The 72,089-nt window shown below is 41.0% G+C and overlaps 2 protein-coding genes and 1 long non-coding RNA gene across 5 annotated transcripts; 2 read left to right on the forward strand and 1 right to left on the reverse strand.

Annotated features, from left to right (window-relative positions):
- Positions 1 to 4,915: 4,915 nt before the first annotated feature.
- tgoln2 (trans-golgi network protein 2) lies at positions 4,916 to 14,931 on the forward strand. Of its 3 annotated transcripts, XM_042320587.1 has the most exons (5): positions 4,916 to 5,111; positions 10,640 to 10,740; positions 10,777 to 11,199; positions 12,188 to 12,271; positions 12,459 to 14,931. In XM_042320587.1, the coding sequence occupies exons 1-5, from the start codon at positions 5,054 to 5,056 to the stop codon at positions 12,459 to 12,461; spliced, it is 669 nt and encodes a 222-aa protein (XP_042176521.1). In that variant the 5' UTR covers positions 4,916 to 5,053; the 3' UTR covers positions 12,462 to 14,931. The 3 variants fall into 3 exon arrangements, with proteins under 3 accessions (XP_042176521.1, XP_024273340.2, XP_024273338.2); XM_024417572.2 differs by having other exon boundaries at positions 10,640 to 11,199; positions 12,462 to 14,931; XM_024417570.2 differs by having other exon boundaries at positions 4,917 to 5,111; positions 10,640 to 11,199.
- Positions 14,927 to 18,398, reverse strand: LOC112248497 (dual specificity protein phosphatase 18). The gene is made up of 2 exons (XM_024417574.2): positions 18,324 to 18,398; positions 14,927 to 15,826 (listed from the first exon to the last, which is right to left on the reverse strand). The coding sequence occupies exon 2, from the start codon at positions 15,745 to 15,747 to the stop codon at positions 15,205 to 15,207; it is 543 nt and encodes a 180-aa protein (XP_024273342.1). The 5' UTR covers positions 15,748 to 15,826; positions 18,324 to 18,398; the 3' UTR covers positions 14,927 to 15,204.
- A 905-nt stretch (positions 18,399 to 19,303) lies between these two features.
- On the forward strand, positions 19,304 to 25,322 carry LOC112248498. Its single transcript, XR_002953236.2, has 4 exons — positions 19,304 to 19,740; positions 19,863 to 19,972; positions 20,660 to 21,288; positions 24,963 to 25,322. It is a non-coding gene; the product is annotated as an uncharacterized LOC112248498 (long non-coding RNA).
- Positions 25,323 to 72,089: the final 46,767 nt, after the last annotated feature.

Raw genomic sequence — 72,089 nt, forward strand, 5'->3', positions numbered from 1 at the left:
TGATTTTGGAATGAGATGTTCGACGAGCAGCTGTCCACATACTTTTGGTCATGTAGTTAATGTAGCTGGAATGTTTAAAATTCATATTTGAACAAATGCTATCCTATTTGTTGCTTCATACATAAAGGCCAGAAACTGAATTTATTTTTCTTGATATTAGTATTTTAGGTTTTTATTTGCACAACATTGTAGAGTCTGAATCCTTAGCCCCTCGTTGATTAACTATAATAGAGTGACAATTAAATCTTATGATGGAACTAAAAATGTAGTAATAGCGTTCTACCTATAAACATTTTCCTGATCCCATTTGAAAATAACAGATATTAGTACTGTATATTTATTGAAAGAGGGGGGGGGGGTATTGTCACCCCTTGTAAGTGTGCATCCCTAGCCCTTACTCATCACTGTTTATCGAATAATAAGTATTGTATTTGGTTGCATCTACTAGATATCTGCCATGTGCACAAGGTCAGATTTAATACATGTTAATTTTGCTCATTAAATTCTTGCAGTCTCTTGTCAAGGTTCTTTTTTGGGCCCTCCTTTGATCTCAAATTCATTCCAGGTTAACCCTTTGATATTTCAAATGCATGACATGGAGACATTGCATAGACAAGTCTCCACTGTAGAGACCCAAATAAGTACCCCATTAGACAGAGGAGTTAATATGACTCCTCTCAGGTTAGAATATCAGTGGTTAATTCTTGAATTCAATAAATAATACTATTTGATTATAGAGAAGGATCCATTCAGATTGGCATTCAGGAGACACTGTAACATCCTGTTATTATATGCAGGTAGCATGGACATAAAATCCTAGTAGTGGCTTATAGGCTACAATATTCAAGTCTGGCTAGCACATTGAACCTTTATTTAACTAGGCAAGTCCATTAAGAACAAATTATTATTTACAATGACGGCCTACCCCGGCCAAACCTGAACGACGCTGGACCAATTGTGCGTTCTATAGTACTCCCAATCACGGCCGGATGTGATACAGCCTGGATTCAAACCAGGGACTGTAGTGACACCTCTTGCACTGAGATGCAGTGCCTTAGACTGCTGCGCCACTCGGGAGCCCAAAACCTAAACCTAGCCCTAACCCTTTAACCTAACTCCTAAACTTAACCCTAACCACTAACCCTAAACCCTAGCTAACGATAACAAGCAAGCTAACATTAGCCACCTAGCTAGAATTCGTAACATACCATACATTTAACAAATTCGTAACATATTGTACAAATCTATACTGATCAAAAATATAAACGCAACATGCGTATAAGGAAATCAATCAATTGAAATAAATTAATTAGGCCCTATATCTATAGATTTCACATGACTGGGAATAAGGATATGCATCTGTTAGCCACAGATACCTTAAAAAAGGTAGTGGTGTGGATCAGAAAAACAGTAAGTATCTGGTGTGACCACCATTTGCCTCATGCAGCACGACATCTCCTTCTCTTAGAGTTGATCAGGCTGTTGATTTTGGCCTGTGGAATGTTGTCCCACTCCTCTTCGATGGCTGTGCATTAATTGCTGGATTTTGGTGGGAACTGGAACATGTTGTTGTACACGTTTATCCTGAACATCCCAAACGTGTGTAATGGTTGACATATTTGGTGAATATGCAGGCCATGGAAGAACTGGTACATTTTCATTTTACAGGAATTGTGTACAGATCCTTGTGACATGGGGCCTTGAATTATCATGCTGAAACATGAGGTGATGGCAGCGGATGAATGGCACAACAATGGGCCTCAGGATCTCATCACGGTATCTCTGTGCATTCAAATTGCCATTGATAAAATGCAATTGGGTTCGATGTCCATTGCTTATGCCTGCCTGCCCATACCATAACCCCACCACCACCATGGGTCACCCTGTTCACAACATTGACATCAGCAAACCGTTTGCCCACACAATGCCATACACGTGGTCTGCAGTTGTGAGGCCGATTGGACGTACTGCCAAAATCCATAAAATGATGTTGGAGGTGGCTTATGGTAGAAAAATGAATAATTCAATCATCTGACAACAGCTCTGGTGGACATTTCTTAAGTCAGCATGCCAATTGAACGTTTCCTGAAAACTTGAGACATCTGTGGCATTGTATAGTATGACAAAACTGCACATTTTAGAGTAGCCTTTTAATGTCCCCAGCACAAGGTGCACCTGTGTAATTATCACGCTGTTTAATCAGCTTCTTGAGATGCCACACCTGTCAAGTGGATGGATTATCTTGGCAAAGGAGAAATGCTCACTAACAGGGATGTAAACAAATGTGTGCACAAAATTTGAGAGAAGCTTTTTGTGTGTATTAAACGTTTCTGGGATCTTTTATTCAGCTCATGAAACATGGGACCAACATTTCACATGTTGCGTTTTATATTTTTGTTCAGTGTATATCACATTTTGCAAATTCATAACATATAACACAAATTGTAGTTCGTAACATATCATACAATTTAATACATACCATACGAAATGTAAATATCATTCTAAATGGAGGGTCACGGATTTACGTACAGAATAATACAAAATGTGCTGAGACCAGGTTTCACAATGTTGTTGGTTCAAATCCCATAAGGAGCATTTTTTGATCCTTCAAGGTGGTTTGGTTTAAGAAATCCATTGTTTTTATTAAGTAAAGGTTTCTTATGTATTTTGTCAGCAGAGCCTAGCGGTTGGAGTGTTGGGCCAGTGAACGAAAAGTTGTCAGTTGCATGAAATAGGACAAATATAATTATTATTTTATGGTGTCATATTAAATTACATTGGGATCCATGCCGATCTTACTGTGAACACATTCATATGCAAATGCGGAGAGATTCAGTGGGGTCTGACTACTACCATGGAGCTGTTTGTCAATTTGTGCAATAAAAAGCTCTAGATCCTCCTAGGCGCAGCAAAGTAAACATTCAAAGTAAACATTCAATATGTGTAAAAGCCTTGAGATAATCTTCCTTACGGAATCATCAATAAAATGCAACTTGTTTGAGCACACAACCTGAGATTGTGGGAGTGATAATCATCCAAATGTTAATGAGAGGTATTTTACATCTCAGCTGGAAACGAGAGACCTGTGGATTCTTGTCATGAATGTGTCTTCATTATGGTGTTTGACATTTAGAAAGTTGGATCATCTATCTCATTCTTGAGTTACATTTGCATTCCCTTCTTTAAGGTCAAATGGGTATGAATAATACATTAAGAATGGGGTTCTTAAGCTCACAGCAAGTGATACCTGTCTTCATAGAGGTGCCAGCTGAGTCTTGTCAAACTGGGGGGGAAACAATCAATTGATATCACGTTGAGAAAGCAGGGTAGAAGCAAACACACTGGAACCTTCCAGACACTTCCAACATCCTGATATCTATCGATATAGACACCAAGATAATGATAGCACAGGAAAAAGCAGTTGTGATTGTATAAGTACAGAAATAATGACATATTTGATCCTATATTTCAACCCTGTATGCATGTATTACTTTAGTTGACAATGGTAGACTCTTTCCGTTCTGTCTGTAGACAACAACATAATTGAAATTTGAGATAAGCAGCACTCCATTTATTTTTTGCAGCCCTACCCCTCCTAGACAGCCCATGTAGAATGTGGATTACTTACTCATTCTAACTGTTATTATGGCTCATATATAAAATTTTATTTGTCACATGCGCCGAATACAACAGGTGAAATTACAGTGAAATGCTTACTTACAAGCCCTTAAACCAACAATGCAGTTTAAAAAAAATACAACAACAAAAAAGTAAGAGATAAGAATAACAAATCATTAAAGAGCAGCAGTAAATAACAATAGCGGGGCTATATACAGGGGGTGCCGGTACAGAATCAATGTGGGGCGGCAGGGTAGCCTAGTGGTTAGAGTAACCGAAAGGTTGCAAGTTCAAATCCCCGAGCTGACAAGGTAAGAAATTTGTCGTTCTACCCCTGAACATGGCAGTTAACCCACTGTTCCTAGGCCGTCAGTGAAAATAAGAATTTGTTCTTAACTGACTTGCCTAGTTAAATAAAGGTTACATTAAAAAAATGAAAAGTGAAGGGTTAGCTAAAAGGGTTAGCGTTAGCTAACTTGCAAAGTAGCTAAAAAGTAGTTGGGAAAGTTGTTTGTGATGAAATTTGAACTCACAACCTTTGGGTTACTATACATTTGCGTTATACACCCACCCATCCATCCACGCTGACCAAGTAACCATCTGTCTTATGTAACATTTTATACTAAATGGAGTGTCTCGGATTTACATACAGAATAATACGAAATGCTCTGAGACCAGGTAGCATTTTGGTCTGTAAACATCTCCCATTCGACCTTAGCTGCAAACTGGCCTTTCTCCTATACAGATTGTGACAGGCTCTAGTAGCTAGCAGGCCTATGCTTATTGGAAATGTTTCACAAATGTAATATGAATATGTATATATAGGCGTCTAAACAGACCGGTATAAATATTATTCTAAGACATATTGGAAAACATGGTTTAATGTGATATTCTATGATACTGGTGATCAACTTCAAGGTGTATCACATCATCAGTAGGCCTGTACTGATCTCTGCTGGATTCCTTTAAATATTGCAATTGGCAGACAAAACAAATCTACATTTTGGAGCGCTTGGAGTTGTGTGAACGCACATCACATTCAGTTGCATAGCCAACTTTTAATGTACAAAAATCGGATATTGGAAATCGTGAGTTTATCATCTGTTTTATTTGACAATGATTCAATCTGTGACGTAAAATCAGTGTATTCATTACGCTTATTCTGTTGCAAAACGTTTCTTAGACGGAAGCAAACGGAAAGAAACGGGGCGGGATCTAGCTGAATTTGTCCAATAGAAACTGTCGTTTTACTCGCAAAACGGAACTGTTTGGTCTAATGATTACACTCTTGGTTTTGGCAGACTTGAACAGTAGGAGGAAGAAGGAAGTGTTTATATCAGGATTTGAGTCATCACCTTTGAGCCAAGCATTATTGGGAACTCTTTCCGTAGTAATTTCTTATATCTGACTAGGTTTGTTTTGCCTCAAAGCTACAATGAGAACAATATCTATGTTGTTTATCGTGCTGGTTTATTTGTCTGGTGGTATCAGAGGTGAGAGTTTTTGTAAAATATTTTTAAAAGATAGCTAGCTAATTTATCGCTCAATCTGCTAATCTTAATTTGCCTAGACCAGGTGCATGCCATACCTACTATATAACGCTACTTAAACAAATGCTTTACCTCAAGTAACGTTACAATAACTTTGAACAGTCAATTTTTGTTTTTATGTGTGTTGTGTACCGAGACTGGCTATACGTTAGATAATCGGATATTGGAACATGAGACAGCTATAGTAAACTCGTACATCGCATTGATCAGTACAATTGCCCTTATTTTAGCGCCCCCAAAACGTAATACTTCCAGATCAACTGTATTGTTAATACCATTGTAAAGCACAATTTCTCCCCTTTCCAACAGAATCAATTACATGACCTAAACGCTGCCCGTTTCTGCATAATTCAAGCAGGCAATGATCCCCATTGGGTCTTTTTAAAAATGTCAGGTGGGGAAGCGAAACTAATGCGTGATAGTGAAAAGAGGATATGTGTGGGAAAATTGCTTTTTTTCACTTGAGCTGTCCAATTTATCAACTTATCGCCTCTAAAATGTAAATAAAACACTAAAGAGTTTATATAATGTGTCATTACATACCTATTTGAAGGTTTGTGTCGAATTTTAATCAGGTTTTTAGGGCGGTGCTACAGTGATCTTAGAAGTAAACAGCGGCTTTGAGAATGATGATTGCATGCAATGACGCAAAAAATGACTAGGTACCCCTCCTCCCTTACCCCGTCACTGTCCATTTCTTGTTTTTAAAGGATGAGAGAAGTGCTACACCTGGTGGAGAGAGATTGTAAGACAGAAATAGTTGCTTTATGCGTGCTGTACGTTACGACATGACACGTCAAGATGTAACGGAGGGTCAGTTTTTTTCAACTTTTCTCCAATACTATAGACCATTACCATGTCAATCACCGCTTGAATAGATACCTAGTTCACACCCCTTATTTTGAAGTCAACACAGTCCCATTAGTTTTCTTTGTAGCCTCGTTTGAATGTTGTGGTTGTGCACATTTGTACAGAATGGGGTGAGTTTACGTTAGCTAGCTACCCCAATGACGTGGGCCAATTTACATAGCGTCTATGAATGGGTTATAGCAAAACAAACTACTTTTTAGCGCCTTTTGACAAAACACCGGTTGGGGCCAAACATACTGGGTTAGCTTAGGGTGCGTTCTTAAATTGACTCTGGCTATCTACTCCGATTTCAGAGCACTCTCGTTTGATGCCGTACGCCCACCAGAGGCACATGCGTTTTGCTGTATGTTTTTGCCAGATGTTTGTATTTGCTGCACATGTGCTTCACAAGGCTTCAGAGCATTTTGAAGCATGGGATAAAATTATTTTCACCCTGTTCGACCAAAGCTAATAATTTGAACAGATTAAAGTTATTATCCTATTCACCTAGTTTTTTATTAGGCTGGCAGAGCTACCAACAGGCTGGTAAACAGAAGGGTGCATTGCAACAATTCATTTAGTTTGTTTCTATTCTTCTGTCACTCATCACTAGAGACATCAATAAATTGAACTGGTTGTTCACATATAGAGTACTGATTTCAAATGACTAGCTTGTCCTGCATGATGGCAGGCTAAATTGTGCACAGGACAGTTGTACGTAATTAATTTCTCACACCATTCTGTTTGCTGGTTTCCTGAAAACTAGCCAACAGGGCACACTACCAAAGTGTAGTAATGATGAATTGTCTGTGTCATTCTTACCTGAGACAACTTTCTAGTCGTTCAGCCGGTCTCTTCTCTAACTACACAATAGTCATCATAATTTGGAACTGTATGGTGTCACCCCCGCCATGGGAACTTTTATGATCTTGCGTTTGTACCACTGCAAAGTCATGCAGTGCAAAAGTTGAAAATATTGATTGCACGCCGTACACGGAATACACAGGGTGCGGCATCCCAAATGTAGCGTTGCAGACTGCTCCATTGATAATGAATGACGCCTTGATCACACCGACAGCATCATTACGCAAAATGGTACACAGCATCATCTGGATATGTGTGCAACAAAAGTTCAACATTTACCTTCTACCATTTCTGTCAAGCCATTTGATGCATAGGTTTGATAAATCTAACGTATGCACCACACGGGACAACTGCAACTGCTTCTGCAAGGCAAACGTAATGTTCCATTGAAAATGAATGCACCTCTGGTGTACCAAAATGCAAAAACGCTGTTGGGTTGATCGAGGCGTGACTTCCGCAGGAACGCAAAAAGTTGAATGCATCTGCTGGACATGAAGCTTGAGTTAGGCTGGATAATGGAATGAGTCAAAATTCACCCAAAGCTGAAAAACGGAATCGAACGTTCGCAGAGCCTGTTTTGACTGGAGTGAAGCTTAGAATTCCATTTAGTCTAAATGGCACCAAAACATGTATCCCTTTTTATTTTACCACTACAATCTGTTCTTAGGATGAAACTGAAAAAATAACTTGTGTAGAAAGTAAACATCCGCACCTCAATGGTGCCAAGTGTGCTTGTCTGCATAACGAGGAAGTAGGGAAAAAATGGTAACTTCTGACTATTTCTGGACTAGCGTTTGATGACAACGAGATACACTGCCCAGCCTTACATAATTAGAGAGGAGATTCATGATTAAAAAGGTGTACAGTTAATTCAAATCTAAATATACATATTGCGAGATATTTGGCAAAATACAGACATACCTATATTTCCCTATAGTTAACAATGGGACGACCTCAGAGTAACATGAGTAATTTTTGTTGTTTACATTTGAACTATAAACAACGTGAGCAGGTCTCCATTGCCAACTATAGCAACGCTGCCATTGTTACATAGTACAACAAAATTGGATTAGAATGTTCGGAAGGCGAGTTGGTGCCACAGTGCTCAATAGAACTAATAGCAGCTGGCAGGGTCAAAAAGACCCAAAAATAATGCCTGTTTTTTTCCGTGATTACTTCAAAACTACGGCAGGCAGCTGGGATATATGGTAATATTATGAAACTGGGCTCCACCGCGGATGCAATTAACTACTTTTTATTAGAAAAAAGCATTGTTAAACATTTCATGTGTCCAGCCTACTTGAGTGTGTCAGAGCGTAGAATAACTGATGAATTTACAACACCCGTTAAATATGGCTGGTATGAGTAAACACTGGCAAAAAAAGTAATTATAATTGTTGTTAGCAGCACAGTTAGTCACCAACGCTGTAGATAGCATGAACCATCTCTACTATGGGTAGTACAATGGCCAGAGTGAGGTGTTCTCTCATTTGTCTGGAACTAGGTAGGTAGCAAGCAAGCAAGGTAGCCAACTAACCAGTTAGCTTGTGTGCTTGACTGCTGTTGTGAGGTTAAAACCCTCGATCAACCCTACTCCTCGGCCAGAGCGTCCAGTGTGTTAAAGCGAAACACTCCGAATTTATGAATGGACAATCTGACAACACTCTGAATTTACTAACGCCCAGAGCGCACTCTGGCTCTACAGAGTGAATTTACAAACACACCCTTAGACTGTTGACATGTAAGCTATATTTCTTCTCCAATGTTTATTGAAAACATAAATTGAAACAAGCAGTTTACGATTTCCCACATGACAGTTTCTTGTCATTCTTGCTAGTAATCTGGCCAACCAGAATAACAACAACACGCTGACTTCTGTCCGATGGAAGCGCACATGGTTTTTGTGATGTCAGCGAGCCCATCTGTAGTATCTTCTGTCCAGTGTAAATTTGTTAACAGCCCAGACACTCCTTCTGAACATTAAAACGTATCGCTTGCGGAATGGTTTTGGAAACATTAAGGAATGTATCTTTCATATCAACAATTTTGAAAAAGCAAAAATTACTACGTCTTTATATATATTTTTTGTATTAGATATATTTTTTATATTTTATCCCCTTTTTTCACCCCAATTTCGATCTTGTCTTATCACTGCAAATCCCCAACGGGCTTGGGAGGCGAAGATCGAGCCATGCGTCCTCCGAAACATGCCAAGCCACGCTTCTTAACACCCGCCTGCTTAACCCGGAAGCCAGCCACACCAATGTGTCAGAGGAAACACTGTTCAACTGACGACCAAGGTCAGCCTACAGGTGCTCGGCCCGCCACAAGGAGTCGCTAGAGCGTGGTGAGCCAGGTAAAGCCCTCCCCTAACCCGGATGACCCTGGGCCAATTGTGCGCCGACCTCTATGGGACTCTGATCACGGCCGGTTGTGATACAATCCGGGAACGAACCTGGGTCTAGTGACGTCTCTAGCACTGTGATGCAGTGCCTTAGACCGCTGCGCCACTCAGGAGGCCCCTTTTTATAGGGTTTTGTTCCCACACTGGCCATATGTTACAGTGCTTGTTTACCGTGGACAGACTGAAGGCGGTGGCTGAATCCCAAATCACCCTCGCCCCTCCATTTGCACATTCACTCAGGCATCTGAGAAAGCTGAGGGAGTGGAAATTATTGAGGGTGCAAGGACTAATTAGCCCCTCCGGTATGAACTTTGACTGAGCCTGCAATGCTGCCGGCTTCTTAGTAAAGTGGAATCCCACAAGTTTGCGCAACTTGATGCAAAATAATGGAGACGTCGTGCCTAATTATGACACCTGCATTTGTTTACGTCTGATGTCGAGACTTGACACGTAAAAGATAAATACCTCCCAAATTAAATGTTACTGAGGTTTACATTTTGTAAAACGACAGGATATTTGTTCATTTGAGTTTCATGCTCGTTTTATTATTTAAAAGTGGAACATGAATTGCATCATTTAAGTCACGAGTATGTCATGGGTTTATTGATCCCCTGCCATTCTCTGGAAGTTACCCTCAGTTTCATCAGCAACAGGTGACAACAGAGGGCCCTCTGAGAGACTTGCTAGGGGCAAGGTAGTAGTCTGCGATTCACAAGAAGTGCTCACCTGTACTATCTAGTGTGCTCCGAACACCTGTGTGTAAGCGTAACTGGGGAGGAAGTGTAGTTTGTCAACTGGAGGCACTCACAGTTTGTGGATCTGTACAAAACTGCTACATGAAGTGGATTTCTTTTTTTTTCTTAAGTGTCTTTCTCGCTGATATGAAAGATAAGGGGCATATCAGCATATGTTTCGCAAGTGGTGATTTTTTACGTTTCTAAACGTTAAAACACAGCGTCTAAATTGTAGTTCAAACACAGGCAACCGTGGGCAACGCTAACTGCTGAAAACGTGTTTTTGAAAGCTAGATTTGCTAGTGTCCTGATGTTATACTGAACTGGCTATTTAATCTGATCAAATAATTGTTGAATGGCGGGAGCTAGCTAAAATCAGACACTATACTGCCAGTGCCACATTAGTTTTTTTTATTCACATTTTGGTTTAAACACACTGTACTCTGCTGCAGATTTCTTCCTCATATGTATTCGGGTGTGGGGTCACTCCAGGTCTTACTATAAATAAGTGCTGCGGTCAGTTTAGTTTTCACTAAGCAGTCCAGCAAATGTTTTTCAAAACATTTGAAATCAGCTCAAAGTGTTCATTTAATTTTTTTAATCTATATGTCCTCTTCAAGGAGACTCAAAGGACATGTCAGCACCAGGAGTATCTACTGGAAATAAACCAGAAGCAGGAGTATCTACTGGAAATAAACCAGAAGCAGGAGTATCTGAGAAGGAAACGACACTGGCACCAGGAGCCTCTCCTGAAAAGGAAACGACACTGGCACCAGGAGCCTCTCCTGAAAAGGAAACGACACTGGCACCAGGAGCCTCTCCTGAAAAGGAAACGACACTGGCACCAGGAGCCTCTCCTGAAAAGGAAACGACACTGGCACCAGGAGCCTCTCCTGAAAAGGAAACGACACTGGCACCAGGAGCCTCTCCTGAAAAGGAAACGACACTGGCACCAGGAGCCTCTCCTGAAAAGGAAACGACACTGGCACCAGTAGACCCGGCTGGAAAGGAAACGGCACCAGTAGACCCGGCTGGAAAGGAAACGGTACCAGTAGACCCGGCTGGAAAGGAAACCCACGGCACACGTGATGAGGCAGAGAGCAGTCACTTCTTTGCTTATCTTGTGTGTTCAGCTGTGTTGGTGGCAGTGCTCTACATTAGCTACCACAACAAGCGGAAGGTACTTGGCTAATATCGATTTACACATTACAGCTTTTGATTCTTGGTCATAATGAGCATCTGAGATTCTATATAAAATACATTCATTAATATACTGAACCAAAATATAAACGCAACCTGTAAAGTGTTGGTCCCATGTTTCATGAGCTGAAATAAGATACCCAAGAAATTTTCCATATGCACAAAACACATTTCTCTCAAATGTTGTGCACAAATTTGTATACATCCCAGTTAGTGAGCTTTTCTCCTTTGCCAAGATAATACATCCAACTGACAGGTGTGGCATATCAAGAAGCTTATTAAACAGCACGATAATTAGACAGGTGCACCTTGTGCTGGGGACAATAAAAGGCCACTCTAAAATGTGCAGTGTTGTCACACAACACAATGCCACAGATGTCTCCATTTTGAGGGAGCTCGCAATTGGCATGCTGACTGCAGGAATGTCCACCAGAGCTGTTGCCAGAGAATTTAATGTTTATTTCTCTACCATAAGCCGCCATACGTCCACTCGGCCTCACAACCACAGATCATGTGTAACCAGCCCAGGACCTCCACATCCAGCTCCTTCACCTGCAGGATTATCTGAGACCAGCCACCTGCAGCTGATAAACCTGAAGTATTTCTGTCTGTAATAATGCCCTTTTTTGGGGGAAAACTAATTCTGATTGGCTGGGCCTGACTCCCGACTAAGTGAGCCAATGGCTGCTCCCCTGCCCAGTCATGTGAAATCCATAGATTAGGGCCTAATTCATGCATTTCAATTTACTGATTTCCTTACATGAACTGTAACTCAGTCAAATCTCGGAAATTGTTGCATGTTGCGTTTTTATATTTTTCTTCAGTATATGAATTAGTCCATAAAAAGATACCTCCAGAACAAGCACATCCAAGACACTAGTGATATGAATGTGTTAGCTAAAAACATGTAAGAGAACAGTCAATTAAACAAGTTGTGACACAGGCCTATTATTGTCTGTTTTTGTCAGATCATTGCCTATTGCGTCGAGGGAAAGAGGTCGAGATCGGGACGTCGGCCCAAAGGCGCAGAGTACACCAAGCTGGAACAGAATGTAAGTATGAAAAATATGGATTGCATAGTCAATTCAATCCCTTTTTATTGTTTTATTTATTGCTCTGTCCATACATGGTGGGTTCTGAATAAAGATATGACGCTCCCTATGTGTGTTGTAGGGTTTCAGAAGCAGATTGTAGGTTCTTTCCCTGTCTGGCACTAATTTTGTTTATTTTCTTCTTCAGTAGTGAAGAATGTCATGAAGTCATTGCCAGAAAACTGTGGATATAGGTGTTAAGATGAAATAAGGCACCAAACTGATTCCTGGGGAAAGAAGACTTGCTTGGTTTAATCAAAAAAAATATATATACATTTTTTTTTTTTTACAAATGGGTATTACTTAATAGATGTTTGTCTTTGGATGCTTATTGCATGACTATGCAGAGGATACTGTTGCTGAGAAAGATAAGCATGCTTGTGTTTGTACTCCTGTGTTATTATGGTACTTTGGGGTGTCCTTTGTGTTCTCAGTCAGTCCATAATACCTTGATGTACTGACTCAGGATGATTTTGTTTGTCACAGAAGAAGTTGTATTGTGAGGATTCCAACTGGTCCCTTAGTGTTTGCAAGTACTATTGGACAGTAGTTGGACACCTGCTATGATGACCACAATGTTGGCCAGATGAATGTAATTGTACTTCTTGTATGTTTTGGAGTGTTGTATTTTCTTTTTAGCTTGATCCATTCTGAGATGGCAGATGTTTTAGTTGCGTTGTGTTGGTTGGAGTGGAGTAAGTGGAAAAACAGTGAAGGTGATTGTGTGACTGATAATGCATGTGGATGAATGATACTGAAGTTAACCTAGGCCTAAGTTCCAAATATATTAGAGCAGGGGTGTCAAAAGCATTATCTTTACGAGGTTCGGAAGGCCACACGTAAAATGTGTTATTTCCTAGCAGTCAGAATCTGAATTAGAGCTCTGCTACCTGACCCAAGCCTGATGGGCCATAACATTATACATCGGTTGGAGCCTGCTAGGCCTGTTTTTACCCCCATCAATAACTAGGGTACGGGCAGGGCTCGGGTATCACTAAATTGATCATTGAACATGTTGAAGCTGAGCCATTTGCTTGTGCTTTTCTGCTCCGTACAGTCATATCTAAGATCATAACATGGTGCCAGAAGTGCTTCAAATATAACGGGAGAGCTTATTTCACAAATAATGTTCCTTGAGTTTTGTAGAAGTTTAGAGTGACAAAAAGTAGCTAAAAGCCAATGTATGGTTAATCTGGCATCTGAATTGGCCGTAGAGCATTTAATGTGATGCGGTCTCTGCAGAAGTCAGGGCATTCATAATTCTTGAGGAGCAGAGCTGTTAAGGAAGTGCGTTTGTGTTTATACGGGATGTACCGCCCCCACCTACCATCAACCAATCATGTCAATGTGGAGTGGTACGGAGCTCCCAGCATTGTTACAAGCTCTTGCGGAGGCCGCATCGCCTCCCAGATTTTGTATCTATGCGGAGGGCTCCCTATAGCTCTGCATTGACATGATTGATCAACGGCTTTAACACTTCTCGCATGTCTCGTCATTGAGCAGAGCAGCCCAACGGAGCTGTTGCTATTGGTTACACAGACTGAGCCGCTATTAGCATAGTGCATGCAGAGCGAGACGGACAGAGAGGAGCAGCTAATGGATTTACTAAGTGAGGAAGTTATTTCTGGTTTCAGGCAGGGCTGGGCCTTTAAATTTGGCAGAAGTAATTGGGCCTGGGTAGGCTAGTGCTAAAATTCATGCACGTTTTATTTTTTTAACCTTTATTTAACTAGGCAAGTCAGTTAAGAACAAATTCTTATTTTCAATGATGGCCTAGGAACAGTGGGTTAACTGCCTGTTCAGGGGCAGAACGACAGATTTGTACCTTGTCAGCTCGAGGGTTTGAACTTGCAACCTTCTGGTTACTAGTCCAACACTCTAACCACTAGGCCACCCTGTGCAGGGCTCTCCCCAGGATTTGAGCTATCTAGCATGCGAATATGTAATTTATGTTCTTTCTAAAGAGGGACATTTTTATTTAACTAGGCAAGTCAGTTTATGAAGAAATTCTTATTTACAATGACTGCCTACCCCAGCCAAACCCGGACAATGCTGGGCCAATGGGAGTCCCATAGGGCTGCGCACAAATCACAGCCAGATGTGATTCAGTCTGGATTTGAACCAGGGACTGTAGTGATGCCTTAGACCGCTGCGCCACTCAGGACCCAAAAATAGCTGATCTGTCCCAAACTTTTCATGGTCTCAACAAGCTGTCCTTTGAGGGCTTTAGGTAGGGTAGACCTTTTGGCAAAATTAAGAGTATTGATTAACATTCCAAGGAATATAGAAGATAAAAATATTATCCAATTGAAGAATATCTAAGACTGAGCCAGTGTATATTTCTCTCCTGTGGCTGCGTCCTAAATGATCACTATATTTCTACCCAGGGCCTTGTTTCAGAGAGATCTTTCCGTACAATGTGCTTTTCAATAGTTGAGTATATTGCAAATGGAAGTAGTCATTTTGCACAGATCCTTTTTGTATGCTGGACCAATTTAAGCTAAATTGGATTAAAAATTACATTTTATACTATACTTGCCGTGGTTTGGTCACTGTCACAACAATGCAAATGTTTTTCTTTTTTGGTGGGAGTTGAAATGAATAAAATGTATTTAACAATTCATTGTCATTTGAATTTATTTATTGTAAACTTTTCTACCTGTGGACACTTCTTACATTGGATGACACTATTGAAGTTGTAGCCTTTACAAAACAGACAAACCTTTGTTTAGTTGTAAATGGTAAAGTGACATTGTACAACTAATTTTTATTTCTGAATCAAAGTTTACAAATACATTTGAGAGGACCACTTCCAACTCAACATACTGGATATAAAACGAGTACTAATGCATTTTTACAATGGGGTTGACAATCACTTTAACAAACAGTGCATGTCAAAGAGGAAGCATATCTTTGGTCTCCTCTTCATAAATGTCAGGTATTTCACCCATGGGGGATGTGATCATTGTGACCGTGGCACAACCACGGAGCTCACGTTCATACTGGATGAGTTGCTTCCAGAATCCACTGTTTGGTCTAATAATAGGTCGACAAGATTTGACCTTTTTGTGTGCCTCCAAAAGTGTAATTCCATGGTACTTCATTAGATACACCAAGCATAACGTAGCTGAGCGACTCACACCTGCATTGCAGTGAACCAATGTGCGTCCACACTGATCCCCAACGAGCTGGATTTTATCCGCTACCTTATCAAAGAAGTCGCTCAGAGGAGAAGATGGAGAGTCTGTAACAGGTATATGGACATATTCCACCTCTGCAGTGGAAGTGTTTGTGATGTTTTGTGTGGCATTGATGATGCAGGTGATGTTTAAACGAGATATGACAGCCTTATCATTTGCAGCTCTGCCGTTGCTGAGGAAAAGGTGTTCGGTAATTTGACACAAACCTGCAAGTCTCTGTTCACCAGACTGATGCATGGAAACAGGTTAACCAAAGGAAGTACGTAGGCAGTGTTGTGTGTGGACCACAGATAGCTGACTGGCAGACAAGATGACACTTAAAATAGATGGGAGAAAGATACTTGTTAGGCAACAACACATTAATTGATAGAATAATCTGGCTGCATTCCAAGCACCTGCAGACTACTTAACACAAATCTAAAAGCATTGGCTTGGTGGAGACATGGGTTCCATCTTTCACAAATCTCCCTATGTAGTGCACTACTTTGATCAATGCCCATAAGGCTCCCGTCAAAAGTAGCTACCTATAAAAGGCAGCTAATAGGGTGCCATTTGGGACGCACACATGGGCTGGGCTAGGGGGGTGTTTCCACTATATTTCTTAGACCAGTCATTTCCTTTCAAATTATTGAAGGGAAGCAAATAAGTGTGTCATGGCCATATGTAGCGGACATCACGCTGCCTGCTTAGCAAGTACCCCCTACTCCTGATTAGGCTCAGACGAGGCTTGAAATCAGGACCTCTGCCTTGTTAGCACATGTGACTGCTCGCACGAAGTGTCTTACCAGTTGTGCCACGCAATAAAGCTAGTTATTCGGCAGTGCATGTGGACATCCCCATGTGCTACATTCACCCCTCAAACTTACTCCACAACAATCCTAGCGTTGAGCTGAGAGCAACTGCAGATCGGAGTCAAAGCGCCATTCGTCACGCAGCTTGCAAATTCAGGTAGATCCCTCACCGTTTCGTTTAAGAAACTATTTGCAACGGTGTAATGAATACGTGCCAGGTGTTGAACATCACACGTAGGCCTACCACATAGGGGGCCTTTCTTTGCAGCTATGCCTTAAAATGGGCAGCACCATTGAGGGCTTTCTCCATTTTTAAAGTAGTCAAGGGTGTTTACTGCCACCTGAAGTGTGTTGTCTGAACAGGTATAAAAGACAAGGTTGCTGATTTACTGCCCTCTACAATTATGGAACGTTTACTCTGGAGTATAATTTATTGGCCGATCTCTCCTGATGACCTGGAGGGAATTATGTGATTATTCCTTAACCCATAGGAAGTCCCATCCAGTTGACTACTTCAAAATGGTGAATGTCAAATCCAGAGACAGAAGAGACATCTCACTCACTTTTTTCTGGTTCATATACAGCACGTGTCAAACTCATTCCATGGAGGGCCGAGTGTCTGTGGGTTTTTTGCTCCTCCCTTGTACTTGATTAATGAATTAAAGTCACTAATTAGTAAGGAACGCCCTCACCTGGTGGTCTAGGGCTTAATCGAAAGAGAAAACATATACCCGCAGATACTGGGCCCTCTGTTGAATGAGTTTGACACCCCTGAATTAAGCAGACCAGACCCAGCTGCAATCGTATTGGTGCCTATGGGACAGTAGCCCCTTAAGAAAGGGTTTCCCAACCCTCTCCTCTGGCCCCCGCAGACTTTCACATTTGTGCTTTAACCCTAAACTGGCAGACCTGACTCAATTAGTCAAAGGCTTGATGATTAGTTGACTAATTGAATCAGGTGTGCCAGTTTAGGGTTTAAACCAAAATGTGAAAGGAGAGGGTAGGAAAACTCTGCTTTGAGCAGACAAGTGTATTTCTTTTCAATGGTAAGCAGCCCGAGTAAGTCATTTATCCACTAATTTTGACAAGTTTTCAATGGCACTGACCATGCTAAAACAGGCTTTGGGGCACTAGAGTTAATATTGTGCTAGAGCTGTGTAAGTCGGCCTTAAAGTATATATGTTGCAGCTTTTGAAACAATATTTAGGAACTCAGTCGGGGGCTCAACTTATTGAGTTAGAATAGACTACACAAGGTGCAATTTCGAGATGTGGTTATGGTCTTATGTCAGTCACTCAATATTTTAGATTGGTAAATTAGTCTAGTCATCTACCTAAACTTGAAGTAATTATGGCCGAATACCGACCGGGCTTGGGAACCCCATTGATTTAGTCACTCATATCAGATATCATTAACATGGCAAGTGTAGAATTTCAGGAAATGAGCTTTAACTGATTATTTTATCACCACGTTCGAGGGGATTGAACGGAGCAGAATCACTAAAACAAGTCCCCTGACCTTGCATCCCAAATACTAAAATGTATGATCAGCTCTCTGTATGACTAACCTCGTAATCATTTGTGCAACGAGTCTGAAATATTTAGCTAACTGCCTGGAACGTAGCCAGAATCTCTAGCCTCAACCGACCAGGTGACTGCGCGATTCCTTTTTACGTCGTTTCATCTGCGTCCGACTGGAACATATGCAGCCGGCTACACACACACACACACACACACACACACACACACACACACACACACACGTGTCCCCCGGCGACCGGCTCTGCATTAAACATGCTCCATTCAATTGCTAGGGCGTCGGGTGCCCCTTTAACCCGCTTTAATGGGGAGACGCCGGGGGGATGTAAAAATATTTCCATGCAGCTAACATAGCCAGCCAGTTGCTAGGAAGCGGCTAATCAACAGCAACTTGTACATAGCTCTGTTTATTAAAATAGTTCAATACTTTTGCCAAAATATAAATTGACCAATTATAAACATTGAAAAAATAAATACAAACTACCTCAATTCAGTTCGCGGGCTCACATTCTTTTCAGGAAGAAGTAAAGTGACGTCTGTTCATTTCTCAGCTACGGAATCCCGAAGTGACCATATCTTACAACGCGTTTCTTTTAAAGGGATAGTTTACCGAAATTACAAAGTGCTGTGTGTGCGATGAATGAAGTAGACATTTTAGCATAAGTATAATACAGGAAGGTACAATTTATAGTATAATATTTACACATGTATCAGGGAAGGGGGATTGGGGGGCAAGTGTTTTAAATTGTACAGTATTAGCAATAGTTAAATCTGGTAGCAACAGGTGCTGTGTGTATGTATATACAGTACCAGTCAAAAGCTTGGTCACACCCACTCAAGAGTTTTTCTTTATTTTTTACTATTTTCTCCATTGTAGAATAATCGTGGAGACATCAACTCTGAAATAACACATATGGAATCATGTAGTAACCCAAAAAAGTGTTAAGTACCCACCCTTTGCCTTTTTGACTTGAATTTATACTCTGCAGCAGAGTTAACTCTGGGTCTTCCTTTCCTGTGGCGGTCCTCATAACAGGCACACCTGTTAATTCTAACAAGGCACACCTGTTAATTGAAATGCATTCCAGATGACTACCTCATGAAGCTGGTTGAGAGAATGCCAAGTGTGCAAAGCTGTCATCAAGGCAACTTTGAAGAATCTCAAATATAAGATTCTTCCAAAACACTTTATTTGGTTACTACATGATTCCATATGTGTTATTTCATAGTTGATGTCTTCACGATTATTCTACAATGGAGAAAATTGGAGTTAGTAGATGTGACCAAATTTTTGACTGGTACTGTGTGTGTGCATATAATTGCTTTCTGTATGAGATTAAGTTCTTATTGAGATTAGGTTATGGGTGGTCACAGACAGGAGGAGTGTGTTTACATTTAATTTCTCAATGTCGTTGTGCAGGCAAGGCTATTAATGTGATTCTTTCTTTCTTTAAAACAAACATGACACGGATTGCATTGTGGCATAGGATAGGCCCCATATTTACAGTATGCTTCATTATATTCTATCTCACCGCAGAGATTATGTTGTTGTTGTAGCCCATTTGAAAAGGTTGGGACAGCGCATAGACACGTTTCGATTACAGAGAGGACGCAGATGGTGGAGGAGACCTACGGGCATTCTGTTACGAGTTTGCAGTAACAATAGGACGTATATTTATGGCAGCTGGAGTCCGTAGCCTACACGCGCTTGCATACAAAATACAGACATCTGCATACTAGTAGTTCCTCATGCCATCCAAACACTCCTTTTGACCAGTATTTTTATTTACTCTCTTTTAACCGCCCATCAGAGGCAGCTGCTCGCCATTTACCAGACCTATGCTCAAGCAACGTGACGCACTCCACAGCACGTCCTCATTTTAGAAGAGATCGACGCATGGGTAAGTTGGAATAGGTTTTTGTGCACTGTGCTTCACAAAACAATTGGTAAGGATTCGCTTTTAATTAAGAATATCTACACTATATGAGTGATAGTTTTGCACATCTCTCATCCTACCCGAAGAGGATCGGACAGCTCGAGCGTTTCATCGCACCCTTACTGACTGACACAGATGCTGCGCTGCGAGACTGGTGCATTGTGGACCTGCGGTCAAATTTACATCATTGCAAAAGGTGGGAGACCATTGACCGATTTTCTGATATTCGTTTAATAACATGACATTTGCTTCTACATTTTAATATGTGATTAGCTTCCAAGACCGTAGCCTCAGACATACAATTGTTGTCCCATTTACATCATGCGCAGGAGAACTTTAAAACAATCATAATGTATGGTGTTTAATCATTCAAGCTGGGTTTGACAAATCGTCATTGCGAGGTGCATTTTGAAATGATGTTTTATGATGCGCTCGTGTAGCACGACAGATTTATAAGAGCTAAATACCCTTTCAATACCCATTTCAGTGAAGTTTAAAGGCAAACACCTAATACAAGCAGACACGCACACACAAAGCTCCGCAGGACCAACTAGTCTAACCCTACATTAATAATTGAGACATTTGAATGCAGCAACAGCGCAGTGAGTGTGTGTGAGCCACCACAACATCATGTGCCTTGTCCGTTTTGGCAATCTGCTGTTCCACGATGGAGTTTAAAAAATGTAATCATAGGATAGGAATAATCAACATGTATTTTTCTTTGGGCAGACATTCATGCTTGCCGCCCCTCTATGGCATCAGCATGTGATGATGCAGTTGTAGTGTGCATCAATCTAGTTTTATTACAAACAGTTCTTATTTCACCCTGTCCACCTCCACTGCTGATGTTTAAATGGTGCTAATGGATGCCCTCTGTATACAGTGGCCAAACCCACAGCCCAGCTGGCAGGATGCAAGTCCCCATGACGACTGGGGTGCCCTGGTGTCCCTGACGGACTGGTGAATACAGGAGTAGGGAGAGACAGATGGGTATGTGTCCAGTATATCCTCATACTGTGGAGGGGGTTCTTGTAAAGGCAGAGGTTTAACAGCCGTTATTGATGGTAATTCTGTTTTGTGTGCTCCATTCCTTGATATTTTTTTGACTATTGTTGGTGTTAGTGGGGGCTGCCGTAACAAGTTCTTAATTTAAATGAGGTTAGTTCAAGGTAAAACATGTCAAATAAGTTAGAAAAAAAAGGTTATTCAGGTCCATTAGATACTGTTCCTCAACGCCTATGATTCTTGGTGATTTTGCAGATTAATTTAGTAACTCTTCATAGTATCTATTGGCAGTGGTCAAGGCCAATGGTCCAGTACGTCCTTGGTAGGGTTTTGGGGACAGGTGTTCCAGGGGGTTGCGTTCCACTTTCTGCTGCTCTCTGCTCTGTGTTTATCTCCAGATATATCCTGAGGAAGATGCTGGGAAGGTGCCAGCCCTCAGAGCCTATTTAGATGAGTCCACAACATGTCCTGACTGACAAGACTGTCAACAAAGCTGTTTTTAAACAGGTAACACTATTTATCAAGCTAATGTAGATTTCCATTGAAGTCATTGACTAAGACAGCACTATTTTTTGCTAAATGACCTTGTTAATTAAGGAGACCATCTGTTAACCTACATTGAGGTAGACTGTTTTCTCTTCTCTAGATATGACTGAGGCTTTGGTAGGCGTTTGAGCAATGAGACATCTCGTTACACACTGGTTCAAGGGCCTTATACTCACACAAAGAACAGTGCTACCATTGTGCTGTACAGTATCTCCTCGTGCTGAGAGAGGGGGAATATGAAAGGGAGGGTGAGACAGAAAGTAAGGGATTAGTTTAGTGTGTTTATACAGTTGAAGTCGGAAGTTTACATACACTTAGGTTGGATTCATTAACCTGTTTTTCAATAACTCCACAAATTTCTTGTTAATAAACTAGTTTTGGCAAGTCGATTAGGACATCTATTTTGTGCATGACACAAGTCATTTTTCCAACAATTGTTTACAGACAGATTATTTCACGTATAATTAATTCACTTTATCACAATTCCAGTGGGTCAGAAGTTTACATACACTAAGTTGACTGTGCCTTTAAACAGCTTGGAAAATTCCAGAAAATGATGTCATGGCTTTAGAAGCTTCTGATAGGCTAACTGACATCATTTGAGTCAATTGGAGGTGTACCTGTAGATGTATTTCAAGGCCTACCTTCAAACGCAGTGCCTCTTTGTTTGACATCATGGAAAAATGAAAAAATCAGCCAAGACCTCGTTAAAACAATTGTAGACCTCCACAAGTCTGGTTCATTCTTGGGCGCAATTTCCAAACGCCTGAAGGTACCACGTTCATCTGTACAAAAAATAGTCGACAAGTATAAACACCACGGGACCACGCAGCCGTCATATCGCTCAGGAAGGAGACGCGTTGTGTCTCCTAGAGATGAATGTAATTTGGTGCAAAAAGTGCAAATCAATTCCAGAACAGCAGCAAAGGACCTTGTGAAGATGCTGGAGGAAACGTGTACAAAAGTATCTACAGTGGGGCAAAAAAGTATTTAGTCAGCCACCAATTGTGCAAGTTCTCCCACTTAAAAAGATGAGAGGCCTGTAATTTTCATCATAGGTACACTTCAACTATGACAGACAAAATGAGGAAAAAAAATCCAGAAAATCACATTGTAGGATTTTTTAAATGAATTTATTTGCAAATTATGGTGGAAAATAAGTATTTGGTCACCTACAAACAAGCAAGATTTCTGGCTCTCACAGACCTGTAACTTCTTCTTTAAGAGGCTCCTCTGTCCTCCACTCGTTACCTGTATTAATGGCACCTGTTTGAACTTGTTATCAGTATAAAAGACACCTGTCCACAACCTCAAACAGTCACACTCCAAACTCCACTATGGCCAAGACCAAAGAGCTGTCAAAGGACACCAGAAACTAAATTGTAGACCTGCACCAGGCTGGGAAGACTGAATCTGCAATAGGTAAGCAGCTTGGTTTGAAGAAATCAACTGTGGGAGCAATTATTAGGAAATGGAAGACATACAAGACCACTGATAATCTCCCTTGATCTGGGGCTCCACGCAAGATCTCACCCTGTGGGGTCACTGATCACAAGAACGGTGAGCAAAAATCCCAGAACCACACGGGAGGACCTAGTGATTGACCTGCAGAGAGCTGGGACCAAAGTAACAAAGCCTACCATCAGTAACACACTACGCCGCCAGGGACTCAAATCCTGCAGTGCCAGACGTATCCCCCTGATTAAGCCAGTACATGTCCATGCCCGTCTGAAGTTTCCTAGAGAGCATTTGGATGATCCAGATGAAGATTGGGAGAATGTCATATGGTCAGATGAAACCAAAATATAACTTTTTGGTAGAAACTCAACTCGTCGTGTTGAGGACAAAGAATGATGAGTTGCATCAAAAGAACAAAAGAAATTCATAAAAAATCCTACAATGTGATTTTCTGGATTTTTTTTTTTCTTCTCATTTTGTCTGTCAAAGTTGAAGTGTACCTATGATAAATTACAGGCCTCATCTTTTTAAGTGGGAGAACTTGCACAATTGGTGGCTGACTAAATACTCTTTTGCCCCACTGTATATCCACAGTAAAACGAGTCCTATATCAACATAACCTGAAAGACTGCTCAGCAAGGAAGAAGCCACTGCTCCAAAACCCAGACTATGGTTTGCAACTGCACATGGGGACAAAGATTGTACTTTTTGGAGAAATGTCCTCTGGTCTGATGAAACAAAAATGGAACAGTTTTGCCATAATGATCATCGTTATGTTTGGAGGAAAAAGGGGGAGGCTTGCAAGCTGAAGAACACCATCCCAACCGTGAAGCACGGGGGTGGCAGCATCATGTTGTGGGGGTGATTTGCTCCAGGAGGGACTGGTGCACTTCACAAAAAAGATGGCTGCATGAGGAAGGAAAAGTATGTGGATATATTGAAGCAATATCTCAAGACATCAGTCAGGAAGTTTAAGCTTGGTTGCAAATGGGTCTTCCAAATGGACAATGACTCCAAGCATATATCCAAAGTTGTAGCAAAATGACTTAAGGACAACAAAGTCAAGGTTTTGGAGTGGCCATCAGAAAGCCGTGACCTCAATCCTATAGAAAATCTGTGTGCAGAACTGAACAAGCGTGTGTGAGCAAGGAAGCCTACAAACATGACACAGTTACACCAGCTCTGTCAGGAGGACAGGGCCAAAATTCACCCAACTTATTGTGGGAGACTTGTGAAAGGCTACCCAAAACGCTTGACCCAAGTTAAACAATTGAAAGGCAATGCTACCAAATACTAATTGAGTGTATGTAAACATCTGACCGACTAGGAATGTGATGAAAGAAATAAAAGCTGAAATAAATTATTCTCTACTATTATTCTGACATTTCACATTCTTAAAATAAAGTGGTGTTCCTAACTGACTTAAAACAGGGAATTTCTACTAGGATTAAATGTCAGGAATTGTGAATAACTGAGTTTAAATGTAGTTGGGTAAGGTGAATGTAACCTTCCGAATTCAACTGTATATAAATCCACCGCATTTTAACAGAGCAGTCGACCTATACTGCCAGAGAAAAAAGGCGGAGAACAAAGCAACCTGAAAGCAGAACCATAACTAAATCAGATTAGTCTAATCTGCTTTCATGGCTGATGAGTTAATGTCTGACATATGCCAGATCGGCCTATAAAATGTTTGGTTGTGTCAGGTCAACCAAGAGCTAGAGAGAAATAGAGGCTGCATTTGGAAGTGTAACCTACATATGTGGTTTACCAAGGTAACACACATGTCCTGGAACTGTAGTAATTCTTAGAATCCCGCCCATTGGCAAAAACCTGATTGCACACACAAGCCCTCCTTGTTTATGACTTGAAGTTTGTGACAAAATTAGTGACCTTTCATGTGTAGACTGAAACGGTAAAGTGCAGACTAAATGTCTGTTGTCCTCTTCACCATAGCACCATGTCAGCCTGAACCAATGCCTGCTTTTCTGCTCCCTCCATTTGTCTTAGTTGAGGTGTCCTCAATAAAACTGCCACAATGACTATTTCTCAGAGCCTGTCAAACTGTCTACTACTCCGTTCGTCTTCATCTTTCTCTGCTGCTTAGTTTTCCACACATCTTACTGTATTGTGTAAAACAGAACTCAGTGACTGTTGTCATGTCATTCCCCCTGCAGTTGTCAACGTGGTTCATCCTTACCGAACTGGGACGGGAACTGGGACCTATGGCTTTCACCCACTGAGAAAGGGGCACAACATTGGCATTCACTCACTGCTGATGGGGCACAGCCACACTTCTTTAGTTATCAATATGTGTTAGAAGTGTATCACATTGCTGTGATTATTTGCATATTTTACTTAGCCTACTTAAAATGGGATTATCATTGGCACATTGCTGGTTCCCCTTTTACTGCAATGAGCAAAATCAGTCAGTGTTTCTTGGTTGTCTTAACCTCTCTGGGAGATGTGTAGCGTCCCACCTCGCCAACAGCCAGTGACCGTGCAGGGCGCCAAATTCAAAACAACAAAAATCTCAATTAAAATTCCTCAAAGCATACAAGTATTTTACACCATTTTAAAGATAAAATTCTCGATAATCCAGCCACAGTGTCGGATTTCAAAAATGCTTTACAGCGAAAGTACCACAAACGATTATGTTAGGTCACCACCAACTCACAGAAACACAGCCATTTTTCCAGCCAAAGAGAGGAGTCACAAAAAGCACGAGAAAATTAATCACTAACCTTTGAGCTTCATCAGATGACACTCATAGGACTTCATGTTACACACTACATGTATGTTTTGTTCGATAAAGTGCATATTTATATTTAAAAAATCTCATTTTACATTGGCGCGTTACGTTCAGTAGTAAAACATGCGGTGATTGTGCAGAGAGCCACATCTATTTACAGAAATACTCATTATAAATGTTGATGAAAATACGTGTTATACATGGAATTTGAGATACTTCTCCTTAATGCAACCGCTGTGTCAGATTTTTTTTAACGTTAAGGAAAAAGCAAACCATGCAATAATCTGAGTACAGCGTTCAGACAACAAAGCAGCCAAAAATATATCCGCCATATTGTGTAGTCAACATTAGTTAGAAATAGCATTATAAATATTCACTTTGATGATCTTCAGAATGCACACCCAGGAATCCCAGTTCCACGATAAATGTTTGATTTGTTCGATAATGTCCATTTATGTCCAAATAGCTTCTTTTGTTAGCGCGTTTGGTAAACAAATCCAAACGCGCGTTCAGGTCCAGCCAAACGGTGGACAAAAAGTTATTACATCCCGTAGAAACTTGTAAAACTAAGTATAGAATCAATCTTTAGGATGTTTTTATCATAAATGTTCCAACCGGAGAACTCCTATGTCTGTAGAAAAGCAATAGAACGAGAGCTAACTCTCCTGTGACCGCGACTCGGAGCCTGTGGCACTCTGGCAGACAACTGTCTCAATCAGCTCTCATTCACCCCCACTTCACAGTAGAAGCCTGAAACAACATTCTAAAGACTGTTGACATCTAGTGGAAGCCGTAGGAAGTGTAATATGACCCCATTTATACTGTATAGATTTCCCACTTCCTGGTTGGATTTTTCTCAGGTTTTCGCCTGCCATATGAGTTCTGTTATACTCAGACATCATTCAAACAGTTTTAGAAACTTCAGTGTTTTCTATCCAATACTACTAATAATATGCATATATTAGCATCTGGGCCAGAGTAGCAGGCAGTTTACTCTGGGCACCTTATTCATCCAAGCTACTCAATACTGCCCCCCCTGTCACCAAGAAGTTAAACAAATCTACTATGAAACAAGAGTATGCACCTCACACATGGTTATGGGCTTTAAAAAAATACCTGTACCATATTAGAAATACATTTGAAATGTATTCAATTTTGAGTTTGCATCCCAATATTACAGTTTATATACATCAAAGAAGACAAACATTACAAAACCATAGAAACACAGAATTTTCAGAGGGTTTTTGAAATAATGTTTAATGATAAAAGATATGAATAACATTCCACCCATGAGTCCATTTAGATGGAGATTTGGTCATTTGACTGCAGGAAAGGGCTACTTGTAGTCTTTTATGCCACATTGCTCAAGACTTTATTGGATAGGACCACATTTCATGCCATAAGAGAGACTCATAAGGGGTGGGGTTGTAGTGTTGTGTGTCTGACACTTTGGTGCCTTGCATTTCCTTCCCTGCAATACTGTTTAACTGAGGGATGCTTTCTCTCCCCTCCTTTGTAAAATAACTAACACATTCTGATCCCCTTCCCCACTGTTCAGCTGATCAAAGCACTGACACTGCAGTTGACTAACACCTCTCTCTGATGCCTGCTTCTCCTCACGCTGTCAGCACTGTCCTTTCTCTTCTCTGTAACCTTGGCAACACTAACGCCTTACGCACCTCCAATCTCTGACGTCTAACATGACTAACAAGATTGAGTTTGCTGAGATGGCCTTGCTGTTAATTTCAATGATGTGCTCCTAACCAAGCTAGCAGGGAGCATACCCATGACAAGCCCGTGCGGATGGTTTGGTAACATTAGTCTACCCTAACGTTACAGGAGTGTTGAGGATGTTAGAGTTGTCAGTGTGTGTAGCTGTGTTGGGTATCTCTCAATCTTACCACCCTAGTTTTTAGATGGTTTCCCGAGGCCTGGTTTGTCTTGTGATTGCTGCATGTACTGGTAACTCTGAGTAACCTTAGCTGGAGTCGTAAAGAACTAACCAACACTGGGGTAATCCTGGTTTACTAACCTGGACTAACAGTCTAACATTCACTAATCAACCAAACTGAAACCCAAGCACTGGAGAAGTGCCTTGTCTGACTCTCCCTGGTTAAAACCATCCTTAACCTAATGGTCTGTTAAAACCACTGTGTGTGGGTGTACATTGTGTGTTTAAGAGTGGGGCTGTTACTGTCATTAATATTCTTACACTCTGAAACCAAACCCCCAACTGCCAACAGCTCTCTTGTCATTCCTTAATAAATACACTAACAATAACACTCTAATACCTAACAGTACTAACGTCTGCTAACAGAACTATTGTTACTAATACTCAACTGTACTATGGATGATGTTGGCTGGACTTGTAATTTCTAACACACTCACTAACCCTTTGCTTTGTGCCCTGAGTCTGAGACAGTCCTCTCACATTTTCCTGAAACCCTTCTCCGCCAGACACAGATCACCCAAAATCATATACAAGAACTATGTATTTATCCATCTGTTGTAACCTTAAGTGTGGTATGTTTCTTGAGACATGTTACTTTTGGCCCCCTAAAGCACAATGGTGAGTGATTCCAGGATCTGGGATGGAAAGCTGGATCAACCAATAGATTTAAAGAAAAAGTGCACCTAGGTCGACCACACACTTCTGCTCAGGGTGACGATTGATTAAAAAAAATGTATATTACAAATCGTACAGTAACTAGGCTAAAGAATTGTATTTCATTAAAGCTGAAGTATTCTATCTTAACAAATGGCTGACAAATGTTTGTCCCTCTGTCCATTGTGTGGCCAACCTCAAAGGTGTTGCAGCTCAGTGCTTGGTTTGCAGTCTGCATAGACACTGATGTGTAATTATCTTCTAAGATAAACCAAAGGAAATAGCAACCCTTTCCTGCTTTACTACTAACTGACTTGTATACTAACCACCCCATATGAGGCCTAACAATTCGGCCATTGATTCATTGCTCTTACTAACATACTGTATCGTCCCACATAAAACAATGCTACATTTTACTATAGTACACTCTGTAGTATCCCTGGATCATGTGTAGAAATTACTATATCATATCTGTATACAATAACCGAAAAGACACTGGTTCGAATCCCTGAGTTGACAAGGTGAAACACTTAATCCTAATTGCGCCTGTAAGTCGCTCTGGGTAAAGAGTCTGCTAAATGTCTCAAATGTAGAACAGTATACTGCACACTGTAGTATCCCTTGATCATGTAGTGCTTACTATATACTTTTGTAGTATACTGTGGAATACTATACTACACACTGTAGTATCTCTTGACTGTATAGTGCTTACTATTGGATTGTGTAGTATACTGGTGAATACTACACTCCACATTGTAATATCCCTCTATCGTGTACTGCTAACCATATACTGTAGAATACTATACTACACACCGTAGTATCCCTCGATCATGTGTAGTGCTTACTATATATTTTTATTGTATACTGTATAATACTAGATTAAATAATACAGCATTATCTGCAAAAACACTAGTAAATACTACAGCAAAGTCCAAAGTTTTTTTTAAACTATAGTTATACTAGATTATTTTAATTTGCATATGCTTCACATTCCCATCCCCCATACAGTGGTGTAAAGTACTTAATTAAAAAATAGTTGAAAGTACTAGTTAAGTAGTTTTTTTTTTAGGTATCTGTACATTATTTTACTATTTATTTTTGACAACTTTTACATTCCTAAAGAAAATAATGTACTTTTTACTCTTTACATTTTCCCTGACACCCAAAAGTACTTGTTACATTTGGAATGCTTAGCAGGACAGGAGAATTGTCTATTTCACAAACTTATCAAGAGAACATCCCTACTGTCTCTGATCTGGCAGACTCACTAAACACATGCTTCATTAGTAAATTATGTCTGAGGGTTGTAGTGTGCCCCTGGCGATCTGTAAATTAAAAAAAACAAGACAATTGTGCCGTCTGGAATTTTACAGTTTTTACTTTATCAAAAGTATATTTAAAACCAAATACTTTTAGACTTTTACTCAAGTAGTATTTTACTAGGTGACTTTCATTTTTACTTGTCATTTCTTTTAAGGTATCTTTTAGTTTTTCTCAAGTATGAACATTTTGTGCTTTTCTTCATCATTGCCCCATATCTCAGTTTGTGCTAACTATGAGTGAGATGTCTACATATATTGTCTTCCCTACAGATTATAAAAAAATAACAGATGCTCTGAACTATCTGATCAGACTCCAGTTCTACCTACCTACAGGTTATGGAACATTTTGCTATTTTTGCCCAGCAGGTTTCCTCAAGGAGAAATCCTCAATTTCTGAGCCTCTCCCGAGTCCAAACATGAGTTTGCAAAGATGGGTCAAGATTGTAAGTACCAATTGGATGTCACAAAAAAGGGGTAAAAAGTACAAACAAATACTACAAAACCTCATAGTAAATACTAGAGCAATATCTGTAAAAACTACAGTAATTACTATAGTATTTACTACAGTAATATTTTCAGTATTTATACTGTAGTAAGCTTTACTACAGTATACTAGAGTTATGTCCACAAAAACACTACAGTGAAACCTATAGTATACTTGTGCAAAAACTACAGTGAATACTATAGTATATTAGTCATGTCCGCAAAAACACTACAGTGAAAACTATAATATACTTCCGTAAAACACTACACTGAATACGATAGTATATAAATATAGTAATACTACAGTATTTAGAGCATAGTAGACCATAGTATTTTTTTCATATGTGACTCTTCTTTTAATCCTGTCACCCACTCCACCCTGCCCCTTGGTGAGATCAAACAGCATCTAGTAGGACATGCAGTATATTGTCTTTACTTCCTAAGTCATCATGAGGATAGACATCCTTGTGTCCTTGATCATATGACATTTTACTAACCTCCTGAAATGGAGTGAGAACACTAACTATTGGGCGATCCCACGTCAGTGGGAGCAGAAAATATTTTTGTTATCTCAGATTGAAGTTTCTGTGAGAATTGAAAGAACATTGGGAGGAAGGATGTTTGAAATGCTTTTATTTGTATCACAAACTGTTTGAGAGAATCATGATGAAAGTAGCCATTTTAAGTAAGAAACATAAAAAGGAAATAGTCAAACAAAATAACAAAACTATATACAAGGAGTACCGGTACCGAGTCAATTTGCAGGGATACGAGGAAATTGAGGCAATATGTACATGTACAGTTGAAGTCGGAAGTTTACATACACCGTAGCCAAATACATTTAAACTCAGTTTTTCACAATTGCTGACATTTAATCCTAGTAACAATTCCCTGTCTTAGGTCAGTTAGGATCACCACTTTATTTTAAGAATGTGAAATGTCAGAATAATAGTAGAGAGAATGAGAATTTATTTAATATTTTATTTCTTTCATCACATTCCCAGTGGGTCAGAAGTTTACATGCACTCAATTAGTATTTCGTAGTATTGCCTTAAACAATTTAAACTTGGGTTGCCTTCCACAAGCTTCCCAAAATAAGTTGGGTGAATTGTGGCCCATTCCTCCTGACAGAGCTGTTGTAACTGAGTCAGGTTTGTAGGCCTCCTTGCTCGCACACGCTTGTTCAGTTCTGCCCACAAATTTATAGGATTGAGGTCAGGGCTTTGTGATGGCCACTCCAATACCTCGACTTTGTTGTCCTTAATTAAGCCATCTTTTTTTGTGAAGTGCACCAGTCCCTCCCGCAGCAAAGCACCCCACAACATGATGCCCCATGCTTCACGGTTGGGACGGTGTTCTTCGGCTTGCAAGCCTCCCCCTTTTTCCTCCAAACATTACGATGGACATTATGGCCGAACAGTTCCATTTTTGTTTCATCAGACCAGAGGACATTTCTCCAAAAAGTACAATCTTTGTCCCCATGTGCAGTTGCAAACCGTAGTCTGGCTTTTTTTTAATGGTGGTTTTGGAGCAGTTGCTTCTTCCTTGCTGAGCGGCCTTTCAGGTTATGTTGATATAGGACTCGTTTTATTGTGGATATAGATACTTTTGTATCGGTTTCCACCAGCATCTTCACAAGGTCCTTTGCTGTTCTGGAATTGATTTGCACTTTTTGCACCAAATTACATTCATCTCTAGGAGACAGAACGCGTCTCTTCCTGAGCGGATATGACGGCTACGTGGTCCCATGGTATTTATACTTGCGTACTATTGTTTGTACAGATGAACGTAGTACCTTCAGGCATTTGGAAATTGCTACCAAGGATGAACCAGACTTGTGGAGGTCTACACATTTTTATTCCTGAGGTCTTGGCTGATTTCTTTAGATTTTCCCATGATGTCAAGCAAAGAGGCACTGAGTTTGAAGGTAGGCCTTGAAATACATCCACAGGTACACCTCCAATTGACTCAAATGATGTCATTTAGCCTATCAGAATATTCTAAAGCCATGACATAATTTTCTGGAATTTTCCAAGCTGTTTAAAGGCAAAGTCAACTTAGTGTATGTAAACTTCTGACCCACTGGAATTGTGATACAGTGAAATAATCTGTAAACAATTGTTGGAAAAAATGACTTGTCATGCACAAAGTAGATGTCCTAACTGACTTGCCAAAACTATAGTTTGTTGACAAGAAATTTGTGGAGTGGTTGAAAAACGAGTTTTAATGACTCCAACCTAATTTTACTTCTGACTTCAACTGTACGTAGGGGTTAAACTTGACTAGACAATCAGGATGGATAATAAACAGAGTAGCAGCAGCGTATGTGATAGTGTGAGTGTGACGTCAATGTGTGTGTGTTGGAGTCCAGTGAGTCTGCATAGTGCCGGTGCAAGAGAGTCAGTACAAATAAAAAGGGGCTCAATGCAAATAGTCAGGGTTGACATTTTATTAACTGTTCAGCAGTCTTATGGCTTAGGGGTAGGAGCTGTTCAGGAGCCTTTTGGTCCCAGACTTGGCGCTCCGGTACCACTTGCTGTGCGTTAGCAGAGAGAACAGTCTATGACTTGGGTAGCTGGAGTCTGGCTTATTTTTTTAGACATTGTAACAATATACTCTTCAAACCATGTCGAATTTCCAGAGTGGGCTCTATCATAGTTTTAATGATATGACCCATTTTTATACATAGATATTGACATAGGTCACTAACCAATTCCAGTCCTCCTTTAGGTCACCGGCAGAGTTCCCTTTTAAATATTTTGTCCATTCACTGTTTTGGTGATGCTCAAATTGATCATACCTTCAGAATTAGCGGAGAGCCCACTCTGGAAATTTGATTTACTTGTAGAGCAAGGTTCCCAAACTGGTGGCCCATGGGCCGAATTAGGCTCACTGGTGGTTTTATTTGGCCCCCCAACTTTTATTGTTTATTGGAATTTTCATTGTTGGACATAAAATACTGCAAAAACACTAGGAAATCATCTCCAAGTGAGTTTTAATTTAGGAAATGTATTCCCACACGAGAGACGGGTAATCATATACAAATTTAAACAAGATTTGAAATTGTTTGTCATATTATATCCGTTTAGGTTTCTTACGGTAATTTTGCAGTCTACAAATGATTTGTAATTATGTTCCGACCATCCGCTCAAGTAAAATCAGCCCACAGCTGAATCTAGTTGATGATTCCTGTTGTAAAGTATATGCTTTCAAACTATGTCTTAAAATGAAACGCATTCTAAAAAGGTAGTTTTGAGATTCATATTAATAGTTGTGAAAGGTTTTATTTCAGAACCAAGACATACATATTTTACAGTACACTATAAGAAGAATAATGACACCAAGATGTCTGTCATGTATTGTAAAAGGGGTCTTTAAAAGGGTCTAAAATAGCTACTTTCATCATGATTTTCAACAGCAACAAAAACTGATGATACAAATGTAAAAACCATGTCAAACATCCATCTCCCAATGAAGTTTCTGTGAGAATTGCCAGAACAATCTGAGATAGAAAAAAATATTTTCCGCTGGCATGGAATCGCTCTTTTGGGACATGATAGCTCCCCATTATCTAACAAACTAACTAACCTACTAATTATCTAACTAACCCACTAATTATCTAACTAACCTACTAATTATCTAACAAACAAGCTAAAATCATGTGCTCAGAGTTGAGGTTTTGGTTCAACAAACCATCACCTCACTTTAGTGTGTGGGCGTGCGTGTGTGCCTGCATGTGTGTACATTTATTCTCAAACTGTGCATGACGAGGTGATTTGTCTGAGTGTTAATGAGTGTGTTTATCAGTTTTCTGCTGAGTAACATTATGGCATAGCAATGTTGTCCTCATCCCCTATTTACAAGTGATTTAGCATAAAAATGAGACCCTATTTTATGATAAGCTTTGACAGTTGTTTCGTTGACTATCAAATTGATCAAGCTACAGTATGAAGCAGTTTTTCAGAATAGCTCAGTCATAGGAGTTAAGGATGACCAACCTAACTAAGTGACCACCACAGTGTGGAAGAGGTCTTACTTCCTTGGCTTCTCTGTCCTTTTATGTACTGCCATTACTGGATTGATGAAACGCATTCCCCATGTCCTTTTCACTGTGGAATAAACTGTCAGACATTTTGAAAAGCGCCTCTTTGTCTTGTTTTAGCGCTACTGTAATTATTTTTAGAAAGCGGCTAAACATTCTCCAGGCCTGGTGTTTCTTGGACCAATTTTAAGTCCAAGAATGATCTTTCTGTATGTATATTATCGCTCTGTGGGAAGAGCAGGTTGCCACTCAACCATACTGCGTTATCACTCTGTACTCCAGTGTGTGAAAGGCTCCCATGGAGGCTCTCTTTCTGTCTGCAGTAGGCAGCTTTCACTCAGCCAGCCAGTCACTGCTCCCCCATACCACCCACCCCACCCCAGCCTGCCTCTGTAGAGTGACAGACAGGTGACTGGGGCTATGTCTTTGGTCTCCTAATTGCAGTAATCATAGCGGCGTGTGATTACTACCACAGTGTATTTGACACATGCAGAGCCCTTTATTCACAATGCTGAAAAACACCTGTGCTTAACAAACCTCCTCAAACTGTGGAGAGCACTTCAACAACAATTTCCTGTCCAATGTTTGAATTGGAGGAATTATTTTTCTTATCAATTCAAGAAAGCATACTTTCAAGACATCGGAATGTTCAAATGTTAACATAAGTATAATATTTGTAACATCTTTTAAATGGTCAACATGTCCACAATATATTCTTGTGTCCTGTGAAATGAAATATTATCTTGTGTCCTATGAATTGGATAATAGTGTATAGTTGCTATCAGAGTGGCATTTGTGTGACATCTGGTTGAATTACTTATAGTATAAGTAAATCAGGGAATATGTACAGTACCAGTCAAAAGTTTGGACACCTACTCATTCAAGGGTTTTCATTTATTTTTACTATTTTCTACAATGTAGAATAATAGTGAAGACATCAACTATGAAATAACACATGGAATCATGTAGTAACAAAGTGTTAAACAAGTCAAAATATTTATATTTTAGATTCTTCAAAGTAGCCACCCTTTGCCTTGACAGCTTTGCACACTCTTGGTATTCTCTCAAACAGCTTCACCTGGAAATATTTTCCAACAGTCTTGAGTTTGCACATTTTTTAAATCTAATTTTATTTAACTAGGCAAGTCAGTTAAGAACAAATTCTAATTTACAATGAGGGCCTGCAAAAGGCCTCATTCGGGGAAGGGGACTGGAATTTAAAAAAAGAAAATGCTGAGCACTTGTTGGCAGCTTTACCTTCACCCTGCGGTCCAACTCATCCCAAACCATCTCAATTGGGTTGAGGTCGGGTGATTGTGGAGGCCAGGTCATCTGTTGCAGCACTCCATCACTCTCCTTTTTGGTCAAATAGCCATTACACAGCCTGGAGGTGTGTTCGGGTCATTGTCTTGTTGAAAAACAAATGATCGTCCCTCTAAGCACTAACCAGATAGGATGACGTATTGCTGTGGTAGCCATGCTGGTTAAGTGTGCCTTGAATAAATCACTGACCGTGTCACCAGCAAAGCACCATCACATCTCCTCCTACATGCTTCACGGTGAGAACCACATGTGGAGATCATCCGTTCACCTACTCTGCGTCTCAAAGACAGCGGTTGGAACCAAAAATCTTGAATTTGGACTCATCAGACCAAAGGACAGATTTCCGGTGGTCTAATGCCCATTGCTCGTGTTTCTTGGCCCAAGCATGTCTCTTCTTATTATTGGTAGTGGTTTCTTTGCAGCAATTCGACCATGAAGGCATGATTCACGCAGTCTCTGAAAAGTTGATGGTGTAGCCTTCATTTCTCAGAACAAGAATAGACTGATGAGTTTCAGAAGAAAGTTCTTTTGTTTCTGGCCATTTTGAGCCTGTAATCAAACCCACCAATGCTGATGCTCCATACCATACTCAACTAGTCTAAAGAAGGCCAGTTTTATTGCTTCTTTAATCAGGACAACATTTTTTAGCTGTGCTAACATAATTGCATAAGGGTTTTCTAACGATCAATTAGCCTTTTAAAATAATAAACGTGGATTAGCTAACACAACGTGCCATTGGAACACAGGAGTGATGGTTGCTGATAATGGGCCTCTGTATGCCTATGTAGATATTCCATAAATCAGCCATTTCCAGCTACAATAGTCATTTACAACATTAACAATGTCTACACTGTATTTCTGATAAATTTGTCATTTTAATGGACAAAAAATGTCCTTTTCTTTTAAAAAACAAGGACATTTCTAAGTGACCCCAAACTTTTGAACGATAATGTAACTCTGGATCTTCCTTTCCTTTGGCGGTCCTCATGAGAGCCAGTTTCATCATAGTGCTTCATGGTTTTTGCGACTGCACTTGAAGGAACTTTCAAAGTTCTTGGAATGTTCCATATTGTCTGACCTTCATGTCTTAAAGTAATGATGGACTGTCGTTTCTCTTTGCTTATTTGAGCTGTTCTTGCCATAATATGGACTTGGTCTTTTACCAAATAGGACTATCTTCTGTATACCACCCCTACTTTGTCACAATACAACTGATTTGCTCAAAGTCATTACAAAGGAAAAAAAATCCACAAATAACTTTTAACAAGGCACGCCTGTTAATTGAAATGCGTTCCAGGTGACTACCTCATGAAGCTGGTTGAGAGAATGCCATGAGTGTGCAAAGTTGTCAAGGCAAAGGGTGTCTACTTTGAAGAATCTCAAATATAAAATATATTTTGATTTGTTTAACACTTTTTGGGTTATTACAAGATTCCATATGTGTTATTTCATCGTTTTGATGTCTTCACAGTTATTCTGCAATGTAGAAAATAGCAAAAATATAGAAACCCTGCAATGAGTAAGTTTGTCCAAACTGTTGACTATTACTGTATATGAGTAGCACCTTACAATAAGTTTGTGTTCAATGTCGCCCCCACCCTCCCTCCATGTTGAGTTATCATATTTTATTCCTAGGGTTTAACAGCAGGGGGCAGTAACGCCCCAAGTAAGACCGTGTTGCTGCTGTCTGAAAATTAAGCCTGCTTAGATTATTCTTCTGGTCGTGATTGTTCAACAGCTTAGTGATAAAGGTGGGATTGTGCTTGGTTTAGCTCATGGCATCCGGTGTGTCAGCCAGGTTAGGTATTAGGCCAAAATAAGACTATGCTGTTCTTCTGGACCAATATGCCCTCCCATCCATCCCTAAACACAAACCAGGCCAAGGTCTGCACCACTGCTGATAAGGATGATAGTACTGTCATTTTATATTGAACACACTTTCCATAGATGGCACGTCAAGGGGCAATATGCAGTTGCTACATCCATTTTTGGACTTAAATAAATTACATAATTGTGTTATGTACCCAATGATTCTTGAAGACTATAGCTTATAAATGCCTCATGAGCTTAGTTCAACTCATGTACCCCATCAGAACCTCCAGTATATTAAGGCTATCCAAACACTGTATAGCCTCAACATGGTTAAGACTATACTTTTGATATCATAGAGGGTCAGTCCTTGCGGCCACAGCTGTCTATGATTTTGAGACTGGTTACATTTCTCCAGCCCCTTCCCTCAGCTTTTTACCAAGACAGTGGTGGGGAAACACTTTGTTTAACATGCGGACTGCCCCTTTGAAGTGATGTCATATATTATGATTGGGCGATACCATTCTGAAGCAGCACTGCATGTACTTTGGGGATTTATGTGAATTTGTACACTTTTATGATGTAAGAAAGCTCTATTTTACTCAGAATTTTCAATCACATTACAGGAGTCATTTATTCCACTTTAAACATATGTGTTTATCCTGGATTAAGTTACAATTGTTGCAATAATGCCTCCCACCTGGGGTTTTTAGGACTAATAGTATATGCAATCGCATGGCCTTAAATGGCTATACAAATGTACCCAATGATTCTTGAAGAATATAGCTTCTAAATAAATCATAATAGCAGATCTCACAAGCAGATTTTCTTTCATCAAATTTCAGGACTTTTTTGGAAGTAAAAATGTTTAACCATTAAAAATAAAATGTTCCCTTAACCCGAACCCCAAAAACCCTAACGTTGATCCTAAACCCTAAACCTAACCCTTAAGCTTAAAATAGCATTTGAACAAATTCAGGACATGAAAAAATTTGTCAAAACAAAAAAGTTCTACGTTGTCAGGACATTGGGGTTAATTGTTAGGACATTGGGGTCCTGATAAGGTAGGAAAACAACCACACACACTGGCCTAAAATTGCCTTTTTCCTTTTGGGGACTGACTAAATGACCCCAGTTGTTTGAATTTTCCTTGTTTTACAATCCCTTGTGAGGACTTCTGGTCCCCACAAGGATAGCAAAACCACACACACATAATTGTGACCATTAAATTATGTAGATGATAATGATTATTTCATACTCTGACTTTTCTGACTGGTGATGATGCACATTGTGAGACGATTAATGAAAAACAGTTCAGGAGTGCTCACAAAAAAAGTTCACCTGGAACACACTTTTTCCTCACATCCTTGTTGCCATGGATACCATGGTCAAAATGTCAGCTGTCTGCATTTCTCTGAGACTGAGAGACTCTCTAATGATAAAGCTGTGCAGCCACCATTTGTACAATGGTAACCAATATCCATTTGTCCACAGAGACGTTTGTGCTACTTATATCTGCACATGCACAGGCCCCAGATGTATAAAATAACGTCCAGGAATAGTCTGATCCACAGCCACTCCGTAGTATTTTCTTACTTGGTCATTTATTTGCTTCGGGTAACTAAAGCATTGAAACTTGCACACCATTTCAGATGTTAACTGAGTTTAAGGACACACCTGTCTCTCATTCTCCATACTGAGAACTTGACTGGAAAGTGTGTGTGTGTGTGTGTGTGTGTGTGTGTGTGTGTGTGAGAGAGAGAAAGAAAGAGCCCAAGATATTGTATTGCACATTGATACACATAGGGACAGGCTTGAGTAGAAACACCAGTGCCCCCACCCTGTTCCCTCCCGATAGACCCCTACTCCCACCTCCCCTCTCCCTGTATCAGAAAAGGGGTTCTGCTTTCCATTTGAGCCCAATGTGATCCAGATGAGGGGTTTCCATAGGTAGGAGCGGCGGGGCCGGGCCCAGGGTCTTCACGGGTCACTTTTATTTTACCACAGAGCTCAGCACACAGAATCAAAACACACAGGACCCCTTCACAGAACAGGCCAGGAAAAAATTTACACGTCACACCTTTATTCATTACCATATCAAGTGGTAACTCAAGGGCTTACAAGATATACTTTTCAATACTGTTTGGCATTTATGTAAGCATGCAAATGCATATTCATCAAGTAGAGTTTCTTGTTTATTTTGCACAGTAAGCATGACTTTTTAGGGATTCACTGTCATATTGGAGGCTATCATTGTACATAAACATTTCTTCTAAATTTATAAAGATTAAATTAGTTGAAGAGCAGTGCTGTATATATCTGGTGTAAGGGGGAGACAGGAGGGAGACAGGAGGGAGACAGGAGGGAGACAGGGGGAGACAGGAGGGAGACAGGAGGGAGACAGGAGGGAGACAGGAGGGAGACAGGGGGGAGACAGGAGGGAGACAGGATGGAGACAGGGAAAAGTAGGTTGGCTAGATTTCTTTTTTTGCTTGATCTAAATTAACTCCTCTTGCAACAATGTTTTAGATTTGACCAATTCTTTTACTTTTTAGTTCTGTCCTTTTTGTATGCTCCGCTCCTCTCCTCTTCAACACTAAAGCAGGGAGTTTCCTGGAATAAACAGATATACTGTGTGCTGGAATAGCAGCAGATTGCTTCAAACAGAATTAGTCTCTAAGCTGTAAAAGATGGTGAGGGAGGAGAGAGAAACTAAGCTTGGGAAATATGTATTTCCACAGCGCTATAATCATTGTGACAGTGCCTGGCCATGCACAGTTTAAAATAGTAAATCTGATCGAAGACATTTCAAGGGCTGAATAGTGATGGCTCTCCCTGAATCAGTGAGGGTGCCTGTGCGAGGCTGTGTACAGTTGTGAATGGGAGCTTGTAAAAATGTTTCAGCCAATGTCTTGATTGCAAGTATGTCTATCAGCTGTATGTTTTTGTATGTGCTGTATGTTTATCTAACACTTTGGTGAACATATCAGACAACCAGGAAACCTATAATTCCCAGACTGTCCTGTAGTCTTCCAAGCTGGACCGAGAGGAAGAAACCCTGTTCACTGTGCTTTTGAATAAGCACATATGTGTTTTTGAGCGTGTGTATCTATGTACCTCAGGCACTAGGAAAGGGGGATAAATGAGGTTGGCCTAGTATTTTAAATTTACCCCCAATTCACCTCTAGGGGGAGGGGGAAGGGGGGCAAAGTGTGGGTAAATTGCATAAAATCCTCCCTGGTGCATTCTCAAAACCACCCTAAATAGCAGCATTACTCAGTGCTCTAAAACAGCCAATAAACACATGTCCATGTATCTGTTTCTGTGCCAAGGCTGTTTAACAAAACATGTTTTACATTACAGGTTGTAACTCACCTGAAAAACCCAGGAGTACACTAAGTCTCAACAACGTTATGATGAAGCGTCTATGGTTTAATACACAGGGTTTAATACCATGGCACAACATTAAAAGTAATGATCTTGCTCCAGTGTTATTGATGGGTCACTCTGGGAGACTGGAAAATGTACACACACACTTCCACACTCAAATGAAGCACATATACTGTATTAGTTAACACACTCAAATAAACACACAGAATCATGTCACATTTCAGTCTGCTGCTGGGAACAGGATTTGAGTTTAGGTTTTTCTCAAAAAACATAATAGTTATGCTCTGGAAAGCTTTAAAATGAACCATATAGTAAATGAAGCATACAAGCTGATTTGAAAACTGGGGGACTATAAACTGGGGGAACATAAAACATGTAATTCCATTTACAATGAACAAAAATATAAACGCAACATGTAAGCGTTGGTTCCATGTTTCATGAGCTGAAATAAAAGATCACAGACATTTTCCATATGCACAGAAAGCTTATTTCTCTCAAATTTTGTGCACAAATTTGTTTACATCCCTGTTAGTGACCATTTCTCCTTTGCCAAGATAATCCCTCCGCTGACTGTAGGAATGTCCACCAGAGCTGTTGCCAGATAATTGAATGTTCATTTCTCTACCATAAGCCATCGTTTTAGAGAATTTGGCAGTACTTCCAACCAGCCTCCGAACCACAGACCACGTGTAACCACGCCAGCACCAGACCTCCACATCCGGCTTCTTCACCTGCGGGATCGTCTGAGACCAGCCACCTGGACAGCTGATGAAACTGAGGAGGATTTCTGTCTGTAATAAAGCCCTTTTGTGTGGAAAAACTCATTCTGATTGACTGGGCCTGGCTCTCCAGTGGGTTTAGCATATGCTATTCCAGGCCCACCCATGGCTGCGCCCCTGCCTAGTTATCTAAAATCCATAGATTAGGGCCTAATGAATTTATTTCAATTGACTGATTTCCTTATATGAACTGAAACTCAATAAAATCATAGAAATTGTTGTATGTTGTGTTTATATTTTTGTTTAGTGTGAATTCATTCCAAACCCATAACATTGAGAAGCAAACTGCTTTTTAGAAGTTTAACCGCAAGAGTACTCTTTTTACATCTCACCCCTGAAATAAAAATGGCCAACGAAACAAAAGATATATTTTCCTTTTAATTATTATTATTTTTCTTATTGCTAGGTAATCTAATTCCTTCCTGTGTCATAAATTTAGCCAAAGTAATCTGCAGCTTGTTAAATTGCTAATGGATACAGACAGAGCTCTGAGCCTCAGTGGTCATGTTATTCTGGGCTTTAGGACTAGAAGTATTGGGGAGGATGAATGGGGTTGGGTTTTTTGTGGAAGTACAATAAGGGCTTTTACACCAGGCCAGTACAGGAAAATGGTCAGAGAGCGAGAGATTTAAAAGTAATTTCTAAGAACAGCGTGATCTCTCTCTGACAGTGAAGGGCAGGTGTATGTGTCTATATGAATAGATGGATGGTGCACCTTGCATGTGACTTTAAACTTGCCAAAATGAGTTTTATCTGCAATTCATTATTTGAATGAGAAAATGCGTATGTCTGAACCACTGATCATAGAATGAATCTACCTCATAACTTCACCTGTGGCTAGAGATGCTGCTCCAGAGCTGTTCCCTAAAACCCTTTTTTACCCTCATTCTTCCTTCTTGTCCTTCCCCCTTTCCTGATCTCTCTCTCTCCTCATATCCTCCATTATACCATTTGACACAATTTGTCTTGTTTCCTTTTACATTTCCCCCCCCCCCTCCTCATCTCATTTCTCCCCACCCCAAAGTCCTGTGTAAAAATGGTGATATTAAGTCAGCGACCCGGTGCTTTCCAAACTGTCACCTTTAACCCCGCGTTCAGCCAACATAGCGAGGCTAGATAAGCGGACAGGCAGAGAGGCCCAATCTATCAGGCACGGCGCTGAATGATGGACAGTAATTAAAAGTTAGCTAATAACCTCTTCACACCTGACATTTCAACAGGGAGGTCCTGGACACCATTATCTACATATAGATTAAAAGGCGTAATTGGCAGGGAGCTAGGGTTAGGAGGATTGTGAAAGGAAGAGAAAAAATCCCAGGCCTTCACCAAACCATTAAGTGGAATATCTGAGTGACACTGATTTTGCTCCTCTGCCTAATGTGACAGGAATTTAGCTGAACTAAAATTCTGAACGAATGAAGCCTATCTCACCGCGGTTATTACCGAGGCAAACACTGGCCATGGAAAATAGCTTTAATTTCATCATAATTGCTAGATGGACGTGACTCGTTAGAGACACAATGTTCAGAGTGGGGAGGGAGGAGGACTCTGGAAAAACGATTATATGAAGCCGTTATGAAGTATTTTAGCTAGCATTGTCTAGAGGGAATAGTCAGGTGACTCAGTCCAAACTTATACTTGTACACCTAGTGTGGTGTGTGTGTTGTTGCCAGGGGAGATGATAGGGAGAGTGCAATGTGAGGAGTGTCCAATTATATGTGCTTCTATACCTTCATACTCCTGTATGGCTATGAGGAGGGAGATGTTCTAAACTGGAGAATACATGATTTTTCCACATGGAAAAATAAAGTGAGGTTGTATAACTATTTACAAGTTAATATTTGGGCTTTTTTATTTAGTTGCTAATCTCTACAAATGCAATTACCAATTAAAGGCAAAATGCCTTAGCTGGCAGTCAGTATTTTATCTTGTGTTTCACACTAGAATGTACAGGTTCATATAATCATATGCTTCAACTGAGACTTGGTACCTTTGAAGAAAAAGTCCCACTAGCATCCACAAAACCAGGAATAATTCCAACAGCTCTGTGTGTGTGCAGATGAAGCTCCCATTAGAGTAATCACACAGTGCATATTTGGCTCCTCTTAATTGTAAGTGCTAACACATTGCTCTGGGTATTCAGTCACAAGGGCCTCGGTTCAGCCAGGGGGAGAGAAATAAACTCGGAACATTCTACAATACCTCCCAGCAGCATATTTACACGGATCTCTATCACGTGTCGGGCAGATCTGCTGTTACTTCATAGTACTACTATGATATACTTAAGGCTGTTGTGGAGAACTGTAGTACTGCCTCTCATTGATTGTAGTCTGTTACATTGATTCTGTCTTGCACTGCATTAAGGTTGTTGACATGGTTTTCAACAGATAAAATACTTTGTGTGCCATGAATTACATCGTGGGGTCAAGAGCCCTCTCTAGCAGTCACAGTAACTGTAATCAATGACTTATCAGAGTGATATTTATCCAGGACCAGGTTGAAGTTGAAATGGAGGTATTCATCTGCTTCTGTCTTACCGCTGTCCTTCTCTACTCACACAGAGCACATCCCTGCGGAACATGTTATAGGTCTTGTATGCACCTGGCTCCTGGCCACTAGATGTCCCTGTTGCCCCAGTGTCAGGCGCATGTTTCGTTGTGGCGGCGTCTGTCCAGGACCTGTCTCTCCAGAGCCCAAGCTCATCCATCATGTCCAGAGGTGCTAGTCCCTCCAACACCCACATCAGAAGAAAACACATCTTTTCCTCACTATTCCCTCCCATCTTTCCATCTCTCTAAACCTCTCTCTCTTTTCCTCTCTTTTCCTTCCTCTCCTGTCCTGTTCCCACTCTCCGATAAAGAGATCACTTTACTGTTTACACTGCAGGACTGGTGTTGTTAACAGGTGTAGGGTAATGGGATCTCTACTAGCAGCTAGGTACTGAGAGGGTTGTACTCCCTGGGCCCCCCTCTGTCTCCTCTCCCCCCACACACCCGTCTGATGGATTACACCCACCATTCATCTAAATTATGTCACTGGCAATGAGCAATCTGCTTAATCTGGCCTAAACGAAGCGCAGGGTTTGTTACTGTTGACACGTCCTCAGCACTCACTTCTCCTGATTACTGTCAGGCCCTGTAGGAGTGACAGCTGGGCCCCCCACACAGCCAGTCACACAGCCAGCCAGCCAAGGGGAAAGAAGGGAAGGGGTACTTCAGTGCTGTGAGTTCCAAGGTAACAAGCTAAAACACTACCACTACTGACCTCTCTGCAGCTGTGGGTGCACCAAGACAAGGCCTAAATCGCCAAACTAAACCAATAGGGGCAGGGCACAGGAGGGCAGATGTGAATGGCATGGGGTATTAAACCTGTCTGACTTCAGCAAGTAAATGCATTAGTGTTCCCTCACTCCTGCCATTTTGTTCCAATCCTGCCATTTTGGCTCCTCTCTCTCTGTTCTCCCACCCTTCCCGAGGCCCCCCCCTTCCCCCATTTATGTTTAATTCCTTTCTCTCCTGCTGTCTCGCTCTCTCTCCAAAATCCTCTCAGCTGCAAGGCAGATGTTGAGACATTCTCTTTCTTTGACTCTTTCTTTCTTTAACTATGTCTTTCTTTTCAGAAATACAAACTCAAGTATGTTTTGTATGGCTCTGAGGTCAGGCTGTTTGACCACACAGATAGCATCTGTAACGGCCGGCAGCAGCAGAATACTGATCTCTATAATTTCCATGGAGCATATCATCAATCTGTTGGACACACGCCAACAAAATAACTCATAAACAGAAAGGTTTAAACAAAATCCCACCTGTTAAAATTCCCAACATTTCTCATGATTTTACCAAAGAATTAAATGTTCTATGGGTATTCTCTATTACTCCAGTCTATGTTCTTGGCAGGGCCAGTTTGCAATAGGGGACCCCTGTGACAAAAATGAGGTGGGGGGGTTTATCAACATGTGGAGCTAATTAATCTCAGTTTATGGCTTTGTTTTCAAAGAATGTAAATGGTGAACAGTCTACTTCTGGACAGAATTACTGGCAAAGGACTCATACTTCACCCCCTTATCTCTCTCATATTCTCTCTCTCTTCTCTTCTCTCCTATTCTCTCTCTCTTCTCTTCTCTCCAATTCTCTCTCTCCTATTCTCTCTCATATTATCTTCTCTCCTATTCCATCTCTCCTATTCTCTCTCTTCTATTATCTTCTCTCCTATTCTTTCTCTCCTATTCTCTCTCCTATTCTCTCTCTCCTATTCTATTTTCTCCTATTCTCTCTTTCTTATTCTCTCTTTCCTATTCTCTGTCCTATTCTCTCTCTCCAATTCTTTCTCTTCTATTCTCTCTCTTCTATTCTCTCTCTCCTATTCTCTTCTCTCCTATTCCCTCTCTCCTATACTCTCTCTCCTATTCTCTTCTCCTATTCTCTTCTATTCTCTCTCCTATTCTCTTCTCTCCTTTCTCTACTCCTATTCTCTTCTCTCCTTTTCTTTCCTCTCCTATTCTCTTCTCTCCTATTCTCTTTATCCTATTCTCTTCTCTCCCATTCTCTCTCTCCTATTCTCTTCTCTCCTATTCTCTTCTCTCCTATTCTCTTCTCTCCTATTCTCTTCTCTCCTATTATCTTCTCTCCTATTCTCTTCTCTCCTATTCTCTTCTCTCCTATTCTCTTCTCTCCTATTCTCTTCTCTCCTGTTTTCTCTATCCTATTCTCTCTCTCCTATTCTCTTCTCTCATATGCTCTTCTCTCCTATTCTCTTCACTCCTCTCTCTAACCAAAATCACTCCAGCTGTCCAATCAGTCCCCTGGATACAGTAAGATGTATTAGCTTGCTAATGTGAGATACAGTATGTGACAAAACTGAAACACACCTTCTGATGTTGACTTGTTAACTAGAGGGAGGAGGGGAGAGGAAATGCTCTAGAAAAGCTAGCGCTACAGTGAGGGACAGATAGAAACAAAGAAACTGAAATAACCCACCCAAGCCACTCTAGTCATAGACGGTTCACTCTGCTACCACACGGCAAGCGGTACTGGAGCGCCAAGTCTAGGACAGCTTCTACCCCCAAGCCATAAGACTCCTGAACACCTAATCAAATGGTTACCCAGACTATTTGCATTATCCCTCTCTCTCTTACACTGCTGCTACTCTCTGTTGTTATCATCTATGCATAGTCACTTTAATAACTCTACCTACATGTACATATTACCTCAACTAACCGGTGCCCCCGCATATTGACTATGTATAGGTACCCCCCTGTATATAGTCTCACTATTGTTATTTTACTGCTGCTCTTTAATTACTTGTTACTTTTATTTCTTATCAGTATTTTTATAAACTGCAGTGTTGTTTAGGGGCTAGTAAGAAAGCATTTCACTGTAAGGTGAATATTGTGAATACCTGTTGTATTCGGCGCATGTGACTAATGCAATTTATTTGATTTGAAATAAGATGCCCTAAAGCACAGGTTCTACAAGTATTTCCTTACTTCCTTTTGTTAACCTGGTTGAATGTGTAAATCTTCCTTCAATATACTGCCTCTTATGCCTCCCCGTTTCCTCCAATGAACAATCCACTAAAGGTTTACCATGTTTTATTATTGCATTATTAAATGTTATGTCTCAGGGGACAAAAGGAATCAATATACCCTGTAAAGAGTAGTAATCATGTCTAATCCACCAGGACCATTGCTTTTTACTGGAGAGAGATGTGGTGTGGGCTTCTCACCCAAAACCAGGAGATAGAAATAATACTGTGATTATTGATATAAATAATGATCAATACTTAGTTTATTATCTCAAATCTCCAAGCATTTAGTACAGTATCCATATTTTACACCCAAATGCCTGACAGTTGTCTTGTTCATAGAACATCTCACAGAAAGCCATTTCACAACATTTGCATCATTCCTTAGATGTCTAGACATTGTATGGTTGTCTTTTTTTTCTACTCCTTCTACGACTAAAAATCTTGCGTCTGACGGTATAGTATGTCATCTCCTAAGAGAGCAGTATTTGACTGAAGTCACAATGTAGGCAGTACAAAGCGTCTTCATTGGTCGATATTTATAAAGGTGTCACTATTACTGACACATTTCCTTATAGGAACAAATCACCAGTAGGGAATGGAGGAGCCTGTATGGTAGTGTTTGAAGCTTTGTGCTACTGCAGTCATCTGGTCTGAGATCAGTGCTGCGTGACGTTCACAGCACCCAGGGGGGTTTGTGAAGAGGGACTGTTTTTCTGTCCCCCCCCTGAGAATCCTAAAGATTTAGAAAACGAGTTGTTTCCCCTCCCTCTTGCAGGTGGTAACTAGGGAGTTGGTGGTTTGGGAGGAATGGCGATTGCTGTCCTACTCACACTAATGCTTACATTCATCTACCTCACGATGAGAGAGACTGAGCACATAGGCTCTAACTACCGGCAACACTAACTTACCACTATGGCAGAAATTGCACTCAGTTGGAAGAAAATGTGTTGGTTGAAAAATGATGTGCTATTGATTGTTTAATGGGTTGAATAGACTACAATCTCTTATATTGTATTATAGATGTTGGTGTATCATAGATTGTTTGTGGTTATGTGTGCTCTATCATTACATACCACTGCTCTCCATGCCAATACACCTGCTCCAGTTGGATGGCATTGAACTCACACAGAGGTGACTACACAAGGGATTGAGTTTAGCAACAAGTCGATAGCTGAAGCACACACTGCCGGAGGTAATAGAAGTGGTGTGTGTGGAGGGGGTCTGCGGTCCGTCACTGGGCCCGGGTATTCCTCCACTGCCTCATTAGGACTGATTTACACTACAGCCAGGTGAGTAGGCAGGCAGGAACACCCCCCTCCCCCCCACACACACACACACACACTGCCCTGACTTTCTTCCTCTCTCCTTTACTGTCTCTCTCCCTATCACCCGCTCTCATTTTCCTGCCATGCACAGACAATGGGGCCCTGGAGAGTACCGGCTTCTGCTGAATTATTCAAAACAGCAGTGGCATCAAGCCGGAGAGTGAAGGAGAGAGGCAAGGAGGAAGAGGACAGAGAGAGGGGAGGGAGAGAAAGCAAGAAAGAGAGTCAGAAAGAGCAAGCAGAGGGAGAGATAGAAACATGGTAATGTGGGGAGAGAGAAAGAGCGAGAGGGAGAAAGAGAGAATTTAGCATGAGGGCCTGCTGTACAAATTGATGGAAAGTTGTGTTGGGAGGAAAACAAACAACATTATAGAATCAATATACACAAATAACAACTGTGCAGTTAAAATTGGCAATAAACATTATTTGGGTGCGTCTATAAGTTGTTGTTTGTATGTATACGTTTGTATATGGATTAAAAACAAATTAAAATACATAAAAATACAAATAATAAAATTGGCAATCTACACAGATTTCTTTCCTCAGGGTCGTGGGGTGAGACAGGGATGCAGGTTGAGCCCCACCCTCTTCAACATTTATATCAATGAATTAGCGAGGGCTCTAGACTAGTCTGAATTTCCACTGTGCTGTGTCTGCACAGTGGACAGAGTGTGCTGAGGTGTGTGTAAGGGGGCTATGGAAAGCCACTTGGGAGGTTAGTTTTGCCTCCTTTGGGTTTCCATAAAAAGCAGGGAAAAATGCTTCTCATCTCTGTGGCATGCTAAGTGAATAACGTGAAATACCTCCACCTGTAGTATTTGACTTGGATTTAAAGTGGGGCAAAAAAGTATTTAGTCAGCCACCAATTGTGCAAGTTCTCCCACTTAAAAATATGAGAGAGGCCTGTAATTTTCATCATAGGTACACTTCAACTATGACAGACAAAATGAAAAAAAATCCAGAAAATTACATTGTAGGATTTTTAATGAATTTATTTGCAAATGATGGTGGAAAATAAGTATTTGGTCACCAACAAACAAGCAAGATGTCTGTCTCTCACAGACCTGTAACTTCTTCTTTAAGAGGCTCCTCTGTCCTCCACTCGTTACCTGTATTAATTGCACCTGTTTGAACTTGTTATCAGTATAAAAGACACCTGTCCACAACCTCAAACAGTCACACTCCAAACTCCACTATGGCCAAGACCAAAGAGCTGTCAAAGGACACCAGAAATTAAATTGTAGACCTGCACCAGGCTGGGAAGACTGAACCTGCAATAGGTAAGCAGCTTGGTTTGAAGAAATCAACTGTGGGAGCAATTATTAGGAAATTGAAGACATACAAGACCACTGATAATCTCCCTCGATCTGGGGCTCCACGCAAGATCTCACCCCGTGGGGTCACTAATCACAAGAACGGTGAGCAAAAATCCTAGAACCACACGGGAGGACCTAGTGATTGACCTGCAGAGAGCTGGGACCAAAGTAACAAAGCCTACCATCAGTAACACACTACGCCGCCAGGGACTCAAATCCTGCAGTGCCAGACGTGTCCCCCTGCTTAAGCCAGTACATGTCCAGGCCCGTCTGAAGTTTGCTAGAGAGCATTTGGATGATCCAGAAGAAGATTGGGAGAATGTCATATGGTCAGATGATACCAAAATATAACTTTTTGGTAAAAACTCAACTCGTCGTGTTTGGAGGACAAAGAATGCCGAGTTGCATCCGAAGAACACCATACCTACTGTGAAGCATGGGGGTGGAAACATCATGCTTTGGGGCTGCTTTTTGCAAAGGGACCAGGATGACTGATCCGTGTAAAGGAAAGAATGAATGGGGCCATGTATCGTGAGGTTTTGAGTGAAAACCTCCTTCCATCAGCAAGGGCATTGAAGATGAAACGTGGCTGGGTCTTTCAGCATGACAATGATCCCAAACACACCGCCCGGGCAATGAAGGAGTGGCTTCGTAAGAAGCATTTCAAGGTCTGGAGTGGCCTAGCCAGTCTCCAGATCTCAACCCCATAGAAAATCTTTGGAGGGAGTTGAAAGTCCGTGTTACCCAGCAACAGCCCCAAAACATCACTGCTCTAGAGGAGATCTGCATGGAGGAATGGGCCAAAATACCAGCAACAGTGTGTGAAAACCTTGTGAAAACTTACAGAAAACGATTGACCTCTGTCATTGCTAACAAAGGGTATATCACAAAGTACTGAGATAAACTTTTGTTATTGACCAAATACTTATTTTCCACCATAATTTGCAAATAAATTGATTAAAAATCCTACAATGTGATTTTCTGGATTTTTTTTCATTTTGTCTGTCATAGTTGAAGTGTACTTATGATGACAATTACAGGCCTCTGTCATCTTTTTAAGTGGGAGAACTTGCACAATTGGTGGCTGACTAAATACTTTTTTGCCCCACTGTATAAGGGCGAGGTCAAGATCACCAGTCGGGCCCTGTTGGAGGCCTACTGTCTCGTTCCTCCTCCTCTGCTGTTCCTATGTGGGGTGCTTTGCAGGAGTGTCTGCCCTTTGGTTAGGTGTGTGAGGTTTTCATCCCGACATTGACTGACACTGAATTGAAGCCTGGAGAGGAGAGGGTACGCTCTGACACTTTCTCCGGGCTTGGAGAGAAAATGACTCTGCCGCAAAATGTTCCTGGGTATGGCATGGAAGTTGTGTTGCTGCTTGGGGGTCTGGAGACAACCCCAGTGTCCACTGTGCATTGTTAGGGGGAGAATGCTCCCTTACCTGCTTCAACAAAGGCCCATGTGGGGAAGGCCCCCACATCGCCAAAAGGTTAGTGGACAGTGTTCAGGGCCTGTGCAAAATGTTAATCTGACTCGGAGCAACTGCTGTGATGTTCCTTTATTTTCTCTGCCAATCTCCATTCACCAAATTGACACCATGTGGGTCAATGTGTATCATGTACCCAGTGCTCGTTTGGAATGTGCCATTCTGCCTTGCTGTCACATGTCCATTAGTTTGGGTGGTGTGTGTCTAAGAGTGGTGGTTCGAAATATTGACCCGCAATAATTTCAGTTGAAGGGAAAATGACCACTGCTACATCCTGACAATGTTTATGCGGTTACTTGTTATGTGTGAGGAATGTGTCTCGAGCGTCATTTAAAATGTTGGGATCAGAATAAGGGGAGGGGTGTGTGGTCGAAGATGTCCGTTTCAATGTGTCAGCGTTTATCAATGCCCCGTGAAATATATATTCATCAGTGAAGTTACTGTTAATCCCAACATATTCCCCCATTCATTTGGAAATGTAGGTAATTCATTAAATATAATATACATGCATACCATTCTCATTCTCCAAGTGGAAAAGTTGTTTGGAGAGCTCACAAACGGTGCAACTTTTGGTTTATTTAATTAGATTTACCAGATTATTGTCAATTTCTTCCTTGTCTTTGTTTGGAGAGCATGTGTCCGGTTTCTCCGTCATGTTTAATGTTGTGTGAACATGCGCGCTTTAGCGTGCATAAATATACAGTGCCTTGCGAAAGTATTCGGCCCCCTTGAACTTTGCGACCTTTTGCCACATTTCAGGCTTCAAACATAAAGATATAAAACTGTATTTTTTGTGAAGAATCAACAACAAGTGGGACACAATCATGAAGTGGAACGACATTTATTGGATATTTCAAATTTTTTTAACAAATCAAAAACTGAAAAATTGGGCGTGCAAAATTTTTCAGCCCCCTTAAGTTAATACTTTGTAGCGCCACCTTTTGCTGCGATTACAGCTGTAAGTCACTTGGGGTATGTCTCTATCAGTTTTGCACATCGAGAGACTGAAATTTTTCCCCATTCCTCCTTGCAAAACAGCTCGAGCTCAGTGAGGTTGGATGGAGAGCATTTGTGAACAGCAGTTTTCAGTTCTTTCCACAGATTCTCGATTGGATTGAGGTCTGGACTTTGACTTGGCCATTCTAACACCTGGATATGTTTATTTTTGAACCATTCCATTGTAGATTTTGCTTTATGTTTTGGATCATTGTCTTGTTGGAAGACAAATCTCCGTCCCAGTCTCAGGTCTTTTGCAGACTCCATCAGGTTTTCTTCCAGAATGGTCCTGTATTTGGCTCCATCCATCTTCCCATCAATTTTAACCATCTTCCCTGTCCCTGCTGAAGAAAAGCAGGCCCAAACCATGATGCTGCCACCACCATGTTTGACAGTGGGGATGGTGTGTTCAGGGTGATGAGCTGTGTTGCTTTTACGCCAAACATAACGTTTAGCATTGTTGCCAAAAAGTTCAATTTTGGTTTCATCTGACCAGAGCACCTTCTTCCACATGTTTGGTGTGTCTCCCAGGTGGCTTGTGGCAAACTTTAAACAACACTTTTTATGGATATCTTTAAGAAATGTCTTTCTTCTTGCCACTCTTCCATAAAGGCCAGATTTGTGCAATATACGACTGATTGTTGTCCTATGGACAGAGTCTCCCACCTCAGCTGTAGATCTCTGCAGTTCATCCAGAGTGATCATGGGCCTCTTGGCTGCATCTCTGATCAGTCTTCTCCTTGTATGAGCTGAAAGTTTAGAGGCACGGCCATGTCTTGGTAGATTTGCAGTGGTCTGATACTCCTTCCATTTCAATATTATCGCTTGCACAGTGCTCCTTGGGATGTTTAAAGCTTGGGAAATCTTTTTGTATCCAAATCCGGCTTTAAACGTCTTCACAACAGTATCTCGGACCTGCCTGGTGTGTTCCTTGTTCTTCATGATGCTCTCTGCGCTTTTAACGGACCTCTGAGACTATCACAGTGCAGGTGCATTTATACAGAGACTTGATTACACACAGGTGGATTGTATTTATCATCATTAGTCATTTAGGTCAACATTGGATCATTCAGAGATCCTCACTGAACTTCTGGAGAGAGTTTGCTGCACTGAAAGTAAAGGGGCTGAATAATTTTGCACGCCCAATTTTTCAGTTTTTGATTTGTTAAAAAGATTTGAAATATCCAATAAATGTCGTTCCACTTCATGATTGTGTCCCACTTGTTGTTGATTCTTCACAAAAAAATACAGTTTTATATCTTCATGTTTGAAGCCTGAAATGTGGCAAAAGGTCGCAAAGTTCAAGGGGGCCGAATACTTTCGCAGGGCACTGTACCTGGCCTGTGTTCCATTAATAGGTGTGGCCAACTGTATTTAAGTGCCCATTAAGTGTCACTTTTGGGTAACTCAAGGGGAGGCTGTATCTGAACCTGGTAGACCCCACTTGTGCTTTATTGCCTGATGAGGGCCTTTTTCTTTTGAACGCTGACATTTTGAAGTCAGAACTTTGTATATATATATTTGTAAATATCAGCGTCATCTTTGAAACACCGGCGAGGTGTAAATAAATCCAATGCTCATTTGGACCTCTATCTGCCTTCCTCCTGCTGAATTTTTGTCCTTATGACTTCTAGAAGACCACTTTTTCATGCTGATATAGCGCAGCTTTGTCCTGGCGCCGGGTCTGTCACCAAACAAGAATTCACAAAATTCACTAAATGGGACAAACACCCAATTGATCTGCATGCAGAATTCTGCAAAAATATCCTTAGCATATAACGTAAAACCCCAAATAATGGGTTCAGGGGGGAATTAGGACTATACCCGCAAAGTATCAACATTCAGAAAAGAGTTGTTAAATTCTAGATCCACATAAAAGGAAGCGATGCCCAAACATTCCACGACAAAGCCATAACCTGCAAAAGAGATTAACCTAGAGAAAAGTCCCCTCAGCCAGCTGGTTCTGGGGCTCTGTTCACAAACAGAAACAGACCCCACAGAGCCCCAAGACAGCAACACGATTAAACCCAATCAAATCACGAGAAAACAAAAAGAGAACTATTTGACACACTGGAAAGAATCAAGCAAAAAACTGAGCAAACCTGATTGCTATCTCACCCTAAACAAAGAGTACACAGTGGCAGAATACCTGACCACTGTGACTGACCCAAAATTAAGAAAATCCTTGACCATGTACAGACTAAGTGAGCATAGTCTTGCTATCCTTCCCATGCATAAAATGTACGCACGCATGACTGTAAGTCGCTTTGGATAACAGTGTCTGCTAAATGGCATATATTATTATTATTACTATATTACTATCGAGAGAGGCCGCCATAGGCAAACCTGGCTCTCGAGGGAAGACAGGCTATGTGCACACTGCCCACAAAATGAGGTGAAAACAACTGCACTTCCTAACCTCCTGCCAAATGTATGACCATATTAGAGACACATATTTCCCACAGATAACAATGAATTTGAAAACAAATCAAACATTGATGAACTACCATATCTGTTAGGCAAAAAATATTGCAGTGTGCAATCAAAGGATCAATATTTGTCACCAGTTGCCATGAGAAAAGGGCAACCAGTGGAGGACAACAACACTGTAAATATAACCAATATTCATCTGTATTTATCTTCCCCTACCATTTGTACTTCAAATATTTGCACATTGCTAAAACACTGTACACAACTGATAACGTAGCATTTGTGAGTGCAATGTTTAGTGTTAATTTCTAATTGTTTTTGTTTTGTTGTTTTGTTTCTTCTCATTTTTGTTTATTTCACTTGCTTTGGCATTGTAAACATATGTTTCCCATGTCAATAAAGCCCCTTTGAATATAATTGAGAGAGAGAGAGAAAGGTGAGAGAGAGAGACGGAAGAGAGAGAGAAAGGGGGGTGATGGTGGGAGGTGATGGGTGCTCGACAGCCGCTTGCTTTTGGCAGGAGGAGAATGCTCCAGTAATTAGCCAGCACCCGTACAGACAAAAACACAAGAAAATGAAGAAACAAAAAAATATGTGCACTGTGAAAACAAGGCTCCTGCCAGGCTATGTTCCCGAGAGGGGAGACCTGGACATGACTGTGTGATGTGGTGTGGTGTACAGGCTGGGAACAAAGGAAGAAAAGGAGAGCTAGAGAAAAGAGAAAAAAGCCGATGAGGAGTGGGCCCATGACAGCGCCTACAGAGCTGCTGGAAATGGGAGTGTGTGTGTATGCTAATGTATGTGAGGGATGCCTTCACACAGAATTAGCCGCTCTTTGTGTGGTTCATCTCAAGAATGAGTTATTTCATTAGAGGCTCCATTTATCATTGTTTTTACTTTTATCCCTTTTTCGTGGTACCCAATTGGTAGTTACAGTCTTGTCTCATCGCTGCTACTCCTGTACGCACTAGGGAGAGGCGAAGGTCGAGAGCTGTGGGTCCTCCAAAAAACAACCCAACCAAGCCGCGCTGCTTCTTGACACAATACCCAGTTAACTCGGAAGCCAGTCGCACAAATGTGTCGGAGGAAACCCCGTGCACATGGCAACTGTGTCAGCGTGCACTGCGCCCAGCCCGCCACAGGAGTCGCTAGTGCGTGATGGGACAAGGAGATCCCTACTGGCCAAACCCTCCCTTAACCCGGACTACGTTGGGCCAATTGTGCACAGCCCCATGGGTCTCTCGGTCACAGCCGGGTGCGACAGAGCCTGGACTCGAACGCAGAATCTCTAGTGGCACAGCCTTAGACCACTGCGCCACTCGGGAGGCCCTTAGAGACTCTATTTAACAAACCTAACGTAATGGTAAATCTTGGCACTGGCGGTAGCGTTATTGGTTTGAGTGTGTGTCAGAAATATTTTTGCTATTTTCACAACCGGAATTATAGGAACAGTAGTTGGCGGTGGCGTGAAAGGGCTGGGTTTTTGTGAATAAAGAAGTTGTGGATGTGTCGAGACTTGGCCCTTCACTGGCCAATCAGAACGTGCTCCATGGTTAAATATGTGGTTTCAAGATGGCGCCGACAGACACGATCACTCTGTTTCTAGCTCCTAACCAACTTGTTTTATTTCTTATATTATTTGCTCAGAACATTTCTTGTATTATTACCTACAAGTGGAAATAACTGTGGGATATTAGATCGGCGGTCACACCATAAATTTCGAGCAGAAATGTGACTTCCATGAACTGGATCCTTTGTTTGAACTTCCTGAGGCAGCTCTATTTATCCCGGGGTCTGTACCAAAACGCTAACGCCGGAGAAGAGGAAGAAGTAGGGCCGTAGTCAGACTCAAGCGGCGTGCATACCACCCACCACTTCAGAGTATATTACTCTCTAACGTTAAGTCCCTGGACAATAAATTAGATGAGCGGGCAGAAAGACGGAACTCTCCAGGAAAAAGAAAGGCGGAGGAATTTGTTTCATGATTAACAACTCATGGTGTGATTGTGATAACGTCCAGAACATAAGTCCTTTTGTTCTCTGGAATACCTCACCATCAAATGCCGACCGCATTACCCCGAGAGAATTTTCTTTGTTCATCTTCACTGCCATGTATATTCTCCCTCAAGCCGACACCACCGCAATGGCTCTCAAAGAACTACAATGGACTATGTGCAAATTGGAAACCGCATATGCTGAGGCCGCATTTATTGTAGCTGGGGACTTTAATAAAGGATATCTGACCAACTGGAATCTATGCTTCAATATTGTTTTGGGGCAAGCAGACTGAGAAATGTTTTGGCTCGCCTCTGAGAATAGTATCGATGTTTACACTGACTCGGTGACAGGGTTCATCAGGAAGTGCATAAAGAATGTTGTTCCCACTGTGACGATGCAGACTTATCCAAACCAAAAAATGTGGATAGATTCGTGCAAAACTGAAAGCGGGAACCACCGCATTTAAACATGGCAAGGTGACTGAGAACATGGACGTGTACATTGCTGCTCGTGATATTTTAATAAAACATTGGTTAAAGGCTACGGATTAGGCTACTGTACGCCTCAGCTGGCAAAATCGATGCCATAATCAATTGCGTTAGTGCTAAGAACAGCTTTTGGTGAGTCTTAAATATCACTAGCGCTGCTTGAAATTGATGCACGTTTCTAAGGACACACCTCAAATATTTCCACCCCTCCCACCTAGGTGCAAGTGAGCTGATATAAGACCTGTAAATTACCAACCCTGGCGCCAGGGTTGGAAAATAGCAGACCGCTGGTTTTGTCAATATTGCCATAGTATGCGTGCATTTGACACTAGCGCTGCCTTAGAATGAGAATTACAGAATGAGAATTGAAAATGTTTACATGATAAACTGTTTAGAGTTTACATTAAGACCGGTTTAATCTTGTCTGCATTGTTTGTGAGTCATAACAAGCTCAAGGCTTGTCAGATGTGGCATAGCCTACATCATGTATGTACAATCAAGACTAAAGGTGCATTGAGATCAAATGCTACATCAAAATGTGAAATGTTAGGAGACCTATGGATTTCAAAACAAATAGATGATGTAGCCTTAGATTGGCTATTGATGTCTCCTGAGTAGATTAGAGAAGACTACAGTTTGATTGTCCACCATGGATTGATATGAAACAGGAGATTCCAGGACTTGTACTCCGAGCATGTGCTGACCAGCTGGCAAGTGTCTTCACTGACATTTTCAAACTATCCCTTATCCGGTCTGTAATACCAATTTATTTAAAGCAGACCACCATAGTCCCCGTACCTAAGAACACCAAGGTATCCTGCCTAAATGACTATCACCCCGTAGCACTCACATCTATAATGAAATGAAATGCTTTGAAAGGCTGGTCATGGCTCACATCAATACCATCATCCCAGACACTCCTATTCGCATACCACCCCAACAAATCTACAGCTGACACAATCTCTATTACACTCCACACTGCCCTCACCCACCTGGACAAAAAGGCATTCAACACCATAGTCCCCTCCAAGCACATCACCAAGCTCAGACCCTGATACAGAACACCTCCCTCTGCAATTGGATCCTGGACTTCCTGACAGGCCACCCCCAGATGGTGAGGATAGGCAACAACACATCTGCCATGCTGACCATCAACACGGGGTTCCCTCAGGGGTGTGTGCTTAGTTCCCCCACGACTGCGTGCTCGCGCACAACCCCAACACCATCATCAAGTTTGCGTTCGACACAACATTCATAGGACTGATCACAGATGATGATGAGGCAGCCTATAGAGAGGTCAGAGACCTGGTAGTGTGGTGCCAAGACAACAACCACTCCCTCGACATCAGCAAGACAAAGAAGCTGATCTTGGCCTACACTGAACAGAGGGGCGAGCACACCTCCATCCACAACGATGGGGCTGTAGTGGAGTGTATTGAGAGATTGAAGATCCTCGGTGTCCACATCACTAAGGAATTAACATGGTCCACACAGTTGTGAAGAGGGCACGACAGCGCATCTTCCCCCTCAGGAGGTTGAAAAGATTTTGCCCGGGTCCTCATATCCTCAAAAAGTTCTACAACACCACCATACCAGGTGGTGTCAGAGGAAGGCCCAAAAAATTGTCAAAGACTCTAGCCACCCAAGCCATAGACTGTTTTCTCTGCTATCGCACGGCAAGCAGTACAACAGGATAACAGGACCCTGAACAGCTTCTACCCCCAAGCCATAAGACTGCCAAACAACACGGCTAAATCTGTTCTATTCGGCACGTGACAAATACAATTTGATTTGATTTAACTACCTGCATTGACCATTGCACTAACTCTCGTGCACTGACTCTATGCATACACACTGGACTCTTCCTACAAACTCACACATATATACACCCAGGGCCTTAACCAGGGTCTGAGTTTTAATCAGGTCTGGACAGGATTCCAATCATTTTTAAGAAAGTTGAAGCTCATTTACTGCATTTCTATCCAATTGAAAAACATGAAAATGCTATATGGAGAACAGCAAAAACAAGCACAAATTTACCCAGTCATTATCATATTGGTTGCTGTAGCTGCATTCACCTCAATTCATCTACAAACACATAGCCTATTAGCTAAACAATTAGGCGCTACACATGAACTCGCATTAACTCAGCACCGGGATTACAAACTATAATTTAATGCGTACAGATGGATCTGTTAGAAGAAACCATATTTTATTACAAATTAGTTTGCTATATAGATTTTCTTTTCCTGCAATTCTATACATTTTCCCATGATTTATGCCATGTTAATATGATATCTGAGTGAGAGTCACTAACATAATCAATGTACACAACACACTCCCCACCTCTCATCATGAGCCGTCCGGCCGCTACGGAGAACCATATACCGGATTTTTTAGCAATTTTGTTTTTAGAGTATTTTCTGTGCCTACCTAGCTCAAATTCTAGACATCAGATTAAAACGAGACTATAGCATCCATGAAGTGACACTTGGACTCAAAACATTTTGCATTTACTAAATTTGTAGGTGCAACAGTTTTTTATAAAATGTATAATTTATAACTCTCACATGCTATTTTCTGTCCATTAAAAACCAATGATGTACTACCTTTTTTGTAGCATTTCTGACAATGCTAACTTATTATCTATGCATAGTCACTTTACCCCTACCTACATGTACAAATGACCTCGACTAACCTGTACCACCGCACATTGACTCGGTACCGGTACCCCCTGTATATAGCCTCGTTATTGTTATTTTATTGTGTTACTTTTAAATATACTTTTTTACTTTCGTTTATTTAGTAAATATTTTCTTAACTCTATTTCTTGAACTGCATTGTTGGTTAAGGGCTTGTAAGTAAGCATTTCACGGTAAGGTCTAAACCTGTTTTGTTCGGCGCATGTGACAAATAAAATTTGATTTGATATTTTCTGCCAAATCTCAGAGGTCTAAAACTGGGACCAACAACTTGGTTGATAGCTAAGTAAACTTTGGGAAACTGCCATGCTGCTAACTTATACTGTACAAAAATATAAATGCAACATACAACATTTTCAAAGCTTTTACTGAGTTACAGTTCACATAAGGCAATCAGACAATTTAAATGAATTCATTAGGCCGTAATTTATGGATTTCACATGACTGGGCAGGGGCACAGCCATGGGTGGGCCTGAGTGGGCAACAGGCCCAGCCAATAAGAATGAGTTTTTCCCAACAAAAGGGCTTCATTACAGACAAATGATTGTGTTGTGTGACAAAACGGAACATTTTAGAGTGGCCATTTATTGTCCCCAGCACAGCTGTGTTTTTTGTAATTATCATGCTTCTTGATAATCAGCTTCTTTATGTGCCAATCCTGTCAGGGGATGGATTGTTTTGGAGGAGAAATGCTAACTAACAGGGTTGTAAACAAATTTGTCAACTTAATTTGAGAGGAATTTTTGTGGTATGGAAAATATCTAGCATCTTTTATTTCAGCTCATGAAACATGGGACCACCACTTTACATGTTGCATTTATATTTTTGTTCAATGTATTTATGAGATGTGTCTGTTACTTGAACTATGTGAAGCATTGGGTTGCAATCTGAGGGGCAGCTAACTTTAATGAACTTATCCTCTGCACTTGAAGTAACTCTGGGTCTTCCTTTCCTGTGGCGGTCCTCATGAGCGCTTGATGTTTTTTGCAACTTTCAAAGTTCTTAACATGTTAAAGTAATGACGGAGTGTCATTTCTCTTTGCTCATTTGAGCTTTTCTTGCCATAATATGGACTTGGTCTTTTAACAAATAGGGCTATCTTCTGTATACCACCCCTACCTTGTCACAACACAACTGATTGGCTCAAATGCATTAAGAATGTACTGAAGTTCCACAAATTAACTTTTAACAAGGCACATTTGTTAATTTAAACGCATTCCAGGTTTACTACCTCATGAAGCTGGTTGAGAGAATGCCAGAGTGTGCAAAGCTGTCAAATATAAAAATCTAAAATATATTTTGATTTGTTTAAAACCTTTTTGTTTACTACATGATTCCATGTGTTATTTCATAGTCTTCACTATTATCTTCACTATTATTCTACAATGTAGAAAATAGAAGAAAAAAACCAACCCTGTAATGAGTAGGTGTGTAATGAGTAGGTGTTTCCAAACATTTTTTATATCTTTTTTATTTCACCTTAATTTAACCAGGTAGGCCAGTTGAGAACATGTAAGGTAAGGAAATAAATAGGCCACAGTGGCAAAATAATTACAATTTAGCATTAACACTGGAGTGATATATGTGCAGATGATGATGTGAAAGTAGAGATACTGGGGTGCAAAAGAGCAAAAATAAATAACAATATGGGGATGAGGTAGTTGGCTGGGCTATTTACGGATGGGCTGTGTACAGGTGCAGTGTTGGTAAGCTGCTCTGACAACTGATGCTTGAAGTTAGTGAGGGAGGTATAAGTCTCCAGCTTCAGTGATTTTTGCAATTCGTTCCAGTCATTGGCAGAAGAGAACTGTAAGGAAAGGCGGCCAAAGGAGAAATTGGCTTTGGGGATGACCAGTGAAATATACCTGCTGGAGCGCGTGCTACGGGTTGGTGTTGCTATGGTGACCAGTGAGCTGAGATAAGGCGGGGCTTTACCTAGCAAAGACTTATAGATGACCTGGAACCAGTGGGTTTGGCGACGAATATGAAGCAAAGGCCAGCCAACGAGAGCATTCAGGTCGCAGTGGTGGGTGGTATATGGGGCTATTTTGTAAATGACATCGCCAAAGTCAAGGATCGGTAGGATGACTGAGAACGTGTGTGTGTTGGTGCATTTCAGCACGTGTACTGTATGTGTGTGTGTGTGTGTGTGTACGTATGTATGTTTGCGTGTGTATATGTGTGTGTGCGCTGAACCAGAATTTGACCTGTGAGCCCAGTGCTACCCTCATTGCTGAAAGGGCTTGGTTCATTAATTGATGTTAGTGAGGAACTTGGGGCCAGGGCTCTGAATGCTAAAAGATAATTATCCACCACATCAGCAGCACTGAGCACAGAGAAGCAACTTCACACTGAGATATCCTTTTATCTTTCAAATGCTCTCTAGTCTTACAGGAAACAGTAAAAACAATTAAAAGGTTGTGTCGATAAATGTCAGAGCTGGTCAGTAAAGCCATCGCTCCTTTCTGTTCCTCCCCCACCTGAGCAGGGTGGAATAACCTCCCTACTCTCTCTGCCAATGGGGTCACACACACACAATTCTCAGAGCAGAAACTATTGATAACAAGCTGCTCTCGTGAGTGAGTCAAGCAGAATAAATAATGAGAGTGAGATAGAGAGAAAAAGAGGCAAGTGAAAAAGAAGTGACAAAAAAATATAGAAAAAAATATAAACCACTGGAACCAAGACTTAAAAAGACCTGATATTGGCACAAGGTGGAGGGAATGTTGGAACATAAGTAATGAAATGTACACTTAATTCAGTTAGTTTATACTGGATTAAGTTTACACTTTCGTTAACTGTAAGAAATTCTACAGCACAATGGCAGAGTCATGTCTTAAGGTTTAAACTATAACTAATTAGTCAATAGCATTTCCAGGAGATATGGATTATTAAGTCCAAAAGTTATGTCTGTCTGAAGCATTACAATGTAAATGCACTTTTAATCCATCTGTCTGCATATTTCAAGACATGGCGTATGAGGGTGCAGTGAGATACCTGATGGATTGGATGATACTTTACTCATCAATCATCTTGGGAAAAAAACTGGAAATCAACCAATCCGCCGTTGTTAACACAATGGAAAGGTCAAATGCTTTATTACCTAAATGTTGAAAGTGCGTGGGGGACGGAGAGAAACAAAATGGTGCAGTTTGAGGCCATGTAACGGAGAGTGATACGGGCGCCGGAGATGGAGGTGTGAGTAGGTGTGTCTGGGCAGGGGTTATGTTGTGGATGTTATTGTGCGTCTGTATGTTGTCATTTGTATGTGTACAGTATGTTGTGAATGTAAAAAATCGTTGAGGCCTACTGTGCAGTATGGGCTGAGGATCGATCCAGTCGCTGTGCCTGAGAGAGGTAGGCCGGTCCAGCCAGGCAGAGCCCCAGAGAGCCTTGACACAGGCGGGCTCTTTGTTTGACACGCTCCACGCTACTTGTAGCACAGCAGCCAGCCTTCCCTGCATCCCAGGCTCTGTCTGGAGTATCAGCCTGGCTGGGCCCACTGGGAGCTGGGTTCGGCAGCGCAGGCCACAGGGCTCAGATGGACTGCTGATGGGTCCTTCTGCCCAGCAGCCCCGCGAGGCCAGGGCAGGCAGAGGGGTGGGGAGGTAGACAGGTGTGTTTATGCTCTGCCTGTTGCCCCTCCAGGGGCCAGGACAGCTGCCCATTGCATGGGTTTTGGGAGGGGGCAGAGAGAGACAAAGAGAGAGAGTTTATTGTGTGTCAGATATTGAAATGCAAAGACATGGCTTCTGTACAGACACAGACAATGTAAGGTACAGTGTATAGTTATGAGATACAGCGCAGGTATGCACTGCGGAAGCAGAGTGGCACACTGCACAGGACTACATTTCAATAACATCCCAGCAAACCACAATTGGTTCTGTGAATGTTCCCAGAACATTCATTAGGTTGCCCCAAAAGTTCTAATAACACAAACACTGTCCCGTTGTGCTGGTGATTATACAATGTTTGCAGAAAAATGTGCCTGATTTTGCAAGAACATTCCCAGAACAATTGTTTATACATAACCTGGAAACCTAATAAGAACCTTAGGGGAATGTTATGCGGTTTTTGATACAGATGTTGTGCACAACATTTTTGTGAATGATAGGAGAACATTCCAATGATATTTCCTTTTGCATTATTCTGGGGAAAAAACTATAATTTTGTTATCAAAAACATCATTTTTTATATTTTGGGGATGTTATCATCCTAATGTTTGATAAAACCCTAACTAGAACTGAGTGGGAATGTTAGCTAATGTCCTGGGAATGTTAGCTAATGTTCTGGGAATGTTAGCTAATGTCCTGGGAATGTTAGCTAATGTCCTGGGAATGTTAGCTAATGTTCTGGTAATGTTAGCTAATGTCCTGGGTATGTTCCTGTTTTGCTGGGATGAGGCTCAGCCCACTGGGCACAGACGTCAATTCAATGTCTATTCCACATTGTAATTTAGTTGAAATGACCTGGAAACAACATTGATTCAACCAGTGGGAGAACACCCCCAGATCAATGATTAAAGAGTGTGGCAACATAAAAAAAAATCACACATCCAGAAAGTAATTTTTTCTATATGCTTCCAGAGCAATTTTGGGTTATAAAAAGGGCCTCTCACAGTCATAACCGTTTGAGAATATTAAGGGAATAGTACCCAATTTTACAGGAATATTACATGTTCTTGGAACTTCCTCTCTATATGCTAGGTTGTACACCAGGAGTTTGGAGGCAACAGAGGTTGGTCTTGGGCTCAGGGCCCAGCAGGCTGCAGGTCTCGGGGTAATCAGGGTTTGGGGAGTGTAATCATACCAATTAAGTCCTAATTACAATGTAAACACATTCTGCTGCCAAGACCAGAGCCCCCCAGAGTGAGGCCTCTGCACCAGGGCAGGCCATGCAGCTCAGCCTCCAGCCTCCCGCTGCAGAACAACATGGCTCATACGCACACAGCCAAATGACAGAGCACAACCATCCAGACCTACTTTGTAAAGTGACAGGACCACACTCAGTCACTTAGCTAGTAACACTGACTTACTGTACATGCACTCACTCATAGACATACAGCACGGAAAGGCAGACCTGGAGCATTAAGCCAAAACATGCAAAGGAAATCTATTGTAGTCCATTGGTGGAGGGATAAATCCAGTATAAGTGAATGTAAAAGAGATCTAGACAGGGCAGTGTCAGCTGCCCCCTCACCCCAGCCTCTGGTGCTTGAGAATGGAGAGGTAGTATGGAGGAGCCCTCTGGAGAGGGAGCAGAGAGGTGACGAGATGTCACTGTGCTGTCAGCTCCCAGGATGTGTTATACAGGGGTGGACTGGGAGAGGTTGTACTATGTCTCAGGTCAAAGTGTCACCAGGACCTGTTGTTCCTTCAGAGGAAAAATAAAGACTTCCACCTCTTTCTGTCATGATTTTTATTTGATCTCTCTTTGTCTATTGCTTCCTCTGATCTCCCCTCTTTAAAAAAAAATGTCTCAGACTTTCCCTCTCTGTTTTCTCGCGCTCCCTCTCTCTCTCACACAGCTAATTCTAAATGCTGGTCCCATGATTCTCCTTAACAGTGAGTGATCTGTTACACCATCCCTGTTGTCTGTAATGTATCCCATGACTGTCCTTGGCAGCCAGCCCTTCTTTGATTCTCTTATTGGGCCGTGGCCTGGCCAGTTCAACCCCTCATGGCCCTGGCCCTTCATCCTGGGCCTTGGCTGCCCTCCCGAGCCATGTCAGCCCAACCCCAGTGCCACATAACCAGCCTAATCATCATGCCACTTTCCGTTACCCATGTCATCCCTCACTCCACACTCCCTTGCCCATGTGCTAGTACCCAGCCAGCTGCTCCTCAGGTGGGGGTAGGTGTGGGCAGGTAATGACAGGACAGGGTGTCGCCATCCAAAGTCCCCCCAGAATCTCAGAATAATATGATCACTGTGTATCTGTAATGGGAGGCATGCATAGCAATGATTCCTCTATTGTTTTGCTGTATGTGAAGGCCTTAGGTGCAATACTATGGTATCTTGTGAGGTTAATGATTAGCAGTATTAGGACAAAACAGGTGAGACCAGTGAGTAAAAATAAGATGTGCCAAACCTCGTATTTTCAATAGAAGTATTTTAAAGGTGGTTTATAGGCACAGCATGCCACTAGTGTTCAGTCTCTCAATGGCAGCAGCATATCTGAAAACAACGCTGAGTAAATGAAGAATACATTTGAACAGCTTGATAAGCAATGGCTTTGGTTCTGTCTCATTACTTTAGTAAATGTAATCCCCAACCCAAACAGATTCCCATCTTCTGGCTCTCTCTCCCTTCGCTCCCTCCATCCCTGTGGCTGTATGTATTACTGGCTTTTTCCATTCACAATGTAGTGTAGCTGGGCTTGACTACTCCCACACCCCCTTATACTCACCCACTGTACAAAGCCAAATTATATTCCATAAATGAGCCAGGGAGCAGCGGCCATGGTTGAATGGTCGTGTAGCTGAAGCTGAGGCAGTGTCCAGGGGAGAAAGAGGGCGGAGCCAGAGGTCTGGGAGAATGAGAGCCTTACACAGCCGCCATGACCTCACTTCATGTCAGGGCAGCTCTCAGACGTTACTCCAGTGTGACCTCATGTTTTACTGTAGGTTTAAGGAGGGGTGGGGCCCAGAGAAACAATATGTTATTGGTCTATATTGGGGCTCGTCCATCTGAGAATCACTTGAACATCATGAGAACAATAGCAATAATTGTACCCTCTCCTGTCCTGCATAGTCAGTTCTGGTTCATATCCATTTGCAACTGGCCAGTCGTATGTCTATGGCAATGCATCATTGTCAATCATCTGGACTCCCCCATTGCCCCACCTCCTCCAAACACGCAAACACACGACACTCAGACTGTGAAACACAAAGCGTAATGCAATACAAGCCCATGGAAAGATGATAAGAGGGGATGGAAAAGAGAAAAATGACAGGAGATATAGGCGGGGCAAAAATGTCCAACTGACATTTTACCGCAACAAGTTCAACATGCTAAATCATCCATGGATTGAATTGGTGTGTGTGTGTGTGAGTTGATGGTTTGGAGGGGTCGGTGGGTGGAAATGTCTGACATAGTGATTTAAAAATTGAGGCAAAGCCCTGCACCTGAAGAGCAATCACCACACTGATCCCTGTGCCCTGACTTGTGTCACTGTCATTGGGTGAGATATATTGACAACAGAATGACACTGAAGGAGTGGTCTGTCTGTAATCTGTGGTGCTGCAGATGCCAAGGTTAAATTGTTTTGGGAGGAGGTGGAACTCTTACTCTTCTTCTTAACGTACAACTTTGTGGCCGCAGCTTTATGTGCTGCTATACATTACATTTTTATACACTGTAAAAAATTACTCTTTGGATCAACCCCCCCCCAAAATACTTCATCTGTTCAACAAATTAATTAGTTAGGTTTTCACAATTGAAAAAAAAAAAATTAAACCAGATTTATGATTCAATGTCAACCGTTTTTTTTATTATTACCAAACCTATATTTCAAGTTGCAACCTATTTATTTCGACACTCAACTTACTTTCCCCCTTTGGTTAATCCATAACAAATAGCCGACAAATGAATATTTAATGTAAATACAAAACATTCTTTCAGCAAATTAACAATAAATTCCAAAATCAAGTTGGTTTCAATAACTTCTATAATGTTTTCAAACATATTCTTTACACTTTCAAATTTAGTAGCAACAATATTGTTACTAAATATTGGCTACCTTATAAGGCTATTTAGTATCACATGCACTTATGCAAGTGTAATTACAGATGCTGGAAGTGTACAAGTTTAAGTTTGAATAACGAACACAACAGACTAGGGCTGTGGCAGTCATTACATTTTGTCAGCTGGTAACTGTCACGCAAATAACTGCCAATCTCAGGTAATTGACCGTTAAAGGACATTGGACGAACATAATAACGTGAGTCGTCCTTAAGTTAGGCCCTGATCTGGCTATGGTCTAGCAGCCTACACTAGTTCATTTAGCAGACAACATTTGCTTATAATTCCAGAGGCATTATTTTATGGTAAAAATAATACAATTGAACATAGCTGAGTAAAGTACTTTTTTCCCCCGAACTATTTCCAAGTGAGCACATGCGGCTATTCTGTGTTGAGCTGAACAAAGTGATCATTTGAAACAGGTCCTCCTATATACTTCATTTAGAGTTATTTATGCAACTTCAACTGTGATGCAAACCTTAGGCTATATGTTTTTATTTCAAATCAAATCAAATTCTATGTCACATGCGCCAAATACAACCTTACCGTGAAATGCTTACTTACAAGCCCTTAACCAACAATGCAGTTCAAGAAATAGAGTTAAGAAAATGTTTAGTAAATTAACTAAAGTAAATTCGTACATTATGTTAAGAATTTGCTAAATGTATGATATAATAAAAAAATGTTGTAATACATGCGAAGGCTGCATGTTGCGACTCTAACAATGATTTGAAAAAAGGTTGCATGAAAGTTATGCGCTCTGCTCTGTTTCTTGCACAGGATGCACACACTTAACCCCTAACCCCTTGCCTAGCTAACGTTAGCGTTAACCACCTAGCTAACGTTAGCCACAACAAATTGGAATTCTTAACATATCATACGTTTAGCGAATTCTTAACATATGTTCTTACAACCAGGTAGACGTAACAATAGTAAACTTAAATCCAGGACACAGCAATAAGTATGGTATGTATTCATTTGTGGATGATGAACATGTGTCCCGGATTTACATTTACTATGTTACGTCTACCTGGTTGTAAGAACACGTTTCACTAGGCTGTGTAGGCTATGGGTTCTCCAACCCTGTCCCAGGGGTCCTAGGCCTTTAGCAGGGGTTCCCAAACCTTTTTTGACCACAACCCCATTTTGATATCTGAAAATTCTCACTACTCCAATGATGTGGAAAAAAAATAGGTAATTAACAGCCAATGTTTATTTATTGGGGCTATGGAGGTCAATTGCAAAACATTCTAACAGTATTTCTGATTGTTTTCTCAACTCACCATCATACTTTTAATGTGAGTAGTTGACAGTCAATTGTAAATGAGTCTGACATAATGTATCTTTTCTTACCACCACTAATGAGATGGGTGTGCTTGATGCATGTCACCTCTGAGCTTCTCAAAGTCACGTGCTCACCTCATCTCTCCTGTCACATCCAACCTGGATGGATATTTGTTTTTAATGCAGACGAGAGCACTGAATCAGCGTACCATGGGTTTTAATGCTCAGAGGGAGACAGCACTGTATTCCCTTTGAGTCAGGAACCAAAACTGCTCCATGGTGACCCGTGAATGCGTTGTCTGCAGCATTTGGTCACATGACAGCTTGATCAGCTGTTCGATTTCACTTAGCACACAGCATGTCAACTGAGCCAGGATCACAGTCAAGTGGATTTCGCTGATTCAGCCACTAGCCTGTAGATTTATTTTGTATTTCCCCTGCATGCTTGCGTTCAGTTTCCCAAATATGTCTGTTACGTAGGCCGTGGAGACACTTTGGGATAGTTAAAAGGCCAGTGTAGAGGACCCGAGGGACTGACTGGGTACATATTTTAAAAGCATGCCTGTCACGTATTGGGGTACACAATCATGGATTGATTTAAAAACCAATAGAATAATCTTAAAAGGAATTCTTAAACTCACTGGCAGCCAGTGCAGAGACCTTAAACCCCATGTAATGTGTGCTCTTCGTCTGGTCTTGGTCAGTACCCGTGCTGCATCAGTCTGTATGTTTTGCAGTTGACCAATGGCTTTCTTGGAGACAGGAGAGCATTACAGTAGTCAAGCCTGCTTGTAATAAAAGTCTCTCTGTATCAGCCTGAGAGAGAAATGGCCGCACCTTGGCAATGTTTCTCAGGTGGTAAAAAGCTATTTTGGTTACATTCCTAATGTTTGACTCAAAATGTTTTACCTGGTGTTTTATCTTTATTGCCCATGAATTACAATGTGCAGCTAGATTCTCTCTCTGTGCTTTGGCTCCAACAATATGTACCTCGGTCTTGTCTTGATTTAACTGGAGGAAGATGTGAGCCATCCAAGTATTTAAATCACTAATAGTCTAATAATTTATCCGTGGAGCTAAAATCCTTTGGTGACACAGAAATTATGTGTATCTTCTGTGTAGCAGTGAAAATCAATGCTGTGCTTTCTGATAACACTGCCAAGGGGTAACATCAGTGGTGGAAAAATTACACAATCATCATACTTGAGTAAAAGTAAAGACACCTTAATAAAAAAAATTACTCAAGTAAAAGTTGAAAGTCACCCAGTAAAATTCTACTTGAGTAAAAGTCTAAAAGGATTTAATTTGAAATATACTTAAGCATCAAGAGGAAATGTAACTAAAAATATATACTTAAGTATCAAAAGTCAAATAATACATCATTTAAAATTCCTTATATTAAGCAAACCAGACAGCCCCATTTTATTTTTTGTGTTGTTATTTACAGATAGCCAGAGGCACACTCTAACACTCAGATATCATTTATAAACAAAGCATGTGTGCTATGAGTCCGCCAGATCAGAGGCAATAGGGTTAACCAGGGATGTTCTCTTGATAAGTGTGTGAATTGGACCATTTTCCTGTCCGGCTAAGCATTCAAAATGTAAAGAGAACTTTTGGGTGTCATGGAAAATGTATGGTGTAAAAAGTACATTATTTCCTTTAGGAATGTAGTGAAATAAAAGTAAGTTGTTAAAATTAGAACTATTAAAGTACAGATACCCCCCAAAATGACTTAAGTAGTACTTTAAAGTACCGGACCCAAAATCGAACCTTGTGGAACACCACATGTGATTTCCATTTCCTCTGAGTTATGTTCACCAAGGGTGACAAAACACTCTCGACCGGTTAAATAGGTCCTAAACCAATTTAGAACTGGACCGGAGAAGCCAACCCACCTCTCCAGTCTGTCCAGATGGACATCATGGTCACCAGGGTTGAATGCAGCACTTAAATCTAGTACAAAGACAGAGAGCTGTTTGACATCTGTGTTGGCTCTAAGATCATTTACCACTTTAGCTAAGGCTGTCTCTGTGCTGTGGTGGGCACAGATTAGAATTTTTCAAAAATAGAGATGGTGCTTAAAAAATATTTTAGAAGCTTGGTGATTGGCCAAAAATAACTAAAAACAGAATAATCTAGATTAGGGGTTTCACCAGAGCAGTTTTTAGTGCAGTGGGGAAAGTGCCTGTGAACATGGAGTGATTAACAATAGCTTGCACTTCTTCAGATATGCAAATAAAAACTGTTTTGAAGAAGGTATTGGGGATAGGATCGAGAAGGCAGGTAGAAGGCTTAAGTTGTGATATCACTTTCCTGAGCATGTCTGCGTCAACCAGGGAAAATAAATCCACAGTGCCTTTGTGTGGTAGTCTAGTTGCAAACTCATCATATTTAGATGTGTAGGAAAGTTCACTTAAGTTTGGTAGGATTTATCAGGCCGTCAATGGTTGAGAAGAGCATTCGCAAATTATTCTGATTAATAGTGATCAAGTTAGAAAAATTAGCCCCTCTGGCATTTCTAATTGCCTTGTTATATATGCTAAGTTGTTCTCCCAGAATATCATAATGGACCTGCAACTTTGACTTTCTCCACTTTCGCTCTGCCTTTCGGCAAGTTTCTCTTTAATTGATTAGTTTCTTCACTCATCCAAGGGTTTGGATGTGGCCTTTTTCAACTTTACTGGAGCTATGGCATCAATGGTTGCCCTTCATTTGCTATTAAAGTTATGAACTAAATCTTCACAGGAGGAAGGCAGAATAGGTGGTGGAGTATTGTTCATACACTCAATAAAATCTGTAGCAACTTCAGTGGTAAGATAACGTTTATTAATAATGCTTTCAGTATTACCCTGTGCTATGGGCAACAAGGTAGTCAAAAATAAACAGTGATGATCAGATAAAGCAACATCAACAAGATGTGTCAATTGAAAGCCTCTTGGTAATAACCAGGTCCAGAGAATGGCCGTGGTTATGGGTGGGCCCAGTAGCATGTTGGATAAAATCCATAGAGCTCAAAATATTCATAAATTCAATGGCCTTGGAGTCAGTCTCTTTGTCAAAATGAATATTAAAATCACCCAACACAATGATTGTATTATAGTTCTCAAGGACAGTTTAGTTGTGATACAAACCTTATCAAAACATATAGGCCTATGGGCTAGGCTACAAGATGCATGCAACTATGATTGGAAAAAGTGACAAAAAAAACACCTTAGACTGCACAAGCTGGGCATCAATCAAAAGTGATGATATTCTCATCCATCACTCTATTCTCAATGTAATCTTGTCTTTACATATACTGCACTAAATAATATATGTGTGAAATTCCTTTTAGAATGAGCCATTATTATGCAGGAGGAAAAAAGTAATGTCATCCGTGTGCTTTTCCCACTGTTCATTTTCATGCCAGTCAGGTAGGCTACTCTGATTGTAAAGTGAAGTAATGTGCTTAATATTTTTTTCATTTTACTAGGCAAGTCAGTTAAGAACAAGTTATTATTTTACA

This window comes from Oncorhynchus tshawytscha, linkage group LG04 (assembly GCF_018296145.1).
Source record: "Oncorhynchus tshawytscha isolate Ot180627B linkage group LG04, Otsh_v2.0, whole genome shotgun sequence".
Lineage (NCBI taxonomy): Eukaryota > Metazoa > Chordata > Actinopteri > Salmoniformes > Salmonidae > Oncorhynchus > Oncorhynchus tshawytscha.

Bases quoted from the DNA above. Each gene is read 5' to 3' on its own strand.
- tgoln2 (XM_024417572.2), top strand. From the start codon at position 5,054: ATGAGAACAATATCTATGTTGTTTATCGTGCTGGTTTATTTGTCTGGT. The intron at 5,112-10,639 runs GTGAGAGTTTTT...GTCCTCTTCAAG, and splicing joins TTTGTCTGGTGGTATCAGAG to GAGACTCAAAGGACATGTCA. The intron at 11,200-12,187 runs GTACTTGGCTAA...TGTTTTTGTCAG, and splicing joins GCTACCACAACAAGCGGAAG to ATCATTGCCTATTGCGTCGA.
- LOC112248497 (XM_024417574.2), bottom strand. From the start codon at position 15,747: ATGCATCAGTCTGGTGAACAGAGACTTGCAGGTTTGTGTCAAATTACC.